At 50.8% G+C, this 71318-nt stretch overlaps 2 protein-coding genes across 2 annotated transcripts; both read right to left on the reverse strand.

Moving 5' to 3' along the window:
* Positions 1 to 27704: 27704 nt before the first annotated feature.
* Positions 27705 to 28643, reverse strand: LOC148218250 (olfactory receptor 14A16-like). Its single transcript, XM_088157855.1, has one exon. The coding sequence runs from the start codon at positions 28641 to 28643 to the stop codon at positions 27705 to 27707; it is 939 nt and encodes a 312-aa protein (XP_088013981.1).
* Positions 28644 to 45404: 16761 nt separating this feature from the next.
* On the reverse strand, positions 45405 to 46337 carry LOC148218251 (olfactory receptor 14A16-like). The gene has a single exon (XM_088157856.1). The coding sequence runs from the start codon at positions 46335 to 46337 to the stop codon at positions 45405 to 45407; it is 933 nt and encodes a 310-aa protein (XP_088013982.1).
* Positions 46338 to 71318: the final 24981 nt, after the last annotated feature.

Consider the following 71318-nt stretch of genomic DNA (forward strand, 5'->3'; position numbering starts at 1 on the left):
CCAACCCTGAACCCCCTCATCTACAGCCTGAGGAACCAGGAGCTCAAGGCTGCAGTGTGGACACTGATGACTGGAGGATTTAAGAAAATGTAAACTGTTGGTCACCTTCTGCAAATCATTTGTAATAAAAGCCACTTTGATAATTCTCGTTGGTTTCATTTTGGATGTTACTGTCTTTGTTTTACTTTTTTACTATAATCCATAAAGAAATTTCATTGTTCATGCTGTTTCTCATTTTCTTTCTCTCCACCTTCCCAGTGGCCACAGACTGTGTAAATAAGATGCTCTGTTTTTGGTGTTTTTAAACAAACTAAAGTATCTCTTTCCCAGCAAAGTTTTCTCCAGAGATGCCCCTTCTGTTCCCTTCTCTGGAGCTGCAGCAGCAATGTGTGTGTGCAGAGCTGGGGCAGATCAGTGCTGGCACAGCAGCTGTGCCCAGCAGCAGCAGCAGCACTTGGTGTTGCCAGTACTTCTCCCGTGCCACTGCCCCGCTGCCCTCCTGGCCCTCGTGTTGCTGCAGGGCCTGAGTGCTCTCGGGGCCGGGCACAGGCCTGGGGGTGGCAGTGCCAGGGCTGCAGCAGGGACAGGCAATGGGCACTGCTAGGGCAGCGCTGACGCCTCAGGGCAGGGCCTGGGGGCTCCAGGCTCCTTGGCCACGCTCTCTCCACAACACTTGGCCAGGACAATGCTGAGCAGAGAAAGCCCCGGGATCAGCCCCAGGCTGGCCGTGGGCAGGCTGGGGGCAAACAGCATGGCTGGTGCTCTGCAAGCTCCCTGCAAGGGGGACACCCTGTCAAGGAGCAGCAGAGCAGGGGCTGATCCATCCCCACTGCGCTGGACATGCCAGGGCAGCGTCCCAGAGCGTCCTCATGCACCTGCCAACAACATCCCCCCCTCTGCAGCCCTGGCCTCTCCCCCAGCTCACACAGGAGCCGCATCCTTGCAGGCACACACACGGCAGCACTGGCTCAGGAGCCCCTGTTTGCATTGCACACAGCAGGGTCAGCACCTCCATGGTGCTGCTGTGGGGACATGGAGCTGAGTGAGCACAAATGCCATCAGCCCCTGGGGCCAGCAAGGGCTGGGGGACGACTCAGTTTTGTTGTGACCTCTGAAGTCAGCCAGAAATTTTCTTCCCATGAGCTGTGAGTTTCCTGTCCCACTGCAGATGTTGTTGCTCACAGCCAGGGCTGCCTGGCAACCACTCCCAAACTGCCCTGAGAATTCCTTTTGCTTCACACTTGGTTTCCTTACCCTTTCTAGAAATCTTTCTAGATTTCTTCCTGTTACCCACCCTTGTCCCCTCTCCTGCCATCAGCCCATCCCTGTTTGCCCTTTCCTCTCTGGCCACACTCTCCATTTCTGTTCTTATGTTGGCACTATGGGAACGTCCCTTGTAGAGCAGGATCATCCTCCAAGTGCTTCAGGAATTTTCTGTAGGGTCCTGCAGTGCCTCGTGCTGCTCCCTTGCCAGAGGCACCACAGGCCAGGGGGCACATCTGGGTTGCTGTGTCTGGGTGTGGGGCTTCCTGTTGTGGGCAATGAGGAGGGGCTGGAGAAGCTCCGCAGGACTCACAGGATGGGCTTTGGGGCCTGTGTGGAGAAGCTGAGGGACCTGGGCTGCTCGACCTTGTGAAGAGGGGGCCCAGGGCTCATCCTGCAACTGGTCCAAGGGTGGTTTCAGAGAATCACAGAATTAGAAAAGCTGGAAAAGTCCTTGGAGATCATCAAGTCCACCCTGTGCCCTGACACTACCATGACTCCCTGAGCCTCCTCTACTCCAAGATCAACAACCTCAGCTCCCTCAGCCACTCCACCCAGGACTTTTTTCCAGACCTCTCACCAGCCTTCTTGTCCTTCTCTGGACATGCTCCAGACCCTCCGTGTCCTTCCTAAATTGGAGGGCCCAGAACTGGACACAGCACTCGAGGTGCTGCCCAACCAGTGCTGAGAACAGGGGAAGAATCACTGCCCTGCTCCTGAAGGCCACACCATTCCTGATCCAGGCCAGGAGCCATTGGCCTTCTTGGCGTCCTGGGCACACTGCTGGCTCATGTCCAGCCTGCTGTCCATCAGTGGCCCCAGGTCCCTTTCTGCCTGGCCACAGATCAGCCACTCTGTTCCCTGCCTGGAGCACTGCAGGGGCTGTTGTGGCCAAAGTGCAGGATCTGGCACTTGGTCTTTTAAACCTCACCTTGTTGGATTTGGGCCCTGGATCCAGCCTGTCCAGGTCCCTCTGCAGAACCCTCCTACCCTCCAGCACATCCACACTCACACCCAGCTTGGTGCCATCTGCACATTTGCTGATGCTGCACTCAATCCCCTCATCCAGATCATCAGTGCAGATATTGAAATCCACGCTGGCTGCCTCTGATCCCTCAGCCATCCTGTAGGTGCCCTGTGATGGCACTCAAGGTGATCTGTTCCATCACCTCACCAGGCACCCAGGTCAGGCTGACAGGCCTGCACTTCCCCACATCCTCCTTCCAGCCCTTCTTGGGCATGGGCTCACATTGGCACCTCCAGTCCTCTGGCACCTCCCTGCTGAGCCAGCACTGATGAGAAATGATGGAGAGCAGCTTGGGGAGCTCATCCAGCAGCTCCCTCATCCCCCTAGGATGGATCCCATCTGGTGCCAGAGACACCTGTGAGCATCTGAGTGGCTCAGCAGGTCCCCAGCTGCTTCCTCCTGGATTACAGGGGTCTGTTCTTCTCCCTGTCCCCATCTCCCAGCTCAGGAGAACACTTGTCCTCAGGACATCCTGGCTTATTGTTCGAAACTGAGGCAAAGAATGGGTTAAGTATCTCAGTCTTTTTCTCATCTTCAGTTTCTCTATTCCCCACAGCATCCAATAAAGAGCTGAGATTCTCCTTGTCCGGCGGTTTGCCAATAACTTCTTTATAGAAATATTTTCTATTATTTTTCACAGAAGTGGCCAGGCTAAGTCCTAATTGAGTTTTCACTTCTCTCATTTTCTTTCTGCATGACCTAACAACATCCTTAAACACTTCCTGAGTTGTCTGCACCTCTGTCCAAAGGTGATGCACCCTCTTTTCTCCCTGAGTGCCTCGAAAAATCTCCATATCCAGCCAGGCAAATCATTTTCCTCACTAGCTCACTTTTGGCACACTGGGACAGGCTCCTCCTGCTCATTCATGATTTTTTTCTTGAAGTTTCTCCATCCTTCTTGTAATGCTTTTATTTTTAAGTCGTTAAAAGTTTTCTTGTTTCCCTTAAAAAAGTCAGTTATCCCCAAATCCGTATCCTGAATAGGTGGAGTTCTGCTCTCTGTAAGGCCAGTGTAGAAATTTTGTTGATGCCCCTCCGTCTTTCACAGAATATTTAAAAACTCAATATTTTCATGGTCACTGTACCCCAAACAGCCTCTGAGCACCACATCTCCCACCAACCCTTCTCTGTTTGTGAACAGCAGGAGACAGAGCTTTCCTGGGCAGTGGGAGTGTTACCAAAAATACAGTTAATAAAAACTCCTTAACACCAACGCAGCATTAAAAAGCAGCATTCTTTATTTGGCTGGATACACAGGGGGACAGCTCCTCCCAAAGCCGTGCATGCTGAGTACAGGAAATTTCTGTTTATATTCTGTACTTTGCAAACTTATTCATTGACTGTCCTGGACTAAACACACATATGATAATCATTTCCCCAAAATCATTAACACATTTCCCCTCCTTTTTACCCATGGCTTCATCTGTCCTGAGGGTCTCTCTGGTGGTCCCTGGTGGTCATGGACCCCAATGTTCCAGTTGGCCTGGCTGAGCTGGCAGGACACTGAGGCTGGGGAACTTCCAGTTCTCCTTCTTACACAACGGGCATTGTGCAGGTTCCAGAGGCCAGTGGTTTTGGAGAACAAGAATTGTGTTAGCTCAGCTGGGGTAGGCAGTTTATCATCTGGTAACATGAGGTCACAGAGTGGGCTGTGACATCACAGAGTGGGTTATGTGAGGTCATTGAGCAGCTACGACATCATAGCTGGCTGTGTGACACCAGAGGGCAGAGATGGGACATCCCAGAGAAGATGATAACATCACAGAGCAGGCTGTGACATCACAGGACAGAGGTCTGACATCACAGGGCAAGCTGTGACATCACAGGAGGGGCTGTGTGACATCCCAGCAGGGCTGTGTGAGGTCACTGCGTTGGTCACTCTGCCCCAGCCCCTCCTCACAATTTCCCCAGACAAGTCCAATGCTGTTCATGCCCAGCAGGGTCCCCTGTCCCCCGGGATCCCCCTGCTCCACCTGGAGCCACAGCCTCCCCCAAGGATGTTCCACAAATCAACCCCAGAGCCTGACACAGGGACAAGGGGCCAGGGCTGTGTGACCAGGACATCAAGGACGTGGATTATCCAGGTCACTGGGGCCTGGTTTGGGGTGCCCAGGGCAGGAAAGATGTCTGTCAGCTGGAGCAGGGTGAGGGAAGGGCCTCCAAGGTGGGGCTGGAGCCCTTTGGCTGTGAGGAGAGGCTGAGGGAGCTGGGCTTGTCCAGCCTGGAGCAGGGAAGGCTGAGGGGCTCCTCATGCCAGCCTGGCAGTGCCTGTTACCTGTTCCCTTGGATCCATGTGGTCCTGCAGTGTCACCATGGTTGTGTCAAATTGGATCCTCGGTTCCATGAGGCCCAGCTGTGTCAAGTGGCCTCTTGTTTCAATGGGGTTATGCAATGTCACAATGGTCCCTCATTTCCATGATCCCTTGCAGAGTCACAGGGATCTCCTTGGTGCTGCAGTATTCCAAAGGTCCCCTGGTTCCATGGAGACTCACAATGGCAGAAGGGTCTCCTTGGTTCCACAAGGTCCTGCAGAGCCCCTTGATTCAACGAGGCCTCAAAGTGTCATCATGGCCTCCAGGATTCCATGAGGCCCCACAGAGTCACAATGGACCTTTGGTTCCATGGGGTCCAGCACTGTTCCATGAATCCTTAGCTCCATGGGGCCCTGTAGTGTCACAATGGACTCCTTGTTTCCATGGTGCCACACGGTGACACAATCACCCCTTGGCCCCACAAGACCCCACAGTGTCACAATGGACTCCTTGGTTCCATGGGGCTGCAAAGTGTCACTGTGGCCCCTTGGTTCAGTGAGGACTGTGATGCTTTAAGATTTTAGCCTTTATAGTTTTCAAATCCTGTACTGCATTAGTGCATAACTCTAAACTCCATATAAAATGTCTGTTCACCATCTTCACATATTGGTCAGACAAAACAATTCCCCTACGCCTGAAAATCAAGGACACCCTAAAGCCTCAGGCTCTGAAAATTATAAACAAAAGTGAATTGAAGGGCAGCCAAGTGGCAAATGGATTCTTGGATCCACAGTGTCCCAATGGCCCCTTGGTCACAATGGACTTCTGGTTCCATGAGCTTTCATACTCTCAGTAACATTTCCACAGTGTTACTATGGACCCTTTGTTCCACGAGGTTCTGTAGTATAACATGGTCACCTTGGTTCTATGAGGTTCTGCAGTGTCACAATGGACTCCTTGGTTGTGGGAGGCCCTGCAATGTTACAATGGACATTTGGTTCCAGGAGGTTTCTCAATGCCACAATGGTCTCCTTGGATCTGCAGTGTCACAAGGGACCATAGGTTCCATGTGGCCCCACTCTGTCAAAATGGATTTTGGTTCCATGAGCTCCCACAGTACCAAAAGTCCCCTTTGTACCTTCAGGTTCTAAAGTGCAACAGTTGACACTTTGGACTGTGAGGCCCTGCTGTCCCCAAATCTCCAAAATATCAGAATAAGACTCCTTAACACTAATTTGGTGCAGGGCATGGACACCGTAGGACAGCCTGGGCTGCAGAGGCCACAGGGATGGGCAGCAGCTGAAAGGCCCTGACACAGCCAACTCCTGCAGCACTTGGGCCATGCAGGCTGGCCCTGGGCCTGAGGCCAGCAGGGGACAAGTGAGCCTTGCTGTGCTGGGGCCTCATTGCCTCCTTGTCCCTGCTCAGCAGCCTGGCAGGGGCCGCCCCATGGTGCTGCCCTTGGCATTGCACATGGCCAGAGCCCAGTGGCCCGGGAAGAGCCCTGAGCAATGAGGGAAGGACAGGATCTGCCTTGCCAGGGGCTGGGGCTCAGCCCTTGGCCCTTTGCATTCCTGAAACACATCCAGGTGTGCTCAGCATCAGAGACACCTTTCCCTTGCTTGTCCCCACCTGTCATCAGTGCCTGCAGTGTTCTGCTCTAAATGGAACCTGGGGACACTTTCTCAGTCATATCCCTCAGTGGGAACCATTAAAACTTCAATAAATTTTGGAGTTTGAATCTGCCTCTGATTTTGTAAGAAGTTGTCCTTCAGCTCCCTCTCAGGGACTGATGTCCAGGGACTCAGCACTGTTGGAAAATCCCAGCTCTACAGAGATGGGGCAACTGAGAGCCTTTTTAATTATTTTCTTCCATTATCAGTCTCCTTGAAGGGTGAAACATCAGAGATTTAAAACTCAAAGCCATTCTACCAGAAGCCAACTTATTTCCTCGTTATAAAACCTTAGAAATGTTTTTCAGCCTATTAGTTTTTGTCACACAATGGTGCTAATAATTCTAACAACAATATCCTATTATTTTACAACACATGTTCTTGCCACAATGTATCTTTCACAGTTCTAGCTCTCCAAAATATCTGGTCTTTTTGCAAGGCCACTTGCAAAACTTGTTTCTCGTTCAATCTCTCTCAGCAATGTCTTCTCTATTCCAGGGCCTTTCTAAGTCAGCACACCTTATCTCAGAGTTTGCATCCAGATGTACAAGACTGTGTGAGCTTTCAGTCAGGCTTTGAGAGTCCTTTACAAATCCATTTCTCACAAATCTCAAACACAGAATGCTTCAATCACCTCTAAAGACAATAGTAATAAAATACCACCTTGAAAACTGGAATGGATATTTCTAAGAAGTCTTTGACATATTTCTCCATAACCGGAGTTGAAAATCTTCTGAATTATCTGGACCAGAGCAGAAGGAAATCAAGGCAGGATTACGGTTTGCTAAGAAACATCTCAAAAATTAAGTCATAATTAAAATCCAAAGTGTCTGATACTGCTCATGGGTCCCATTGAGGGCCACGACTGAGAAAGTGTCCCCAGGTTCCAGTGTGAGCAGGAAATTGGAGGCAGAGATGACAGGTGGTGTGGGAAATGCAGGCACGGAGAGCTCTCAGGGCCTTGTGCAAACAGGCTCAGAGATTGAGATGGATACAAGGCTTGACCTAAGACCTTGGAGAAGGCTTGGGGAATCAGAGCATGAAAAGTAAAATAGATATAAAACAGGAATATAAGGTTTTAGTTGAAGTAGAAATATGTTTTAAGCAAACAGAAATATGCATTCTGTAAGCAAACCAGTATGTTAAGTAAGATAGTAAAAGATTGTAAAGCTTAGCAATAGAACTTGTTATAAAGTTGATTAGAAGTTTAAGATTTATCAGTGTAGGTTTGTGAAGTGTTACAGGACTGGTTGAAAAATGATGCATTGCAGCAAAGCCATGAGAAGGAAAGCAATTAATGATTGGTGTAAAAGGATGCTGGCAAACTTCACAGAAGTATTTGATTGGATAAAAAACGAACTTAAGGCATTGTAACTAAGAATGAGGCAGCTTCTGATATTATGGTGTTGGATGTAACACCTTTAATGTCTCACCCTTCTATGAGACTGACACCATGAGGCCATAAACCATCTTTTACAACGTCTCTCAGTTGCCTCATCTCTTGAAATATCAATCTCCCAATACACATTTTCTTGACATCAGACATGACTAATGAAATCAATAGGGACTTAAGGACACCAGGTGTATCCCATTAAAGTCAATAGGGATTTAGGAACACCTGTTTTATCCATTAATGTCAGTGGGGATTTTTCTGAAATTTGGTCCTTAAATGGGGAAATTTGGGTCAATTTTGGGAAATTTTTAGGCTGAATTCTGGGAATTTCCACTCCAGGATTGCAGTGCCAATGCTCTGGATGTCCTGGATGATTTCCTGGAGGCCAATCCCAAATCCCTGATCCTTCACCTGCTGTCCATGCTGGAGCCGTGCCCCCATGTAAGCCGAAAACTTTCCATTTTCAGCTGAAATCTGGGAATTTTGAGCCCAAAATTGGTGGTTTTAGCACGAAAAATATTGGGACATCAGCTCTGCCCACTGTAGCCAACAGGAATTGAAGGACACTAGGTCTACCCTTGTGAAGTCAATAGGGATTTAGGGACACCAGATCTACCCATTGATAGGGCTTGATTGGGAAGAGTTACTGTTTAAACTGGGAGCACTGGGAAGGACTAAGGGGGGACGATGGGGTGACTGGGAGCAGTGAAGCAAAAGTGGGACCACTGGGAGGGATTTGTAGAGATAAATGGAGATAAACAGGACTCCAGAGCTAACCCATTGACATGAATAGGAATTTAGGGACAGCGGGTCTAGCCAGTAAAGCAATAACATTTTGGGCCACCAGGTCTACCTTGTCAAAGCAATGAGGATGTTTGAGACACTCGTTTTGAGGGTCCCTGGGGTTTTTGGTGATCCAGGTGTCCAGGGGATACCCAGGTATATCCAGGTGATTTCTGGGGGTACCCAGGTGATTTTTGGGGATAGCCAGGTGTACCCAGGTGATTGTTGAGGGGGACCCAGGTGATTTTGGGCAGTATCCAGATGTACCCAGATAGTTTTTGGGGATATCAGGGCTATTTCTGAGGCACCCAAGTGCCCTGACTCACCCTGACAGGCCAGGAGAAGATGATGGCCACCATCCTCCCAGTCGATGTGGACACAGGTGACCCTTGGCAGCTGTGGGGCTGTCGGGGAACACCCCAACATTCAGGGAGTGACCCAAAACTCCAGGTGAGGACATCAGGGGTGGGAGGGAGCCCTGAGTTACCTCGGGAGAGGGTGCAGTGCAGGTACAGCCAGGTGCTTTGGTGCATAGGGTTGGTGAAGATGGCATTCTGCAGCAGCTCCAGCTCTGGGAGGGGGCAAAGGAGGCACCCCAAAATCTCAGGGGAGCAGTGGGGAAAACCCCAATATCTCAGTGAGGACACCCAGGTATCCAGGAGTTCAGGTGTACCCATTAAAGTCAATGGGGATTTAGGCAAACCAGGTCTGCCCATTCAACCCAACAGAACCAACCAGCTCCCACTTTAGGTGAGGGAGGGGGTGGAAAATTTTGGGCATCTCACAAAATTGTGGGAGTTTTTTTGGGGAATCCCTCACCTTCTTTCAGCCTTCCAGGGGCAATGCCCTTGCCGTAGTTCCTGGTGGGCATCAGCAGCCACAGGCAGTGTTGCCAGGCTGAGAAGTTGGAGAAGCTGCAGCTCAGCAAGGCCCTGGTGAAGGCCAGCTTGGCCTTGAGGTCCTGCCCGGCCACAAATGCCTAGCAGTGTTCCCAGGTGTGGACTGGGAAGGCACCAGTATAAACCAGTTAGCACTTGGACCCACTCCCGAGCTCCTGAGGCCTGTGGCAGCAGCTCCCAGTATAAACCAGTAAAGCCTCATTTACCCAAATCCATTCCCAGTGTGGTCCTGGGGCTGCCGGGTTTATACTGGGAGGGCACCAGTATAAACCAGTAAGCACTGGCAGCCACGCCTGAGCCCCTGAGCCCATTGCAGCAGCTCCCAGTATAAACCAGTAAGGCCAGCACAACCTGAAGTCACTCCCAGTAGGTCCCAGGCCCCATCCCAGTATAAACCAGTAAGTCCAACATCCCCAGAAGTTGCTCCCAGTGGAGTGCCAAGCATCCCTAAGCCCCCTCCAAGTATAACCCACTACATCCCAGTTTAACCCAGGAAAATCCAGAATATTCCCGTATAACCCAATATAAACCACTACAATCGAGTCACTCCCAGGACCACATCCCAGTATAAACCAGTATAACCCAGTATAACTCGCAGTCGGCCACCAGGTCCTCCAAGCCAGCACGGGGCACTCACACACCCCGGCTCCCTTTCCCAGTATAACCCAGTACAAACCAGTAACACCCCAGCACCCCATCTGAGTATAACCCAGTATAACACAGTAACCCCCAGCACCCCATCCCAGCACAAACCAGTATAACCCAGTGACCCCAGCCCCATCCCAGCAACCCCTGGACCCCATCCCAGCACAAACCAGTACAAAGCAATACAAACCCATACAACTCACTCACAGTTGCAGGGGTCAGCCACCAGGAGGTGCTCGCACAGTGCTTGGTCCTCCCAGCCTGCAGGGGGCGCTGCAGAGCGGCCCAGCACCCAGCCCTGGTGGTGCCACACCCCGTAGGAGTTGGGGTTCACCCCCAGGATCTGCCCCACGAACGACAGCTCTGATGGCACCCTGAAACCTGTATAAGCCAGTCCGGACCAGTATGGACCAGTATATGTGGTAAAAAACAGTAAAAACCAGTAACCAGCTGTGCAATACAAAGCAGTAGTAACCAGTACAAACCAGTATAGACAAGAAACAACCAGTATGCACCTCTACAAACAAGGAAAATAGATAAAAACCAGTACAAACCAGTGAAAACCCTTGTCTGTTTCAGGAGCCAAGCTGGCTGGGCCCGCTAACAAACCTGCTGCCCAAAGTCAGTAGAAATGTTACAACCCATTTCAAACACCTGAACACCCATCCCTTCACCCACCAAATGATTTGTAAAGACATGAGCACACATCTTTTCTCTCACATTGATGGTTCCTGTGCTGGTGACAGTCTGTTAAACCCAGCCTTCAGCCTGAGCTCTCTGCTGTTGTAGTTCCATGCACAGAGGTTGTTGTCTCTCAGCCCTTCCATGGGCAGGCCGGTGTTCAGCCATCTCCAGGACAGCAGGGCCCCAGCCCACGTCACTGTGCCCTGGGAAGACAAAAACCATCACTCCAAATGTCCCCTTCTCCTTCTTCCCAGGCATTTGGCGTGGCAGTGGAATTTGCTGGAAAAAGGAGACCCCTGTGACACTGTGGGGCACATGGAACCAAACATCCATTGTGACACTACAGAATGTCACAGAACCAAGGAAACCCCTGTGACACTGCGAGGCCCCTGGGAACCAAGAGTCCATTGTGACACAGAAGGGCCACGGGAAGCCAAGGAACCATTGTGACACTGGGGAAACTCATGGGACCAAGGGGCCACAGTGACATTGGGGGGCCTCATGGAACCTGTGAGCCATTGTGACACTGCACGGCCTTGTGGAAGCAAGGAGACCACGGTGACACTGTGGGGCCTCGTGGAATCAAAGATTCTATTTTGAAATTGAGGAACCTCATGGAACCAAGGGTCTGTTGTGACACTTTGGAGCTCCAGAGGCCATTGTTGAGTACAGCACCTCATGGGACCAAATGTCCATCGTAACAGATCAAGGACTCATAGACCCAAAAAGAGCATTGTGACTCCATGGGACCCAATGGACCTCAATCTCCATTGTGATGGTGCAGAACCTGATGGAACCAAGGGGCCTTTGTGACACTGCAAGGCCTTGTGGAACCAAGGAGTCCAAAGGTCTGAAATAATCCTTGTAGGGATCTACCTTGGGGAATGGGAACCTCCTTGGTGGCACTTTGGGCTTGGCACACACCTGAGGAGTGTGTCTTTTTGCAGTGGGGAAACTCAGGATTTTTAGATTGCTTCCAAAAAAACATGAAAACACCTGTTTGCCAGAGGGCAGCCAGTTCTCCGAGCAAAGCAGGTCCCAGGTGAGTGAGGACAGACAGAATGGGGTTGGAGAATGTGGAGCAAGGTCCTCCACACTGGCTCAGACCTCAAGGCACAGCTTCTGTGAGCAGGCCAGACCTCATGAGGAGAGACCCTGGATCAATATCAGCCATAGAACGCTGCAATCACCTCTGCTCTAAAGGGAATGGTAATAAAATACACTCTTGAAAATAGGAATACATAATTCTTAGAAGCTCTTTGAATAACTTCTCCATAAATAGAGTTGAAAACCTTTTTAATGAGCTGCCCCAGACCAGAGGGAAATCAAGTGAGAGCCATGGTTTGTCAGGACTTGCTTGATCCCAGTGAGCCCCGTGGTGCATTTGGTGCTCAGCCCTTCAACCCCAGGGCCTGAGAGGAGATTGCACAAACTTTTCTAGGAGTCCAAGTCAGAAGAAAAGCCCAAAGTGTCTCAAAGCATTAATGGTTCCCACTAAAGTCCATCCCCAACACAGGCTCCTCATGGACTCCTTGAAGGAAAGAACTGGAGGCCAGGATTGCCCAAAAACCTCTCAGAGACTCAGAGAGGAAAGGAATAAGAAAACTGCCTTAAAAAACTGAAATACCTCGAAGCATTAATGAGCCTTACAGACTGTTGTTACTGACAGAGGCTCTCAAGAGATTAATTAAAGCAGATAATTGGAGGCCATGGTTGCACAAAGCTCTCACAAAATCCAAGGCAAGAGGAAAACCCAAAGTCCTCTGAAAAACCTGCAGTCCCTGGGAGCATGAAGGAGCCCCCCAGGGCCACTCCTGACCAAGGCTCCCCAGGGACTCGTCCCAGCACATCCCTGAGGCCACTGGGATGTGGGGGGATGCTGAGGGCAGGACAAGGGGTGACAGTGGCCAGCCTTGCTGGGGCTGTGCCAGGAGGCCCCAGTGGCTCAGGACAAGGTGTCTCCTCCCAGCCCTTGGTGGCACAGACCCTGCTGTGCCCCAGGGCACCACAACATGGCTTCTCTTTGTTCCCACCTGTCATCACTGCCTCCAATTTCCTGCTCTGACTGGAACCTGGGGACATTTTCTCAGTTGTATCCCTCAGAGGGAACCATTAAAACTTTAGGAAACTTTGGAGTTTGATTGTGACTTGGAGTTCGATTGTGACTTGGAGTTCTAAAGAGGTTTCTTCAGCTCCCTCTCCGGGACTGATGCTCAGAGACTCAGCCCCAAACCCCAAGAGGGTCATTAAAGCCCTTGTGCTGTGTCTGTGCTGATGAGCTGGGCTGGGCTCTTGGCTCAGAATGTGATCCTGGTAACCAAGAAGAGCTTCAAAAACACATTTCCCTTGATGAGCAGCACTTTTCCCAGCCCAGCAGGGCTGGGGCACTGCCTGCAGCCACCCCAGGCACAGCACAGAGGCACAGAGAGCTTCAATCAGTCAGGGCTGGGAAGATGCTGAGAAGTGCCTGGGGCAGAATCACTCCCAGCCCTTGACACAGGAAGCCTCTGGCTGCAGGACAATGCAGCTGCAGCTCCTGCAGTGATCTCCTCAAGCTGGAACATCCCAATGCCTGCAGACTGTGTGAGTACATTCTCTGATGATCTCTTGTGTAGAGCAGCCAGGGGTGCCCAGGGCTGTGTTGCAGAGCAGGGTCCTGCAGCCCAGGGCGCTGTGCTGGGGCAGGGACTCTGCTGCCTGCCAGGGACAGGTCTCAGCCAGCCCTGGGAGCTGCTCCCAGCACTGGGGGACAAGGTCTGGGTGGAAGGAGACAGCTGGTGAGGCTTGGAAGGGTTGTCCTTGCGTGGTGAGGATGCTGCATAGTTCAGGACTGCTGCTCCCAGCATAACATTTAACTCCAGAATGTTTCTAGGTAGATTACACAGGGAGCACAGTAAGGCAGGGCCTGCCTAAAAAAGAAAATCCTGATTTTATAATCTACTGCTCTGGGTTGCTTAGATGGGAAATTGCATATAGATATTAATCTTTAAGTTCAGTTTGGAAAAAAAAAATATTTTTTCTTGGATTTTAATAAAGCAGTCACTGACAGGAATTGGCCCAGGGTCCCTCACAGGCATCATCAGTGTCACTTTTCCAGCCTCCTCAGGATAGCTATGACATTGCCATCAGAGCCTGCAGAGGCAGAGCTGGTCCTGGGCAGTGCCCTGTGCTGGGAGGGGTGTGCAGGGCAGAGCTGAGCCCCCAGGGCTGGGCTGGGCTCTGGCAGCACTGGCAGGGCCCAGCCCTGGGCACAGGGAAGCAGCTGCTGGCAGGGACAGCTCCAGGCAGCAGAGCCCTGGGCACGCAGTGGGGGGAAAGTGACACCCATCTGGGCTGGGATATTTCAAGTCCTCTTCAAACTGAACTATTCCATGATTATTTTTTTGCAGATCCCCATGTCAAGACACAGGAAATGTCCAACAGCAGCTCTATCAGCCACTTCCTCCTGCTGCCATTGGCAGACACGCGGCAGCTGCAGCTCCTGCACTTCTGCCTCTTCCTGGCCATCTCCCTGGCTGCCCTCCTGGCCAACGGCCTCATCATCAGCGCCGTAGCCTGCGGCCACCACCTGCACACCCCCATGTTCTTCTTCCTGCTCAACCTGGCCCTCACTGACCTGGGCTCCATCTGCACCACTGTCCCCAAAGCCATGCACAATTCCCTCTGGGACACCAGGAACATCTCCTATGCAGGATGTGTGGCCCAGGTGTTTATGGTTGTCTTCTTCCTTGGATCAGAGCTTGCCCTCCTGACCATCATGTGCTATGACCGCTACATGTCCATCTGCAAACCCCTGCACTACGGGACCCTCCTGGGCAGCAGAGCTTGTGCCCACATGGCAGCAGCTGCCTGGGCCAGTGCCTTTCTCAATGCTCTGCTGCACACAGTCAATACATTTTCTCTGCCCCTGTGCCATGGAAATGCCCTAAGCCACTTCTTCTGTGAAATCCCACCCATCCTCAAGCTCTCCTGCTCCAAATCTTATCTCAGTGAAACTGGGCTCATTGCTGTTAGTGTCTGTTTGGTATTTGGCTGTTTTGTGTTCATTGTTTTCTCCTATGTGCAGATCTTCAGGGCTGTACTAAGGATCCCCTCTGAGCAGGGACGGCACAAAGCCTTTTCCACCTGCCTTCCTCACCTGGCTGTGGTCTCCCTGTTCCTAAGCACTGCAGTGTTTGCCTACCTGAAGCCCCCCTCCATCTCATCCCCATCTCTCGATCTGGCCCTGTCTGTTCTGTACTCAGTAGTGCCTCCAACCCTGAACCCTCTCATCTACAGCCTGAGGAATCAGGAGCTCAAGGCTGCAGTGTGGAGACTGAACACTAGATGGTTTCAGAAACAGTAAACTGCTGGCCAATTTCTGAAAATCACTTGTAATAAAAATCTCCTTTGATTCTTCTTCTGGTTTGCTTGTTGGTTTGTTCTTTACTTTCCTTTGCTTTAGCTTTTCAATATTGTACACAAAGAAATGTCATTATTTGTGCTGTATTTCCTTTTGATTTTCTCCATGTTTTCTGTGACCCAGAGACTGTGTCAATGAGGGGCTGCGCTCTTGGTAACTTTAAATAAAATAAAATAAAGATTCTCCCAGCAAAGATTTCTCCAGAGATGCCCCTTTTCTTCCCTTCTCTGAAACTGCAGCAGCAATCTCTGTGTGCAGAGCTGGGGCAGATCAGTGCTGGCACAGCAGCTGTGCCCAGCAGCAGCAGCAGCACTTGGTGTTGCCAGTACTTCTCCCGTGCCACTGCCCCGCTGCCCTCCTGGCCCTCGTGTTGCTGCAGGGCCTGAGTGCTCTCGGGGCCGGGCACAGGCCTGGGGGTGGCAGTGCCGGGGCTGCAGCAGGGACAGGCCATGGGCACTGCTGGGGCAGCGCTGATGCCTCAGGGCAGGGCCTGGGGGCTCCAGGCTCCTTGGCCACGCTCTCTCCACAACACTTGGCCAGCCCAATGCTGAGCACAGAAAAGCCCCGGGAGCAGCCCCAGGCTGGCCGTGGGCAGGCTGGGGGCAAACAGCATGGCTGGTGCTCTGCAAGCTCCCTGCAAGGGGGACACCCTGTCAAGGAGCAGCAGAGCAGGGGCTGATCCATCCCCACTGCGCTGGACACGCCAGGGCAGCGTCCCAGAGCGTCCTCATGCACCTGCCAACAACATCCCCCCTCTGCAGCCCTGGCCTCTCCCCCAGCTCACACAGGAGCCGCATCCTTGCATGCACACACACGGCAGCACTGGCTCAGGAGCCCCTGTTTGCATTGCACACAGCAGGCTCAGCACCCCCATGGTGCTGCTGTGGGGACATGGAGCTGAGTGAGCACAAATGCCATCAGCCCCTGGGGCCAGCAAGGGCTGGGGGACGGCAGGGAAACCACTCAGCTTTGTTGTGGCCTCTGAAGTCAGCCAGAAAGTTTGTACCCATGAGCTGTGAGTTTCCTGTCCCACTGCAGATGTTGTTGCTCATAGCCAGGGCTGCCTGGCAGCCATCCCCAGACTGCCCTGAGCATTTCCTTGGCTTCACCGTTGCTCTCTTTACTCTTTCCTCATCTAGACTTCTTCCTCTTGTCCATCCCCATCCCCTCCCCTACAAACAGCCCATCCCTGTTTGCCCTTTCCTCTCTGGCCCCACTCCCTATTTCTGTTCCCAAATTGCTACCATGGGAACATTGCATGGGGAGCAGGATCATCCTCCAAGTGCTTCAGGAATTGTCTGCAGGGTCCTGCAGTGCCTTGTGCTGCTCCCTTGCCTGAGGCACCACAGGCCAGGGGGGCACATCTGGGCTGCTGTGTCTGGGTGTGGGGCTCCCTGTTGTGGGCAATGAGGAGGGGCTGGAGAGGCTCTGCAGGACTGACAGGATGGGCTTTGGGCTGTGTGGAGAAGCTGAGGGACCTGGGCTGCTGGACCTTGTGAAGAGGAGGCTCAGGACTCATCCTGCAACTGCTCCAGGGTTGGTTTCAGAATCACAGAGTCAACAGGGCTGGAAAAGAACTTGGAGATGATCAAGTCCAACCTGTGCCCTGACACCACCTTGTCTCTCCTGAGCCTCCTCTTCTCTAGGATACACATTCCCAGCTCCCTCAGCCATTCCTCACAGGACTTGTGTTCCAGACCCCTCACCAGCTTTATTGCTCTTCTCTGAACACACTCCAGCCCCTCCATATCCTTCCTAAATTTGCTAGGCCAGGAATTAGACACAGCACTCGAGGTGCGGCCCCACCAGTACTGAGCACAGGGAAAGAATCACTGCCCGGCTCCTGAAGGCCACAACATTCCTGATCCAGGCCAGGTGCCATTGGCCTTCTTGGCCACCTGGGCACACTGCTGCCTCATGTCCAGCCTGCTGTCCATCAGTGCCCCCAGGTCCCTTTCTGCCTGGCTGCTGTCCAGCCACTCTGTCCGCAGCCTGTAGCACTGCAGAGGTTGTTGTGGCCAAAGTGCATATGTGACCCAGCACTTGGTCTTGTTAAACCTCACCTTGTTGGATTTATGCCCTGGATCCAGTCTATCCAGGTCCTTGAGCAGAGCCCTCCTACCATCCAACAGATCAAGACTCTCAGCTAACTTGGTACCACTACGGTTCCATGAGGTCCTGGAGTGTCACAGTGGTCTTCATGATTCCATGAGGCTTTCCAGTGTCACAATGTCCCTTTGGTTACATGGGACCCCTTGGTGTCACAAAGTCCCTTGTATCCTTGGGCCTCACAGTGTCACAATGACACCTTGGTCCCCCAGTGCCCTGCAGTGTCACAATGGATCCTTGGTTCCATGAGGTCTCGCAGTGCAGCAATGCTCTCCTTGGTTCCACAGTGTCACAATGGCCTCTTGGTCCCAAGGTGCATCACGGTTTCAAACATGTTTCCTTCATTCCATGAGTCCCTGAGGAGCAGCACTGGCAGCTTGGTTCTATGGGCCCTGCAGTGTCACAATGGTCCCAACGATTCCATGAGGTCCAGCAATGTCACAATGGTCTCTGTGGTTCCACAGGCCCCACAGTATCATGTAACTCCTCTGTTCCATAAGGCCCTCAAAGTCACAATGAACCTTTGGACCACGAGGCTTTGCTTTGTGGTGTCACAATGCAAATGCTCCCTTGGCTCCACAGTGTCCCAATGGACCTTTGATTACAGGAGGCCCCTCTGTGTCACCCTGGAGCTTTGGTTCCATCCAGCCCTGCAGTGTCACAATGGCCTCCTTTGGCTCCACAGTGTTACAATGGACCACTGATTACATGAGCTCCTCAGTGTCACAATGGACCTTTAGTTCTCTGCAGCCCTGCAGTGTCACAAAGGCTTCTTGGTTTCATGAGGCCCCACAGTACCACAATGGTCTTCCTGGTTCTGTGGGGACCATCAGGGTCACAATGTTCTCTCCATGGTTCCATGAGACCTCACTGTGTCACAGTGCTTTGATTATTCCACAGGGCCTCAGTGTCACAATGGTCTCCATGATTCCATGAGTCCCCTCAGTGTCACAATGGTCTCTTTGGTTCCATGACACCCAAAAACACTGTAATGGTCTCCACGGTTCCACGGTGTCACAATGGACCCTTGGTTTGATGAGGTCTCAGTGTCACAATGATCCCTACATTCCATGGAGCCACACAGTGTCAGAACAGTCCCCTTGGTTCCATCAGGCCCAGCAATGTCACAGTGGTGTCCATGATTCCATGGTGCCCCACAGTATCACAATGTCCCCTTTGTTCCATCAGGCCCCACAGGGTTACAGCATTCCCTGCACACCCTGAGGCCCCGCATCTCCCAGCCCAGGCCATTGCCATGGTTCCACTCACTCCCAGTATGATCCCAGTGCCTCCCAGTCTCTCTCAGTATGTCCCAGTTGACCCCAGCATGCTCCCTGTCACTCCCACTTCCTCCCAGTTGCATCCAGCACGATTCCAGTGTCCCACAGCCACTCCAAGTCACCCTCAGTGAAGTTCCAATTGCTCCCAGTAAATCCCAGTTGCCCCCATCATGGTCCAAACTGCCCTCAGCATGCTTCTGATCACTCCCAGTATGGTCCCAGTTCCCCTCAGTGTCACCCCAGTTGCACCCAGCTGCTCCTAGTTTAGTCCCAGTTATGGCCAGTATGATCTCAGTGGCCCCCAGTAGAGACACAGTCACTCCCAGTTGCTCCCAGTGGCCCCCAACATGACCCCAGTTGTACCCAGTGTTGTCCCCTCCAGTATTCTTCCAGACACTCCTAGTATATTCCAGTTGCCCACAGCATGCTCATTCCCACTCATCCCAGAGACCCCAGTATGGTTCCAGTTGCCTCCAGGATGATCTCACTCATTCCCAGTATATCCCAGCTACCTCCAGTACACACCCGTCATGCCCAGTTGTTCCCGCTAGCCCTCAGTGTGGACCCAGTGTAAGGGTCGGTCCAAAGTTCTCCTCGATTTTGCCTCCTGACAGTCGCAAGGAGACCTCGAGGACCCCCACCAAGGCTGACTCCTAACAATGGTTTCCTGGCCAGGCCAAGGTGGATGCTCGTGACTGTGTGCTGGTGTATTGTGTTCACTGGACTGTGCTGTCATGGCACCAACCAGAGGTTGTGTTGTACCAACTGAGGACTGCTTGACTGTACCTGTCTCCTGCAGCACCACACAATGGTCCATAAATCTTCCCACCTCTTGGCCAGAGGCCACTCATTTTGGAGAAGGACTATAAAAGAGTGACCCTCTGGAGAAGACCCCTGAGATCTCCCCATGGATGAAGACTCGTCTATCAGCTGACCCGTGAGGACGCCCATCTCGTCTGTTGGTAGCTATTTTCCCATCCCCTTCTTTTCTTTTTAAGTCTCTATACTTTGTTTCCTATATCTCTCCCCTCTATTGCAACTGAGTTGTTGACATTTAATGAAAATGCATTGCTGTTGTTGAATAAACTGATTTTCTGCTGTTGAATAAACTGATTTTGTCCTCTGCATTTTGCCTGTTTGCATCTTTGAGATGAAACGAACTATCACGAACCCCGCTCTGTATTAATAGAGGATTATGACACCAGCCAGACCTGTTCCATGCTCCCTTGGTTCCATGGTGGCCTCACAGTGTCATCATGATCTCCTTGATTCCATGAGTCCCTGTATTGTCACAATATTCTCCTTGTCACAATATTCTCCTTGCTTCTGTAGTGTCACAATGGCCCCTGGCTTCCATAAGTTCTTGCAGTGTCACCATGGCCCCTGGGCTCCATGTGGCCCCGCTGTGTCACAATGGCTCCTTGGTTCTCTGGGCCCCACAGCTTCATCACTGACCCTTGGTTCCACAGGGGTCCTGATTTTTGCACTGGTCAGCCTGATTCCATGAGGCACCAGAGTGTCACAATGGTCTCTTTGGTTCCATGAGGTTCCATGGTGTCTCCATGGTGTCCTTAGACCCACATTGTCACAACTGACCCATAGTTCCATGAGGTTCCGCAGTGTCACCATGGTCACTGTCAGAGGCTGGATGAGATCAATGTCCCAGACACCTGGGGATGAGCTGTCAATCAGTCACACAGTGGGGTGGTGCTGACCCAGGCTCTGATTGCCCCAGCAATCACAAGTCCCACCTGGGGGAGGCCCACGAAGGCCCAGGGGCTTAAAACACGGAGCAGGCGCTCAGCCCATGGTCCATACCCTGCCTTCTCCTGGGGTCTGTGTCTCACCCACACTGGAACCCCAGGGGTTGGGAGCCATGTGTGTGTCTATCTTCAGAGTTTCTGTCTTTCTGCCTCTCTCTCTTTCCTCTCCTTCTAATGCTCTTTATATGGAACAGTTTTGCGTACCTCAACAATTTAAGTGTTTAAAGGCTTCTTGGTTAAATAGGTTAAGTTAATCAAATTCTACCTATGATAAGTATTTTATGTTGACTAAGATGTATTAAATCTTTGTAAAAAGTTCCTTGATTTTCTGTACTTTGCCGGTAAAATTTTTGTGTCTTTTTGAATTCTTCAGAATATCTGGCTGGGGTTTCTCCTCTGCACCAAGCCCGAGGGAAGAAACCTTTGGTCACCCCCAGCATTTCAGTGTTCTGGGGTGTTCCAGCCCTGCAGGCTCACCATGGCCTCTTGTTTCCACAAGGCCCTGCTGTGTCACACTGGCCCTTGGTTCCATGAGCATCTGGAGTGTCACACAGCTTGATGACATTTGTCCTTGCTGCCCCTGCCATCCCACTGCCCCAGCAACAGCCCCGAGCCACCCGTGAGGGACAGGCCCTGCTGGGCCAGGCCTGGGCTCAGGCCTTGGCCTTTCTGCTTCCTCCAGCCAGCCCAGGCCTTGCTCAGCATTGCAGTTCCCTGCTCACAGCCTCGGGCTCCTGCAATCCTGCCCTCAAGGATCTGCTCTCACCAGTCCCTGGGGAGCCTTTGGCACTCCCTGCCCTCAGTGGGGCCAGTGATGCTCCAAGGGACTTGGAGTTTTGCTTCTGACTCCTTGAGCAGCTTCTTCAACCTTCTCTCAGTCCTTCAGGGTCCTGACTCAGCCCCAAATCCACTGCGGGGATCATAAAAATAGAGAAAGTCCTCAGGAGCACCTTGTCTTCTTCCAGTTGTCTTCAAGTTATGAGAGATTGTGCAGCTGCTTGGAGTCAATTTGGAGTTTTGTTAATGAGGAAGGATTTGATGTGCACCTCATGACTTTTGTGTTTTTAATCACATGAGTATTTTTTTATTTTTCATTTTAGAGGAGAGGTGATAGAACTATTCCCCAGGTGATCTTGATGCTGAATGTCTCCTTAGGAGGTCTGGGCACTCAGAAGTACGAGCCCCTTAAGGGATGACCCTGTTTGGACAACCTGCTCCTCACCCCCAACATCAGCACGTCTCAAATCACCCACCTCGGACTGACATGCCAAAAAAAAAGATTATTAATTTACAAAATTAAAATAACATATTTTTCATAATAATACTATTCCATACTTTTATTACCTTAATTTTCTATTTATGTTAAAAAATCCATACATTTTTGGCAACCAAAAATTTTTTGGTCATTGATTCTAAGTAACACAATTCCCTTCATTAATAAGTGACCACTATTGGCTATGGATTTCTCCAGCTTCATGATTATTAGTCCTATTTTTAGTACCATTGTTATCTTTTTAATAATTTTCTCAGACCGTATGAAAAGGGACCCATTTGGGGTTAATGGAGACATTTCTGGAGTATATTTGAGGCCGTTTGGGGTCTGGAGAGGGAATTTAGACAGAACTTCAGAGTCTGGAGGAAACTTGGGGGACATGACTGGGCACTAGGAGGGGCACTGAGAGATTGTGATGGACACTTCGGGGCCCGGGGGAGCTCTTGGAGGTCCAGGAGAGCATCTGGGGGTCAGGGAGGGGAATCTGGGGCCATTCGGGGTCCAGGGGGGCACTGGGGGGGCTCTAACGGGGCTCTCCGGGGCGCAGGGGGTGATGGGAGTTGTAGGCACAGGTGTAATACGGTTCAATAGGCCGCGGAGCATCATGGGAGTTCTGGGCACAGTTACAATGGCTCTCGGCAGGGTGCGGGGCATGATGGGAGATGAAGTCAAGGCTGGAATAGCACTCTATGGGAACTGCGAAGCATCATGGGAGCTGTAGTCCCGGAAGTGGCTCTGATGAAAAAAGAAAACTCCTCTTTGCCAGACCTCCTGAGGAGAGACCCTGGATCAACATCAATCACAGAATGCTGCAATCACCTCTGCTCTAAAGAGAGCAGTAATAAAATATACCCTTGAAAATAGTAATGGATATTTCTAAGAAGCTCTTTCAGATATTTCTCCATAACTGGATTTGAAAACCTTCCTAAAATGAACTGCACCAGAGCAGAGGGAAATCAAGGCAGAGCCATGGTTTGTCAGGACTTGTTTGATCCCAATGAGCCCCCTGGTGCATTTGGTGCTGCCAAGCAGCTCCAAATAATATTTTGGAAATACTGGCTCTCTCTCTGCAGTGCTGCCTTTGCCAGGAGCCCAGCCCAGCTCAGCAGCACAGACACAGCACAAGGACTTTAATGACCCTCTCGAGGTTGGGGCTGAGTCCTTGAACATCAGTCCCTGAGAGGGAGTTGAAGAAACCTCTCAAGAATTCAAAGTCAGACACAAACTCCAAAGTTTCTCTTACTTTTAGTGAGTCCCACTGATAAACATGAAGGAGAAGGTTTCCCAAGGGCTGAATTAGAGCAGAAAATTGATGACAATGATGTCAGGTTGGAAAAAATAGGGTAAAGGAGGAACAGAAACCTCTCAAGATTTCAAGTCAGATTCGAAGTCCAAAGTTTCCTGAAGTTCTAATGGGTCCCACTGAGGGACATGACAAAGAAAGTGTCCCCAGGTGCAGGTTTTATTGTTTTTATGTTACATTTTTAAAGTATCAATTTTTTCATTTTATGATATAATTCTTAAGTGGGCTTATTGTTTTCATATTACCTTTTTTGGTCTGGATTTTTTCTTTTTCTGAATGAAGCAGAGAGATGGGACTACTGAGTTGCTTTAGAAAGTTTGGTTTAATTTTTTTATTTTCTATCCAGTCAGAAAGGGTAAATTTGTCTTACAGTTTTTCACAGCATGGCGTAAAAGTCACAGGACTTATGGTTACAAGGTCTTTTAAGTATTTATTAAGCAATAAAACACTGTCAATAGAGATATTTAAATTTCTAATTCAATACTAAGTTATTTTGTCTTACTGACTCATGCTACAGTGTGAACTTTCTTAGCCAATTATATCACAACACACAAACTTTGATTGCTGCACTCTAAAACTTCTTGTTCCCTTTGTAACTACCTTTATTTTTTCTAGATCTTAAATTCTAAAGCTAAACCTATCCTTACTTAACTATGCATAGTTCTAAGCTTCAGCTTACAGACCCATTGTTCTGAGAATTCCTTGCATTTTGAATTTCAATACCCAGGTTCCAGTTTGAGCAGAACACTGGAGGCACTGATGACAGGTGGGGACAAGCAAGGGAAAGGTGTCTCTGATGCTGAGCACACCTGGATGTGTTTCAGGAATGCAAAGGGCCAAGGGCTGAGCCCCAGCCCCTGGCAAGGCAGATCCTGTCCCTCCCTCATTGCTCAGGGCTCTTCCCGGGCCACTGGGCTCTGGCCATGTGCAATGCCAAGGGCAGCACCATGGGGCGGCCCCTGCCAGGCTGCTGAGCAGGGACAAAGAGGCAATGAGGCCCCAGCACAGCAAGGCTCACTTGTCTCCTGCTGGCCTCAGGCCCAGGGCCAGCCTGCATGGCCCAAGTGCTGCAGGAGTTGGCTCTGTCAGGGCCTTTCAGCTGCTGCCCATCCCTGTGGCCTCTGCAGCCCAGGCTGTCCTACGGTGTCCATGCCCTGCGCCTCTGTCCCTGCAGGCTGTCATCATCCCCCGGCTGCCCCACCTCGCTGGCCCCTTCCTTTGCTGACAGCTCTGCCTCCTGCCTGCCTCTGCCTGCACACACAAAGCCTTGGGCTGCTCCAGACTCCTTCTGGGGGATGTGTTTCACCACAGCCCTGCCCTAGGAGAGAAATTCCTTTCTCCTCATGTCCAGTCCAGGCCTCCCCATCTGCACGTTGCATTAATTCTTTCTTTCTCCAGCTTTTCTTTACTATGTCTAAAGGATCCACCATCTCTGATGCTGCCCTTCAATCCCTCCCAAGGCTCTCCTCTGTTCTCCTCAGTCTCCAGTCCACTGAGCACAGAGGACCTGTGCTCCATATAGGTGTCTTTTGCTTGAGGCCTTAAAACCCCAACTTGAGAGATCTCTGGGCCCACTCCAAGGTGCTGGCAAATGAAAATATTCCGATCATAGTCTTAGAAAATCACCAGAGGACAAGGCAGATGGACCTGTGTGTCCTGGCTACTTATTTTTGGGTGCAATCCTTGAATAGAGCCAATCCTAGAGATAGAATCCTAATTTTGGCCATTGATACCTAGGTGAGAAGGGCAGTCCGTTTCCACTGGAGGGAAAGCACAGAGCCCCAGTGTTCAGTGGAAGATGAGAGACAGCCCTCAGGAGGCCAAGGCCAGCCAGAGCTGTCTGTCCTGGCAGATTTTGGCTGGGAGAACCCTTGTATATGGGGAAGTTTTTACAGAGAGTACCACTTTCAGCAATGGGCACCAGGAAATACAGAGAGTTTTTTTCCCTAGGAAGGAAAGCACAGAGCCCCTGTGCTCCAGGAGCTGATGAGAGGCAGCCCTTGACATGCCAGGATCAGCCAGACTTGCCAGGTGTCCCGCAGAAGGCCAATCCAGCCAGATCAGTTGCATCTCCCCTTTTTTCCATGGGTTCCTGTAGTGTCCCAATGCTCTCCTTGCTTCTTGAGTGTCACAATGGCCCCTTGTTTCCATGAGGCCCTGCAGGGTCACAATGGCACTTTGGTTCCCCACAGTGTCACAATGGTCTCCATGATTCCATGGGGCCTTGCAATGCCACAATGGTCTCCATGGATCCACTGAGCTACTTAACCCATTCTTTGCCTCAGTTTCGAACAATAAGCCAGGATGTCCTGAGGACAAGTGTTCTCCTGAGCTGGGAGATGGGGACAGGGAGCAGAACAGACCCCCTGTAATCCAGGAGGAAGCAGCTGGGGACCTGCTGAGCCACTCAGATGCTCACAGGTGTCTCTGGGACCAGATGGGATCCATCCTAGGGGGATGAGGGAGCTGCTGGATGAGCTCCCCAAGCTGCTCTCCATCATTTCTCATCAGTGCTGGCTCAGCAGGGAGGTGCCAGAGGACTGGAGGTGCCAATGTGAGCCCATCCCCAAGAAGGGCTGGAAGGAGGATGTGGGGAAGTGCAGGCCTGTCAGCCTGACCTGGGTGCCTGGTGAGGTGATGGAACAGATCACCTTGAGTGCCATCTCAGGGCACCTACAGGATGGCTGAGGGATCAGAGCCAGCCAGCGTGGATTTCAATATCTGCACTGATGATCTGGATGAGGGCATTGAGTGCAGCATCAGCAAATGTGCAGATGGCACCAAGCTGGGTGTGAGTGTGGATGTGCTGGAGGGTAGGAGGGCTCTGCAGAGGGACCTGGACAGGCTGGATCCAGGGCCCAAATCCAACAAGGTGAGGTTTAACAAGACCAAGTGCCAGGTCCTGCACTTTGACCACAACCACCCCTGCAGTGCTCCAGGCTGGGGACAGAGTGGCTGGTCTGTGGCCAGGCAGAAAGGGACCTGGGGGCACTGATGGACAGCAGGCTGGACATGAGCCAGCAGTGTGCCCAGGTGGCCAAGAAGGCCAATGGCTCCTGGCCTGGATCAGGAATGGTGTGGCCAGCAGGAGCAGGGCAGTGATTCTTCCCCTGTGCTCAGCACTGCTGGAGCAGCACCTCGAGTGCTGTGTCCAGTTCTGGGTCCCCCAATTTAGGAAGGACATGGAGGGGCTGGAGCGTGTCCAGAGAAGGGCAACAAGGGTGGTGAGGGGTCTGGAACACAAGTCCTGGGAGGAGTGGCTGAGGGAGCTGGGGATGTTTATCCTGGAGAAGAGGAGGCTCAGGGAGTGGTGTCAGGGCACAGGTTGGACTTGATCTCCAGGATCTTTTCCAACCTTGCTGATTCCATGATTCTCTGAAACCATCCCTGGAGCAGTTGCAGGATGAGCCCTGGGCCTCCTCTTCACAAGGTCCAGCAGCCCAGGTCCCTCAGCTTCTCCACACAGCCCCAAAGCCCATCGTGTCAGTCCTGCAGAGCCTCTCCAGCCCCTCCTCATTGCCCACAACAGGGAGCCCCACACCCAGACACAGCAGCCCAGATGTGCCCCCCTGGCCTGTGGTGCTTATGGCAAGGGAGCAGCGCAAGGCACTGCAGACCCTGCAGACATTCCCTGAAGCACTTGGAGGATGATCCTGCTCCCCAAGCAATGTTCCCATGGTAGCAATTTGGGAACAGAAATGGGGAGTGAGGCCAGAGAGGAAGGGGCAAATAGGGATGGGCTGTTTGCAGGAGAGGGGAGAGAGATGGGCAAGAGGAAGAAATCTGGATCAGGAAAGAGTAAAGAAAGGTGAAGCCAAGGAAATGCTCAGGGCAGTTTGGGGGTGGCTTCCATTCAGCCCTGGCTCAGGCCAGCAACGTCTGCAGTGGGACTGAAAACTCACAGCTGATGGGAACAAACTCTCTGGCTTATTTCAGGGGTTACAACAAAGCTGAGTGGTTTCCCTGCCATCCCCCAGCCCTTGCTGGCCCCAGGGGCTGATGGCATTTGTGCTCACTCAGCTCCATGTCCCCACAGCAGCACCATGGGGGTGCTGAGCCTGCTGTGTGCAATGCAAACAGGGGCTCCTGAGCCAGTGCTGCCGTGTGTGTGCCTGCAAGGATGCGGCTCCTGTGTGAGCTGGGGGAGAGGCCAGGGCTGCAGAGGGGGGATGTTGTTGGCAGGTGCATGAGGATGCTCTGGGACGCTGCCCTGGGGTGTCCAGTGCAGTGGGGATGGATCAGCCCCTGCTCTGCTGCTCCTTGCCAGGGTGTCCCCCTTGCAGGGACCTTGCAGAGCACCAGCAATGCTGTTTGCCCCCAGCTTGCCCAAGGCCAGCCTGGGGCTGCTCCCGGGGCTTTTCTGTGCTCAGCATTGAGCTGACCAAGTGTTGTGGAGAGAGCGTGGCCAAGGAGCCTGGAGCCCCCAGGCCCTGGCCTGAGGCGTCAGCGCTGCCCCAGCAGTGCCCATGGCCTGTCCCTGCTGCAGCCCCGGCACTGCCACCCCCAGGGCTGTGCCCGGCCCCGAGAGCACTCAGGCCCTGCAGCAACACGAGGGCCAGGAGGGCAGCGGGGCAGTGGCACGGGAGCAGCACTGGCAACACCAAGTGCTGCTGCTGCTGCTGGGCACAGCTGCTGTGCCAGCACTGATCTGCCCCCAGCTCTGCACAAAGCCATTGCTGCTGCAGCTCCAGAGAAGGGAACAAAAGGGGCATCTCTGCTGGGAGAGAGATCCTTTAGATCGTTTAAAGCCACCAAGAGCACAGCCCCTACAGACACAATCTGTGTGTCACAGGGAAGATGGAGAAAAACAAACTGAGAAATTGAACCAAAAATGGCTTTTTTTTGTGGACAATATTATAAAATTAAAATAAAGGAAAAATAGTGCCATCACCAAACCAACAAGTAGTATCAAAAATGACTTTTATTATAAGTGATTTGCAGAAATAGCCACCAGTTTAATGTACCTTAAAGCAAAACCATCCAGTCATCACTGTCCACAATGCAGCCTTGAGCTCCTGGTTCCTCAGGCTGTAGATCAGGGGGTTCAAAGCTGGTGGTATTACTGAGTACAGAACTGACAGGAACAGATCCATGGATGGGGAGGAGATGGAGGGTGGTTTAAAGTAGGCAAAAAAGCCACTACTGACAAACAGGGAGACTACAGCCAGGTGAGGGAGGCAGGTGGAAAAGGCTTTGTGCCGCCCCTGCTCAGAGGGGATCCTCAGCACAGCCCTGAAAATCTGCACATAAGACAAAACAATGAACAAAAAACAGCCAAATACCAAACATGCACCAACAGTAAGAAGCCCCAGTTCCCTGAGGTAGGATTTGGAGCAGGAGAGCTTGAGGATCTGGGGGATTTCACAGAAGAACTGGCCCAGGGCATTGCCATGGCACAGGGGCAGGGAAAATGTATTGGCCGTGAGCAGGAAAGCATAGAGAAAGCCACTGGCCCAGGCAGCTGCTGCCATGTGGGCACAAGCTCTGCTGCCCAGGAGGGTCCCGTAGTGCAGGGGTTTGCAGATGGACACGTAGCGGTCGTAGCACATGATGGTCAGGAGGGAAAACTCAGATGAAATGAAGAAGAGAAAAAAAAAGAGCTGAGCAGCACATCCTGAGTAGGAGATGTTCCTGGTGTCCCAGAGGGAATTGTGCATGGCTTTGGGGACAGTGGTGCAGATGCAGCCCAGGTCAGTGAGGGCCAGGTTGAGCAGGAAGAAGAACATGGGGGTGTGCAGGTGGTGGCTGCAGGCTACAGTGCTGATGATGAGGCCGTTGGCCAGGAGGGCAGCCAGGGAGATGGCCAGGAAGAGGCAGAAGTGCAGGAGCTGCAGCTGCCGCGTGTCTGCCAATGGCAGCAGGAGGAAGTGGCTGATGGAGCTGCTGTTGGACATTTCTTCACTCTGGGCATTGTGGATTGTTGAAAGAAGACATTGACAAAGTGGGATAGGTTCTCTGGAGTCAATCCTCTGCTATTTTATTTGGAATCCCCCCAAAATTACTTCTTTTCTTGTGAAGGAGCTTCGCTAAATATTTTTGAGTTACGGCTTTTGCTTCTGAGTTAATTCCTCATCTTCAGCATCCCTCTCAGCCTGAGCACTCGGGAGCCCAGAGGCAAAACAGTGCTGACTGTGCCCCAGTACTGTCAGACCTGCTGGCCCCATACAGGTGCACTGTCCTCATTATATATCCCTCTATTTCAGGGTGATGACAGTTAAAACGTGCTTGAAAATGAATTTTACTTTTTGAAAGTCCAATTTTAAAAATATTTTTCCCTAGCCCAGCCCTGGAGGCACAGCTCTGCCCTGCACACCCTTCCCAGCACAGGGCATTGCCCAGGGCCATCTCCCTGCCAGCAGGGCCTTAAGGGCAGCTCACACAAACTGAGATGCTGCAAGCCAAGGTGCTGCTGCTGCTGTCTGTAGGCAGAGGAGGGTGAGGAGGCACTTTGTGAGGGAGATGGGAGGCAGATCTGCTGATGCCCTGTGGGACAGTGCAGGAGTGTCAGTGACACAGACACACCTGACAGCCCCTTTGCCTTGCCTTGAGGAGAAAGCTGAGAGCAGCCCTGGCCATGCAGCACCATCTCCACAGCAGGAGTAATCTGCCCTGATGGGGGTGGCTCCTTCCACCTCCAACTTCTCCCCACAGTCCATGGGGAGCTGCCAGGCAGGCTGAGAGCTGTCCCTGGCAGGTGGCACATGGCCTGGGCTGGCCAGCAGGAGCCGTCCTGCCCTGTCCCTCTGACGGTGCCCAGGGCAGCCCTGCTCTGCAGCACATCCTCCCCAAACCAGAAATAGCAGCAGAACCATCCTTACATTCATGTCAGTGCTTTCATGGATCAGCTTTAGGAGATCCCTGCAGCCACAGACTTACTGTGTCAGAAGTGGTGAAGATTTCTCCATGAATAAACTCAGAATTGTCCTTGCAGTTGCTTTAAGCTTCTGTCTGGTTCACTCCTCTCAGGTACATGCAGGCAGTGCTCTCAGCCCCAATGGGCTGGGAGAGGAGCTGTTCCTCAGCAATGTCTTTTTGAGGCTCTCCTTGGTTGCCAGGAGCTGCCTCTGTGCCAGGAGCCCGGCCCAACTCAGCAGCACAGACACAGCACAAGGACTTTAATGACCCTCTCAGGGTTTTTGCTGTTTACATCATACTCCGTCCCTCAGAGTATGCTCAAAAATCTTCTCAAGAACTCAGTTAAATTGAAACTCCAAAGTTTGTTAAGTTTTAATGGATTCCACTGAGGGACATGACTCAGAAAATGTCCCAAGGTTCCAGTTAGAGTAGAACACTGGAGGCAGTGATGACAGGTGAGGACAAACAAGGGAAAGGTGTCTCTGATGCTGAGCACACCTGGATGTGTTTCAAGAATGCAAAGGGCCAAGGGCTGAGCCCCAGCCCCTGGCAAGGCAGATCCTGTCCCTCCCTCATTGCTCAGGGCTCTTCCCGGGCCACTGGGCTCTGGCCATGTGCAATGCCAAGGGCAGCACCATGGGGCGGCCCCTGCCAGGCTGCTGAGCAGGGACAAGGAGGCAATGAGGCCCCAGCACAGCAAGGCTCACTTGTCCCCTGCTGGCCTCAGGCCCAGGGCCAGCCTGCATGGCCCAAGTGCTGCAGGAGTTGGCTGTGTCAGGGCCTTTCAGCTGCTGCCCATCCCTGTGGCCTCTGCAGCCCAGGCTGTCCTACGGTGTCCATGCCCTGCGCCTCTGTCCCTGCAGGCTGTCGTCATCCCCCGGCTGCCCCACCTCGCTGGCCCCTTCCTTTGCTGACAGCTCTGCCTCCTGCCTGCCTCTGCCTGGACACACAAAGCCTTGGGCTGCTCCAGACTCCTTCTGAGGCATGTCTGGCCCCACACCTCTGCCCTAGGAAGGAAATTTCTTTCTCCTTTTTTCCAGTCTGGACCTCCCTGGCTTTCCAGCTGGCATTAATTCTTTCTTTCTCTGGCTGTTTTCCACTATTTCAAAAGGATCCACTGTCTCTGAAACCACTCTTTAAACACTGTCATGGCTCTCGTCTCCTGTTCTCTCCACCGCAATGAGCACAGAGCTTCTTTGTCCCTATATAGTGGTCAGGTGCTTGTAGCCTCCAAACCCCACCTCAGGAGATCTTTGTGTCTTCTCCGAGGTGTTTGCAATTGAAGATGTTCTGCTCATAGTCTAAGCAAATCACCAGAGGACAAGGCAAGCCACACCTCTATGTCTGGGCTACTTTTTGTTTTGGAGCAATCTTTGGATATATGGAATTTGGGAGGCAAAATCCCAAATTTGGTCCTGGTCCCTGCACAAGAAGGCCAATTCTTTTCCACAGGAAGGAAAGAACAGAGCCCCAGTGTTTCAGGGCCAGATGTGAGATGATCCCCAGAGGCCAAGGCCAGACAGACTTGACAGTAATGGCAAGTTTTGCCTGGGAGCAACCCTTGGGTATACAGAATTTTAGAGGTGGAATCCCAGTTTCAGACATGGACACTCGGAGGAGAAGGATGGTTCTTTTGCATAGGAAAGAAAGCACAGAACACTGGTGTTTGAGGGGAAGATGAAAGGCAGCCATCAGATGCCCAGGCCAGCCAGACCTCTCCATCCTTTTCTCTGAATACAACGCTTGGATATAGGGAGTTTTGGAGATGGAATACCAATTTTAGCCATTTCTGTGTAGATAAGGGTGGTTCTTTTCCATAGGAAGGAAAGCACAAAGCCCAAGTGTTTCAAAGGCAGAAGAGGAGAGAGGTGGCTCCTGGGAGGCCAAACCAGCCACACCTGTTTGCCCTGGAAGTTTTTGTCATGGAGGAATCCTTGGATATATGGGATTTGGGGGGAGGAATCTCAATTTTGACTGCAGATACCTTTAGAAAAAGGATGGTTCTTTCCCATTACAAGGAGAGCACCGAGGCCCAGTGTTTGGAAAGCAGCTGAGAGGCAGCCCCCAAGAGGCCAAGGGCAGCCAGACCTGTCTGTCCTGGCAGCTTTCACTTGGCAGGAATCCTTGGACGTGTGGAGTTTTGGAGGTGGAATTCCAATTTTGGCCATGGGCAGCTGGCTGAGATGGATGTATTTTTCCTACAGAAAAGAAAAGCGTGAAGTCCAAGTGTTTTGGAACAAGATGAGAAGTGGCCACCCATGGGCCAAGCCAGACCTGTCTCTCCTGGCACCTTTCATCTAGGGGCTATCCATGGACATAGGACACTTTGGAGGTGGAATCTCAATACTGGCCATGGGCATCTGGCCAGGAAGAAGGAAATTATTACTATTATTTTCTTTTAATTAGGAAAGCACAGAGCCTCAGTGTTTGAAAGGCAGATGAGAGCTGGCCCTGAGGAAGCCAAGGCCAGCCAGACTTGTCAGTCATGGCAGATTTTGTCTGGGAGCAGTCCTTGGATATCGGGAATTCTGGAGGGAGATTCCCAATTTTGGCCATGGGCACCTGGTCAAGATGGATGTTTTTTTCCCATAAGAAAGAGAAGCACACGGTCCCAGTGTTTCAAAAGCAGATGAGAGGTAGCCCTTGGGTGGCCAAGCCAGACAGATCAGTTAGTTAGTCCTGTTAGTCCTGGCAGATTTAATCTGGGAACAATCTTTGTATATTGGGAAATTTGGAGGAGGCATCCCAATTTTGGCCATGGACAGCTAGAGGAGAAGGACACTTCTCTCCCATAGGAAGGAAAGCCCAGAGCCCCAGTGCTTCAGGGGCAGGTGAGAGGCAGCCCTCGACATGCCAGGGTCAGCCAGACCTGCCAGAAATCACCAGGAGGCCCAGCCAGCCAGAACTCTTCTATGTTCCCTTTGTTTCATGGGACCCCACAGTGTCCCCATGTTCCCTTAGTTCCATGAGGCCTCACAGTGTCACAATGTTTTCATGGATCCACACAGCCCTGATGTGTCACAATGGCCCGTTGCCTCCATGCGCCCTCACTGTGTCACAATGGCTCCTCTGTGACACTACAGGCTCCACAAGATCACCATGGACCCTTGGTTCCTCAGGGCCCTCAAATTCCACAATGGTCTCCTTGATTCCATGAGGCACCAGAGTGTCACAATGGCCCCTTGGTTCCATCAAACACCATGGTGTCACCATGGTGTCCACATTGTCACAACTGACCCATGGTTCCATGAGGTTCCACAGTGTCACCATGGTCACAAGCTGGATGAGATCGATGTCCCAGGCACCTTGGGATGCTCGGAATGCCCGTGTGGGGCCAGGGCCGGGTCAGGCCTTGGTTGGTGGTGGGACAGAGCCCCGCCCCCAGCCATGGCCTGGCACAGCTGCCAATCACACAGCAGGGGCAATGCTAACCCAGCTCTGATTGGCCAAGCTGTCAATCAATCACACAATAGCAGCTGGTTCCTGCCCTGACTCTGATTGAGCAAACAACTGGAAGTCCCTCCCAAGGGGCGGGGCCCTTGAAGGCCCAGGGGGTTAAAAGCCGGAGCATGAGGTCAGCCCATGGTGTGGATCCTGCCTTCTGCTGGGGTTCTCCTGTGGGCCATGCTGGAACCTGAAACATTGGTAACTATATGTGTATCCCTTCATACATCTTCTGTTGTTCTCTATTCTTCTCCTAATCCTACTTAACTGAAATACTTTTGGGTAACTTAGTATCTTCATTGTTAAAGGTTTTTCAGTTGAATGGTCTAAGTTGAGGAAGTTAACGCTATGATATGAGACTTATGTTGAATTGGTTGTTGTATGAAATGTTTTGTCCATGTTCCTTGATTGTCTATATTTTGCCAGCAAAATTTGGTGTCATTTTGACCTCTTAACGCAATTGGTTAGAGCTGGCATCACTGAGGTTGTGGGTTCAATCCCTGTGTGGGCCATTCACTTAGGAGTTGGACTGGATGATCCTTGTGGGTCCCTTCCTATCAAGAATCTTCTTTGCACCTGGCCATGTTGAGAATATCTGTCTTTGGTTTCTCCTGTGCATGAAACTCGAGTAAAGGAACCTTTGGTCACCCCCAGCATTTCAGTGTTCTGGGGTGTTCCAGCCCTGCAGGCTCACCATGACCTCTTGTTTCCATCAGGCCCTGCTGTGTCACACTGGCCCTTGGTTCCATGAGCATCTGGAGTGTCACACAGCTTGATGACATTTGTCCTTGCTGCCCCTGCCATCCCACTGCCCCAGCAACAGCCCCAAGCCACCCGTGAGGGACAGGCCCTGCTGGGCCAGGCCTGGGCTCAGGCCTTGGCCTTTCTGCTTCCTCCAGCCAGCCCAGGCCTTGCTCAGCATTGCAGTTCCCTGCTCACAGCCTCGGGCTCCTGCAATCCTGCCCTCAAGGATCTGCTCTCACCAGTCCCTGGGGAGCCTTTGGCACTCCCTGCCCTCAGTGGGGCCACTGATGCTCCAAGGGACTTGGAGTTTTGCTTCTGACTCCTTGAGCAGCTTCTTCAACCTTCTCTCAGTGCCTGAGGGTCCTGGACTCAGCCTCAAATCCACCATGGGACTGATCAAAATGCAGAAAGCCCTCAGGAGCTCTTTGTTTTTCTTCAATTGTCTTTAAGTCTCCAGGGTTTGTGCAGCTGCTTGAAGTCAATATGGAGTTTTCTTGAGGAGGAAGATTTCAAAGTGCACCTCGTGACTTTTTCTTATTAATCATGTTTTTACTTTTCATTTCAGAGGAGAGGTGAGTGAAGCATTCCTTAAGTGATCTTGATGCTTAATGTTTCCTTAGGAGGTCTAAGCACAGAGAAGAATGAGCCCCTTGCAGGCTGACCCTGTTTGGACAACCTGCTCCTCACCCCCAGCCTCACCATGTCTGACATCGCCCACCTGGGACTGACATCCCTGTGCCCTGCAGCAGAACCTTGTCCCCTGAGCTCTGCAGCTGGCTGTCCCAGCCCATTGCACCATGTCCCACCTGCTCTCCTCAGGGTTCTGCCTGCACACAGGCCCAGGAGAAATTTTCCTGTTTGTGAGGAAAGAATGGAAAATCCTGAGCAGGTTTCCTAAACAACAAACCCCACTGAGGAACCACATGCTCAGTCCAGGCTGCCTGGAATGATGTCACCTTCCTACGAGGGACAGTGTGACAAGAAATGATCTCTGTAAACAGAATTCTCTGAATATTTCAGCTGAATTCTCTGTCCTTTCCCTGGATCTCTGTTGCAGATGGAAGCTTCTGGTGCCACCCTCACCTTTAACCCCTCTTTTGAATGCAGACAGATGTTCCCAGGTGTGTTAAGCAGATGTTGCTCAATGTTTATACAAAGCTTTTGTATCCTCATGGAACCAAGGGGACCCTTGTGACACAGCAGGGGTTCATGGAACCAAGGAGACAATTGTGACAGTTCAGAGCCTCACAGAAACAAGGCTCCATTGTGACACTGAGGGGAATTCTGGAACCCAGCAGACCATGATGACACATCAATATCACATGGAACCAATGGTACATTGTGACAATGTAGATCCAAGGAGACCATGGTGACACTATGGGACCTCATGGATCCAAGGGGCCATTGTGACACTGAAGAGCTCCGTGGAACCCAGGGTCCAGTGTGACATTGCAGCCCCTCATTGGAACAAAGGAGCCATTGTTGACAGCACAGAAACTCATGGAACCAAGGGGCCCTGGTGACACAGCAGGGCCACATGGAACCAAGGAGACTGTGGGAATCCTTAAAAATCGGAGGGTTTTGGGAAAGCTGGAAAAAGCAGGCCTCAGAGACAGCCAACTGCAATTAGAGCTAAGTGGAAAACATAAGGCATATCAGCAGAGGAATTATATGAAATATAGAAAGCAAGGACAAATAGAACAATGGTTTGTGCATTAACACGTGGCGAGAATAACTCCCTAAGCTGCAGAAAAGTATATCTAGCAAGATATTAGGAAGGTCTAAGTTTAATAATGGAGCCCTGTGCATTGTATTTTAAGGCTTACAAGTAGGTATTGTATTTGAAATAAGCAAGCATTTTTTTAACCAAAGGTATATGTGTACTTATAGTGGTTGGATAGAACTACTGTCAATATGTTTTTGCTTTTGTGATTGGTCAAAAAAACTTTCAAACTGCGTTGTAACATCACGTTCTCTGGCTGTTGCTGAGGACCTGAGCTGCTGGAATCTTCCTGCTGTCCCAACATTGTAATGAGACTGATGCTTGGGAGGAAAAAATAATAGTAAAGCAGATTGAGACACACTCCACAGCAGTCCCATCCCGTTTGTGATTCTATGTGTAAAACCCCTGGCCTGCATTAGAGACCAGTGACATTTAGGAACCTTCTGGAACCAAGGGTCCACTATGACACTGCAGAAACAAGGAGATCATTGTTGGTACTATGGAAGCTCATGGAACCAAGCGGCCATTGTGACACTCCAGGACCTCGTTGAAGCAGGGAGACCATTGTGACACTCCAGAACCTCATGGCACTGAGGGTTTATTGTGACACAGCAGGGTCCCATGGAATCAATTGTCCATTGTGACAATGCAGATGCCAGGAGACCATGGTGACACCATGGAAGCTCACGGAACCAAGGATCCAGTGTGACACAGCAAGGCCTTGTGGAATCATAGAGAGCACTGTGACAGTACAGAACCTCGTGGAACCAAGGGTCCATTGTTAGAGTCTAGAACCAAGGAGATCATTATGACAATACAGAACCTCATGGGACCAAGATTCCATTGTTATGCAGTGACACTTCATGGAACCAAGGAGCCACTGTGACACATCAGGGCCCCATGGGACCAATGGTCCATAGTGATACTGCAGATCCAGGGAGACCATGGTGATCCCACAGAACCTCATGGAACCAAGGGACCAGTGTGACACTATGGGGCCTCACTGGAACAAAGGACATGGTTGATGGGACAGAAGCTCATGGAAACTATGGGACACTGTGACACTGCAGAGCCTCATGGAACCAAGCAGCCATTTTCACACTGTGGAACCAAGGAGAGCACTGTTGACAGAACAAAACCTCATGGAATTGAGGGGCCATTGGTATAAAGTGAGGCCTCGTGGAACCAAGGGGCCATGGTGACACTGTGGGGCCTCATGGAACCAAATATTCATTGTGACACTGCAGGGCTGCTTTAACCAATTGTCCATTGTCATACTGCAGATCCAAGAGACCGTGGTGACGCTATGGCAGTTCATGGAACCAAGGGGCTGTTGTGACACACCAAGGCCTTGTGGAACCAAGGAGAGCATTGTGGCAGTGCAGAACCAAGGAGGCCATTTTGACAGCACAGACCCAAATGGAACCAAGGGTCCACTGTTATATAGCAGGGCCTCATGGAACCAAGGGGCAATTGTGAAACTGTGCAAGAGCCATAATGGAGTCAAGGACAGCACTGATGTTGAAATCCACAGGATAGAAACTTTTGAACACAATTTTGACTATTTGAAAACAGGTATTCTTTATTACAGCATAGTGGTCACTTGGGCAATCCTTGCTCCATCTTAGTGCCCAGAGCATCGAAAGAACATTGAATGAACAGAGTTTTTATCAGACACATTGATTATGTGATTTATTAGCTATCCCACTTCCTTGAACTTTATTTGACATAGTTCCACCCCTTATTGAAAATCTTTCTATGGTTCTTTGGGATCTGTCTTCAATATCCTTCAGTGTCCTTTTTAGGTGGCTCTTCCTCTATTCCCGCTTTTGAGTAAGGGCAATATTGTTGTTTTGTAGAACTTCTGTTTTGTCAGCCTTGCAGAGCTGAGCTGGCATCCTCCTTGCATTTTGTGTGACTTCTGTTTGCCTCAGCTATATCCTTTATCCATTTCTCCAAGGCTGTTCTGTTCTGTTGTACTGTCCTTGACAAGAGTAAATGTTGTTCTGTTCTCCTGTCCTTGTCACAGTGCTCGCCCCACATGCGGCAAGTCTGCAACCCCCTCCAACCCATGGACTTGGGGAGGTCAAGTGTTCCTGAGGGAACAGGGATGGGACAGCTGGGCTGGACTGACCCAAGGGATGTTTCATTCCAAGTCACACCATGATCAGCAATAAACTGAGAGAAGTGGGGGGCAAGAGGCGTAGGGAAGTGATGCATTTTTTAAGACTTTTATTCAAAAGAGCAGCTACACATACAGAATCCACTCCTGCCACAGCATGGTTAAATATTTTCTGCTGCTAGGAGATTTCCTGTGGATGTGCTTTGCTTCTGTGTATGGCCTTTGCTTTTTGTGGTTGCTTGGTTCATGGGATTTTTTGTTGTTGTGGCTTGGTCTTGCTTTGTTTCTTTTTTTTGGTTGGGTTTGATTTCTCAATATGGAACTACCTTTTAACTGAGACATAAGTTTTACCTTTTCTTGTTCCTTGATTGGTCCCTGATGGCAAGAGAAATTTACCCAACTCAGTCATTTTGCCCAATTACATTTTGCAGTCACCATTAACTAGATGAGTTTGGTCACAGACTCCCTGCAATTTGGCAGCATCCACAAAGGAATTGAAAGTGCATTTCATGCCCTTATAGCGATAATAGAAATGTTCCACACTGGTGGTCAAGGACTGGTCACGCAGGGTTGTCACCAGGGAGTGGCTGCCCAGAGGACTCTGTGCCATGGATGACATTTGACCCTGATTGTTCAGCCAAATTCCCACCCACGCCATGTTCCTCTCCTGCAGCACAGCTCTCTCCAATCTGGCTCTGAGGGGAGCACAGCAGACCATGTCCCAGGCCTGGCTAAAGTCTGGGCGCACAACATCCCCTTCTTTTCCTTCCCACGGGGGTTCTGCAATCCATGCCTCGTGCCGCCAGTGCCTGGAATGGCTGCAGGAGGATTTGCCACCTGCCCTTCCCTGCTGAGCCTGACCAGTCTGTGACTGTCCCAGTGCCCCTCCCTGCCCTGTTTGCAGACTGCTTCCATGTCTGCCCTTCTGAAGTGCCCAGGACCCTCTGGGATGGCTCCGCCCTTTCCAAGGGGTTTGAGAGAGGTCCCACAATGACACTGCCCAGCCTTGTCAACATCCCTGACTCCAAAGGCCTTTTCTACATCCCTCATTTCCAGGTCAGTGCCCAGAACATATCACAGCCCTGTCCAGGTCCTTGGGATGGTTCAGAAGGGAGACAGCTCTGATTTCTCCCCACAGACCAGGGAACTCCAATGGTCTCTCTGTGCAGTCCATGGCTGTCCTGAGCATTTTTTCCGGGAACCTCCCTGCCAGAATGTTTCTCTCTATGCGTTTCTAACCACAGCCCAGTAATGAATTCAGGTGTTTTCCCAGAATGTAGTGGCCTCAAGGCACTGTTTGTGCCACCAGAACTGTGCCACCTGCCAGTGCTGGTGATGGTGTTTGTGCTCACTCGGGTTCATCTCCCCACACACACATGATGTTCTGCTGAAATCTCCTCAGTACACACCAAACATGCCCTGCTGGCCTGGTGACTTGGTGTCCCTCCATTCAGGGTCAAACAACCTCCTGCAGCTGGGGGAGAGGCCAGTGCTGGGTGTGGTGTTTCCTGGGGCTGGTGTGGGACAATTGCCCTGGGGCACCTTCCCAGACTGTGCTCAGAACAAAGACACAGCCTAGGCCCTGCCCTGCTGCTCCTCAGGTCCATCCCAGGAGCTCTGGCTGTGCCAGGACACTGCTGCGTGCCCCCTGCACACTGCCCCTCTGCCCCAGGCTCCTCACTGTCTTTGCTGAACACAAGCACGGTGGATACTGATGGAGTAATACTGTGACTAATGGCAACCCTTGGTGGAAAATAACATCTGAAGTTAAAAGAAAAAAAGAAAAACAAATGGAAAAATAGAATACACCAAATAGAATAACAAAAAAGACACATGGTCCAAAGCACTCTGGGCAGTCTGTAATGAGTTCCATTCTGAATGCTATGCAGAACAATCAGGCACTTTATTGTTTCTGAAAAGCACAGAGTGGTCATATTCCTCAGGGCATCCTCAAGCTCCTGGTCTCTCAGGCTGCAGGGCTGGAGGCAGCACCGAGTACAGAACTGACAGTGCCAGAGGCAGGGATGGGCACCAGGGTGGCACAGGTGACCTTTGGGCTTTGCAGGGCCCAGGCCCAAGGGCTGTGCCAGAGCCAGGGCTGAGGTCACACTCTGTGGGCTGGGGCAGAGCCCAGCCAGAAATCCCCCCTGAGCCAGCAGCTCTGCAGTGGTGGCCACCAGGCTGGCTTGCCCAGGAGGCTTCTGGCCATGGCCTGCAGGGAGCTGCTGCTGCCAAGGTGCCTTTGGTGCCTCAGGCTCTGCCTGGCACAGGTCCCACCACGGCTCTCTGCTCTTGTGCCCGAGCCCTTCCCTGTGCTGGGGCTGGTCTGGGGCTTTTCCTGCAGCGGGACCTGGGCTGGCCATGGCACAGGAAAGGCAATTTTTGCTGGAGCAGGAGGCTGTGCCTGGAATGGGCTCAAACAACTCCAGCAAGGCCCTGTTTGCAAAGCTCCAGGGAGCAATGAAGAGGGAGAATCACACTGCTTTTGGGGTGAATAATGCTGAAACCAGCCTGACTCCTCCATCCCGAAGTTCAACATCCTGAGAGGGAGCTGGAGCTGTGGAAGAGCTGGTAAAATCCCCAGAGAAAGGAACAACCAAGTGACACCATTGAGAACTTGTGCAGAGCTGCTGAGCTGGCACAGCCTGGGCACATCTGACTGACAGGGCAGCACTTCAGACTGGAAAAGCCCCATCCCAAATTTTAGTGGCAGCATCTCCTGACATTTCCCTTCTTGGGTGGGTGCGCAGATTCCTCCCTGCAGTGGAGACACCCCTCAGGGTCACTGCTTGAGGCTGAGCTAAAGGACCCTGAGCCCAGGGTCGTTGGTCTGGGGGAGTGACACCCATCTCTACTTAGTTCTGCTTTGATACAATTGCTACAAGTGCTACAATTTCTAGAGCACTACATTAAAATAGATGTTACAGTTCCTGTACTGTGGAGTAAATAATTCTGATTAAGATCTTTATGTCTAATCATGATCATAATCAATCATATCTCTATGTATATAAATACTTCTGGTTTGCCATTCTTAATGTTGAGGGACAAAGTTGTACAAAGATTCAATTCCATCTGTTTAATCCTTTACACATAAATCCTTGACAAAGTCTGGGGCTGGGATTGGATCCAGGCACTCCCAGGTTCCTCTCACAGAAGGAGTTTAGAAAGCCTGGGGGTCCTGGATTGGGGGAGCTTGAGGGTGTAATTGGGGTGTTGGGGGTCCTTTCTGCAACTCGTGACCCAACAGGAGCTTCTCTAATGAACTTTGTGTGAAGCTCCCACTGTGCCCATGACAGGAGCCCCTGTGAGTGTCTGTGACATCCTGGCTCTTTGGCAGCCTGGGGACTCCTGGGGTGTCACCCTGAAATCCCTCTGAGTGTCTGTGACATCCTGGCTCTTTGGCAGCCTGGGGACTCCTGGGGTGTCACCCTGGAACCCCTGTGAGTGTCTGTGCCCTCACTGTTCTTTAGGAGCACAGGGATGTCCCCACTGCACTCCTGCCACTGCCTGTGACAAATTGTCCCCTTGGCAGGGCAGAGACACCTCTGTTGTCACTGTGGAGCCCTGTGACTGTCACCTCATGAGCCTTAGGAAGATTAAGGAGCCCTGGGATGTCCCCATGGAGCCCCTGTGACTGAGTGTGACCAAACAGATCTTCAGGAGCCCAGAGACCCCTCAGATGTCCCCATGGAGCCCCTGTGCCTGCACGTGAGCTCACAGCTCTTGAGCAGCCTGGAAACCCCTGGAATCTGTTCATTCCTGCTCTGCTGAGGATGGATCCTCAGCAACTTGGAGGTTCTCTAATGACTTTCAGTTCTCCAGAGACTTGTTCAGCTCTTCAGTTCAGGAATTCAGTGACAAAGGCTCCTTAATATTTCAAAACACCCTAACAAAGCAAGCCCCTGGGAATAATTTCATTTTAAGTCTTTAATTCTTCTGTGGTTAATAATACAGATTTCAGAAATGTATTCAAACAGAATATACCATGTTGTTTTTAATACAGGGACTTTTTCTGTCCCATTTAGTTTTGTTTTCCTTTTTATAGATTAATATCAGTAATCTCCAGTTGATAGTGATCCTGAGAACCTCCTAATGCAGACTGAATAGAGATGAAAATCAAGACCCTTTATGGCTGACAATCAATCAGACTCTGTCCCTACCCCCACCCCGACATTTCCCCCATCCAACCCCTGGCACTCAGAGCAGTCTTGTGCAAATCTGAGTTCCCTCCAATCCAGGCTGTGCCTGCAGCTTTCAGCTCCTTGGCTCCAACTCCCACCTGCTTTCCTTGGAGAAGGAGCTGCCCCAGACACAGAGGGATGTTCATTTATTGTCAGCAAACAAAACCAAAGGCAGGCACAGCTCCATAAAAAACAGAATTCCAGCACAAGGAGTGCTGGGCAATGGAGCCACATCCAGGGGTGTCCCCAGGGCTCAGGATTGGGGGCAGGGCAGTGAAATCTCTTTCTTGCTGATCTGGACGAGGGCATGGAGGGCACCCTGAGTCAGTGTCCAGGTGAGGCCAAGCTGGGTGGGAGTGTGGCTGTGCTGCAGGGCAGGAAGCTCTGCAGAGGGATCTGGACAGGTTGGAGCCATGGGCCCAGGACAATTGGATGAGGTTCACCAAGGCCAAGGGCTGGCTCCTGCCCTGGGCTCACAACCACCCCAAATCCCTGGCTGTGCCCTGCCCCTGATCCCCACAGCCTGTCCTGTTTCCTTCATCCCTGCATTGCCAGGGACTTTCTGGGACAAGGCAGCTCTGCTGTGGGGATGGAGGGAGGTGCAAGTGCCAGCACTGCAGTGAGAGCCACAACTCATCAGGTTTGTGTCCTTTGGGGGTCAGCAACTGGTGAGACTCAGAGGCACAGAAGGTTTCTCTTCGTGGCCAACATAAAAAAAGGTACCCATGATAAAAGTAAATAAACTTCCAAATTCTTTCCTCAGCTCTGTGCAATGTCAAAGCAGTATCTGATGTATCCACCATGAACAAGGTATTTCCGTACAGGAACAGTTTTAGACACAGACATTAGAAAGGGTGATTCTGTGATAGATGTAGACACAATTAAGATGTTGACTAATGTGGAATGACCAGAGAACAAGTGGAGGAGGAAATCTGGGAGCAGTGGCAAGGCCATAGGAGCTGGTCTAGGGAAGAAATGTCCTTAGACATGGCCATTTAAACAGGAGAGGTGGAAACACCCAAATGAAGAGGGACATGAAATAATAGACAGTGTAGTGGTAACACAGGTACAGGGGAAGATCAGGATTTCTTGTCCTGCCATCAGTACAGTTCCAGGAAATTTCTATTCTCTTCTGGTGGGAAATTTTTGGTATTTCGTAAAGTACTCAAATGCCCCAGCTAATGAGATGTGCTCGTCCACCTCACAAGCTGCAGGTCCCCTACAGCCCCAGAGGGCTCCTGTCCCATAAACATCTGCTCCAGCCCATTCCAAAATGGGGAACAGCATCATCCCAAGATCATCCAGGAGCTGAGGTTGGAAGGGACTTTAGAAAGTCTGCAGTTTGTGTTCTTTGGGGATCAGGAACTGGTGAGACTCAGAGGCACAGAAAGGCTTCTCTTCATGGCCAACATAAAGAATTGTAAACACCATAAAATTTTAAAAACATCGGAAGTCCTCCCTCAGAAATATGAGATGACTCAGCAACATCTGACATGCCCATAATCCACAAGGGATATCCATACATCAACATTTTTGGACAAAGACAAAGGTAATTGTAAAAGACATAAACACAAGATATTGACTATTGAGTTATTTAAAGTTATGAAAAACTGGGCAACTCCCTGAAGCTCAAAGTTTGAAGACACTCAATTGAGAGGCTTTGGAATGGCCAGAGCAAAGCTAGAGGATGAAATCTGGGAGCAATGGGGAGGACATAGGTCCAGCTGCTCTAGTTATGAGATGTCCTTAGACATGGCCATTTATACAGGAGAGGTGGAAACTCCTGAATGAAGAAGGCCATGAAATAATAGACAGAATATTGGTGACACAAATAGAGGGAAAGATCAATATTTCTTCTCCCACCATTGTACAGTTCCAGGAAATTCCTGCTCCCTCCTGGCGGGAAAAATTTTACATTTCTTAAAGTTCTCAAATGCCCCAGCTAATGAGATGTGCTCGTGCACCTTGCAAGCTGCAGGTCCCCTACAGCCCCAGAGGGCTCCTGTCCCATAAACATCTGCTCCAGCCCATTCCAAAATCGGGAGCAGCATCGTCCCAGGAGCATCAGAGAGCTGAGGTTGGAAGGGACTTTAGAAAGTCTGCAGCCCAGCCTGTCAGAAACTGGGTCAGACCAAGGGGTTCAAGGCTTGATTTGGTGTGGATTGGAAAATCCCAAAGGCCAGGGCTGGGGCAGCATCTCAGAACCTGTCTGAGCCCATGAGAACAAAGGTTTTCCCTGTGTCCTGTCTGACCTCCCCTCATTCCCCTTCCACCCATTGACTTTTGTCCCCCCCAGCCCCCCCAGTGCAGAGCCTGGCTCTGTGTTCTCCATCAGCTCCTGGCTGGCACTGCCAGGCTGGCATGAGGAGCCCCTCAGCCTTCCCTGCTCCAGAATGGACAAGCCCAGCTCCCTCAGCCTCTCCTCACAGCCAAAGGGCTCCAGCCCCACCTTGGAGGCCCTTCCCTCACCCTGCTTCAGCTGCCAGACATCTTTCCTGCCCTGGGCAACCCAAACCAGGCCCCAGTGACCTGGATAATCCACGGCCTTGATGTCCTGGTCACACAGCCCAGGGTGCTCCTGTCCTGCCTTGCTGCCAGGGCACTCGGCTGCCTCCTTCCCAGCTCCTGCCCACCAAGAGTTTTCTGCCAGGGCAGATGGATGCGGGGAGGGCTGTGGATGTTGTCTACCAGAATTTCAGCCTTTGACACCATGTCCCAGAGCATTTACTGGAAAAGCTGAAGCCTGTGGCTTGGACCAGTTCACCCTTCTGTGGGCTAAGAACTGGCTGGATATTCAGGCCCAGAGATTGGTGGGGAATGGTGCCACATCCAGCGTGTGTGCAGTGGTGTCCCATAGGGATCAGTGTGGGCCCAGTCCTGTTTAACATCTTGATTGGTGATCTGGATGAGGGAATTGAATAACCTGTCAGCAAATGTGCAGATGGCAGCAAGCTGGCTGTGAGTGTGGATGTGCTGGAGGGTAGGAGGGCTCTGCAGAGGGACCTGGACAGGATGGATCCAGGGCCGAAATCCAACAAGGAGAGATTTAAAAAGACCAAGTACCAGGTCCTGCATTTTGGCCACAACAACCCCTGCAGTGCTACAGGCTGGGACAGAGTGGCTGGACAGCAGCCAGGCAGAAAGGGACCTAGGGGCACTGATGGAAAACAGGCTGGACATGAGCCAGCAGTGTGCCCAGGTGGCCAAGAAGGCCAATGGCAGCTGGCCTGGATCAGGAATGGTGTGGCCAGCAGGAGCAGAGCTGCTGTACAACCCCTGACCTGCCCCCAACTCTGCACACAGACATTCCTGCTGCAGCTCCAGAGAAGGAGGATCTCCAGTGCAAACTTTGTTGGGATATCCTTTAGTTCGATTAAAGCCACAGAGAACACAACCCCTATTGGAAGAGTCTGGGGCCACAGACATGGTGGAAAGGCAAAAAAATGAGAAATGTCATAAATAATGCGCTTATTTTGTGGACAAGATTGTTAGACTAAAAGAGAGGTAAAAACTCCCTAAAATCAAAAATTAAGAGCTATCAAAAACGACTCATATTACAAGTGACTTGCAGAAATTGGCAACAGGTTTAATGTTTCTTAAACCATCCAGAGATCAGTGTCCACACTGCAGCCTTGAGGTCCTGGTTCCTCAGGCTATAGATGACAGGGTTCAGAGCTGGAGGCACCACTGAGTACAGAACTGACACCGCCAGATCCAGAGATGGGGATGAGATGGAGGGGGGCTTCATGTAGGCAAATGTTCCAGTGCTGATAAACAGGGAGACCACAGCCAGGTGAGGGAGGCAGGTGGAAAAGGCTTTGTGCCGTCCCTGCTCAGAGGGGATCCTCAGCACAGCCCTGAAGATCTGCACATAGGAGAAAACAATGAACACAAAACAGCCAAAACCTAAACAGGCACTAACAGCAATGATCCCAAGTTCCCTGAGATAGGATTTGGAGCAGGAGAGTTTGAGGATGTGTGGGATTTCACAGAAGAACTGGCCCAGGGCATTGCCCTGGCAAAGGGGCAGGGAAAATGTATTGGCTGTGTGCACCACTGAATAGAGAAAGGCACTGGCCCAGGCAGCTGCTGCCATGTGGGCACAAGCTCTGCTGCCCAGGAGGGTCCCGTAGTGCAGGGGTTTGCAGATGGACACGTAGCGGTCGTAGCACATGATGGTCAGGAGGAAATACTCTGCACCAATGAAGAACAGAAAGAAAAAGAGCTGAGCAGCACATCCTGCATAGGAGATTTTGTTGGTGTCCCAGAGGGAATTGTGCATGGCTTTGGGGACAGTGGTGCAGATGGAGCCCAGGTCGCTGAGGGCCAGGTTGAGCAGGAAGAAGAACATGGGGGTGTGCAGGTGGTGGCCGCAGGCTACGGCGCTGATGATGAGGCCGTTGGCCAGGAGGGCAGCCAGGGAGATGGCCAGGAAGAGGCAGAAGTGCAGGAGCTGCAGCTGCCGCGTGTCTGCCAATGGCAGCAGGAGGAAGTGGCTGATGGAGCTGCTGTTGGACATTTGCTGTGTCTTGGCGTGGGGATCTGTAAGAAAAGTAATCATGGAATAGTTCAGTTTGGAGAGGATTTTAAATATCCCAGCTCAGCTTGGTGGCACTTTCCCCCCACTGCCTGCCCAGGGCTCTGCTGCCTGGAGCTGTCCCTGCCAGCAGCTGCTTCCCTGTGCCCAGGGCTGGGCCCTGCCAGTGCTGCCAGAGCCCAGCCCAGCCCTGGGGGCTCAGCTCTGCCCTGCACACCCCTCCCAGCACAGGGCACTGCCCAGGACGAGCTCTGCCTCTGCAGGCTCTGATGGCAAAATCACAGTAACCCTGAGGAGGGTGGAAAAGTGACACTGATGCTGCCTGTGAGGGACCCTGTGCTGATTTCTGTCACTGACCACATTATTAAGGTCTGAGATATAAATTCCTTATTTCTCTCTACCTGAACTGAGAGATAAATATCTATGTACAATTTCCCATCTAGGAAACCCAGAGCAGTAAACTAAAAAAGCAGCATTTTCCTTTTTCTGTAGTCTTTGAGTTGCTGTGATCCCTGTACAATCTGCTTGGAAATGTTCGAGAGTTAAATGTCATGCTGAGAGCAGCAGTCCTGAACAATGCAGCGTCCTCACCCCACAAGGACAACCCTTCCAAGCCTCACCAGCTGTCTCCTTCCACCCAGACCTTGTCCCCCAGTGCTGCGAGCAGCTCCCAGGGCTGGCTGAGAGCTGTCCCTGGCAGGCAGCAGAGTCCCTGCCCCAGCACAGCGCCCTGGGCTGCAGGACCCTGCTCTGCACCACAGCCCTGGGCACCCCTGGCTGCTCTGCACAAGAGATCATCAGAGAATGTACTCACACAGTCTGCAGGCATTGGGATGTTCCAGCTTGAGGAGATCACTGCAGGAGCTGCAGCTGCATTGTCCTGCAGCCAGAGGCTTCCTGTGCCAAGGGCTGGGAGTGATTCTGCCCCAGTCACTTCTGAGCATCTTCCCAGCCCTGACTGATTGAAGCTCTCTGTGCCTCTGTGCTGTGCCCGGGGTGGCTGCAGGCAGTGCCCCAGCCCTGCTGAGCTGTGCACAGGAGCTGCTCATCAAGAGAAATGTGTTTTTGAAGCTCTTCTTGGTTTCCAGGATCTCCCTCTCTGTCAGGAGCCCAGCCCAGTTCATCAGCAGAGACACATCACAAGGTTTTTAATGACCCTCTTGGGGTTTGTGCTGAGGCCCTGAACATCTGTACTTGAGTGAGAGTTGAAGAAATCTCTTAAGAACTTCAAGTCAGAATCTAAAGTTTCCTAAATTTTTAATGGGTCCCTCTGAGGGACACAACTGAGAAAGTGTCCCCAGGTTCCAGTCAGAGCAGGAAATTGGAGGCAGTAATGACAAGTGAAGACAAAGTGAAGCCAAGTCCTGGTGCCCTGGGGCACAGCAGGGTCTGTGCCACCAAGGGCTGGGAGGAGACACCTTGTCCTGAGCCACTGGGGCCTCCTGGCACAGCCCCAGCAAGGCAGGCCACTGTCACCCCTTGTCCTGCCCTCAGCATCCCCCCACATCTCAGTGGCCTCAGGGATGGGCTGGGACGAGTCCCTGGGGAGCCTTGGTCAGGAATGGCCCTGGGGGCTCCTTCATGCTCCCAGGGACTGCAGGTTTTTCAGAGGACTTTGGGTTTTGCTTTTGCCTTGGAGTCTCTGAGAGCTTTGTGCAATCATGGCCTCCAATTATCTGCTTTAATTAGTCCCTTGAGAGGCTTTTTCAGTAACAACACTCATCGGGGCTGATTAATGCTTCAAGACACTTCAGTTTTTTTAAGGTACTTGGAAGTTCCCTTTTGACACCAACTCTTCTAGTAGTTTATGCAATCATGGCCCCAATTATCTACTTTAATTAGTCCCTTGAGAGCTTTACATTGACATTCAGTGGGGCTCATTAATACATTGAGATAGTCATGGTTTTAAAGGTATTGTGGATTTTCCTTTCCTCTCTGACTCTCTGAGAGGGTTTTGGGCGATCCTGGCATCCAGTTCTTTCCTCCAAGGAGTTCATGAGGGCCTGTGTTGGGGATGGACCTCAGTGAGACCCATTAATGCTTTGAGACACTTTGGGTTTTTCTTCTGCCTTGGACTCCCAGAAATGTTTGTGCAATCTCCTCTCAGGCCCTGAGGTTCAAGGCCCCAGCACCAAATGCACCACGGGGCTGATTGGTATCAAGCAAGTCCTGACAAACCATGGCTCTGCCTTGATTTCCTTCTGGTCTGTGCAGTTCATTAGGAAGATTTTCAAATCCAGTTATGGAGAAATATTTCCAAGAGATTCCAAGAAATACACATTCCTATTTTGAAGACTGTATTTCATTGCTGTTCTCTTTAGAGCAGAGGTGATTCCAGCATTCTGTAATTGATATTGATGCAGGGTCTCTCCTCAGCTCTGGCCTGCTCACAGAAGCTGTGCCTTGGGGTCTGACCCAGTGTGGACAACCTTGCTACACATTCCCCAACTCCACCCTGTCTGTCATCACTCCCTGGGACCTGTTTTGCTTGGAGAACTGGCTGCACACAGGCCAAAAGGAGTGTTCCCCCCCCTTTTTTTTTTTTTCCTGTTTTGAAGCAATCTACAACTCCTTAATGTCCCCATTGAAAACAGACACCTTCTATTAGTGTGTGCTAAAGCCAAGGTGCCACCAAGCAGCTTCCCCTTCCCCAAGGCAGAACCCTGCAAGAAATGTTTGAGATCTTTGGACTACTTGGTTCCCTGAGGCCTTGCAGTGTCACAAAGGCCCCTTGGTTCTGCACTGTCACAGTGGAGATTTGGGTCCATGGTGTCCCACAGTGTCACAATGCTCTTTTTGGTTCCATGAGGCCTTGATCTATCACAATGGACTTTTGGCTCCTCGAGGTTCCATACTCTCAACAATGGTCTCTGTAGTTCCAGAGTGCCACAATGGACTCTTGGTTCCAGGTGGCCCCACAGTGTCACCGTGGTCTCCTTGGTTCCACAAGGCCGTGCAGTGTCACAATGGCTCACAGGTTCCATGAGGCCCCACAATGTCACAGTGGCCCCTTGGTCCCATGAGTTTCCCCAGTGTCACAATGGTTCCTTGGCTCCACGTGGCCCAGGTGTCTCACAATGGACTCTTGGTTCCGTGGGGCCCCGCAGTGTCACAGGGGTTTCCTTGGTTCTGTAGGGTCACAATGGACACTGCAGCGCCCCCTGCTGGCCGGGAGGACCTGGCACTGTGCGAGCATCTCCTGGTGGCCGACCCCTGCAACTGTGAGTGGCTTGTACTGGTTTGTACTGGTTTGTGCTGGGATGGTGTCCAGGGGTTGCTGGGAGGAGGCTGGGGTCATTGGGTTGTACTGGGTTATACTGGCAGAGGTTTTGTGATTTTCCAGGACCTAGGGCTGTGTGTACTGGTTGTACTGGGTTATACTCGTTTGTACTGGGATGGGGTGCTGGGGTGTTACTGATTTGTACTGGGTTATACTGAGATGTGGTACTGGGGGTGACTGGTTTATGCTGGGTTATACTGGTTTATACTGGGATGTGGTCCTGGGGGTCACTGGGTTGCAGTGATTTGCACTGGGTTATACAGAGAGATTCTGGATTTTACTGGGTTAAACTGGGGTGTACTGGATTATACTGGGAGGGAGCTTGGGGATGCTTGGCACTCCACTGGGATCAACTTCTGGGGATGCTGGTCTTGCTGATTTATACTGGGATGGGGCTTGGGACCTACTCGGAGTGACTTCAGGTTGTGCTGGCCTTACTGGTTTCTAATGGGAGCTGTCACCAAGGGCTCAGGGCCTCAGGGGTGACTCCCAGTGCTTACTGGTTTGTACTGGTGCCATCCCAGTATAAACTTGAGAGCCCCAGGACCAAACTAGGAGCCCCTAGACTACACTGGGAATGGGTTTGGGTGCTTGAGGCCTTACTGGTTTCTACTGGGAGCTGCTGCCACAGGCCTCAGGAGCTCAGGAGTAGCTCACAGCGCTACTGGTTTATACTGGTGCATTCCCAGTCCACACCTGGGAACACTGGTAGGCACTTGCATTCAGGCAGGACCTCCAGGCCGAGCTGGTCTTCACCAGGGCCTTGCTGAGTTGCAGCTTCACCAACTTCTCAGCCTGGCAACACTGCCTGGGGCTGCTGATGCTCACCAAGAACTACGGCAAGGGCACTGGCCCCTGGAAGGCTGAAGGAAGGTGAAGGATTCCCCAAAAAATCCCACAATTTTGCGGGATCCCCCAAATTTTTCAGCTCCTCCCTTGCCTAAAGTGTGAGTTGGTGGGTTCTGTTGGGTTGAATGGGTATACCAGGTGTTCCTAAATCCCCTTTGACTTTAATGGGTACACCTGAACTCCTGTATACCTGGGTGTCCCCACTGATATATTGGGGTTTTCCCCAGTGTCTCCCTGAGATTTTGGGGTGCTTCCTGTGCCCACACAGAGCTTGAGCTGCTGCAGAATACCATCTTCACCAACCTCATGCATCAAAGCACCTGGCTGTACCTGCACTGCATCCTCTCCCGAGTTAACTCAGGGCTCCCTCCTACCCCTGATGTCCTCACCTGCAGTTTTGGGGTACCCCCTGAATGTTGGGGTGTCCCCTGACAGCCCCTCGGCTGCCAAGGGTCACCTGTGTCCATGTGGACTGGGAGGACAGTGGTCATTATCTTCTCTTGGCCTGTCAGGGTGAGTCAGGGCACTTAAGTGCCTCAAAAATAGCCCTGATATCCCCAAAAATTATCTGGGTACATCTGGATACTGCCCAAAATCACCTGGATCCCCCTCAACAATCACCTGGGTACACCTGGATATCCCCAACAATCACCTGGGTACCCCAGAAATCACCTGGATATTCCTGGGTACTCCTCGGATACCTGGTTCACCAAAAACACCTGGGACCTTCAAAACGAGTGTCCCAAACATCCTCACTGCTTTGACAGAGTAGACCTGGTGCCCCTAAACTCCATTGCTTTACTGGCTAGACCCGCTGTCCCTAAATTCTTATTCATGTCAATGGGTTAGATCTGGAGTTCTGTTTATCTCCATTTATCTCTGCAAATCCCTCCCAGTGGTCCCACTTTTGCTTCACTGCTCCCAGTCACCCCATCGTCCCCCTTTAGCCCTTCCCAGAGCTCCCAGTTTAAACAGTAACTCTTCCCAATCAAGCCCTCTCAATGGGTAGATCTGGTGTCCCTAAATCCCTATTGACTTCACAGGGGTAGACCTGGTGTCCTTCAATTCCTGTTGACTACAGTGGGTAGAGCTGATGTCCCAATATTTTTGGTGCTAAAAACACCAATTTTGGGCTTAAAATTCCCAGATTTCAGCTGAAAATGGAAAGTTTTCGGCTTACATGGGGGCACGGCTCCAGCATGGACAGCAGGTGAAGGATCAGGGATTTGGGATTGGCCTCCAGGAAATCATCCAGGACATCCAGAGCACTGGCACTGCAATCCTGGAGTGGAAATTCCCAGAATTCAGCCTAAGATTTTCCCAAAATTTACCCAAATTTCCCCATTTAAGGACCAAATTTCCTCAAAATCCCCACTGATATTAATGCATAAACCAGGTGTTCCTAAATCAATATTGACTTTAATGGGATACACCTGGTGTCCATAAGTCCCTATTGATTTCATTAGTCATGTCTGATGTAAAAAAAAGTGTATTGGGAGATTGATATTGCAAGAGATGAGGCAACTGAGAGACGTTGTAAAAGATGGTTTATGGCCTCATGGTGTCAGTCTCATAGAAGGGTGAGACATTAAAGGTGTTACATCCAACACCATAATATCAGAAGCTGCCTCATTCTTAGTTACAATGCCTTATATTAGTTTTTTAGCCAATCAAATACTTCTGTGAAGTTTGCCAGCATCCTTTTACACCAATCATTAATTGCTTTCCGTCTCATGGCTTTGCCGCAATGCTTCATTTTTCAACCAATCCTAGAACACTTCACCAACCTACACTGATATATCTTAAACTTCTAATTAATTTTATTACAGGTTCTATTGCTAAGCTTTACAATCTTTCACTATCTTACTTAACATATTGCTTTGCTTACATAATGCATATTTATATTTGCTTAAAACATATCTCTACTTGAACTACAAACTTCTATTCTTGTTTTAGATCTATTTTATTTTTAATGCTCGGATTGTCCAAGATTTCTCCAAGGTCTTAGGTCAAACCTTGGATCTATCTCAATCTCTGAGCCTGTTTGCACAAGGCCCTGAGAGCTCTCTGTGTCTGCATTTCCCACACCACCTGTCATCTCTGCCTCCAATTTCCTGCTCACACTGGAACCTGGGGACACTTTCTCAGTTGTGTCCCTCAGTGGGACCCATGAACGGCATCAGAAATGTTGGAGTTGGAATATTATCCTGGGGTACAACGCAAAAATGTGTATTCTATCACCATCTGTTAAAATGTGGGAGGGGTGATGATCCTTATCTCTGTGGGAGATATCCTCTGCTGATGTGCCATCTGATAAGATCGGGGGATGATCATCGTTATCTTTTCACAACCCATCCTTCCTCCAGAAGATATATTCCGTTAATGGGCCATTAAGTCCTATTGTGTGACTGATAAGATTACATCACCCCATTGGGAGATGCCCCAGTCAGGAGCAGGAGCCAAGCCTTTCCTACCTAGATAAAAAACTGGGGTTTGGGACGCGAAGGCAAACCTTTCTACTGGATCCCAGAGGGAAGTCGGACCTTTTCCACATCATCGCTGGATCTTCGGAGGAAAACTGCACCTTCTACAGGAGCACTGCTTCAACAGAACCACATCTGTCATCCAGGAGGATGCAGCCACCATTTATACGGACTGCTACCAACACCCTGACTGACAGGGTGTCAGGCTGTATTTCTGACTGTGTTGGTGGTTGTTTCTTTTATATTATTGCATGTATTTTATTTTTTCTCTTTTCTCCTATTAAATTGTATTACTGACTTGGAGTCTCGCACTGGTTTTACTTTCAAACCAGCACATTTATTGGCGCCCAACTTGGGGCATGAAGGGTACTGAGAAAAGTCAGTATTACAATTTTGTTTTCACCATGATTCTCAACATGCTTACATGGGTTTTATATCTTGCTCTCTATATTTTTCCACACATGGGGAACTATCTGCCAGCTGTAATGCTCCTGTGTAGACCAGGATATGGTATAAAAATTGCTTTATTGGCCTATTATGTCTACTGCATGATAACCTCTGAGGCAATGAACATTATCCGGAATATATACTCGACTTTGTTTGCTTGTCCTAGTCTAAGTTGCTACATCTGGGGTTTTAACAATCACACACAGCCCTTGGGGGGAGGGGTAAAGGATGATTTTTTCCAATCTTTCCGGCCTGATACAGTAGTTTTTGGAAATGTTGAGTTCCCGCTGGATGCTAAGGACAGCATAATATTGTTGTTAGTTCTGCTTTGTCTCCTCTGCACAGCCTTTACAGCCTACAACATGCTTAGAAACAAAACACTACATGGAGTATTGATGCGTATTCTTGAGGAAGAGGAAAAAAGAAACAAATCAACTTCGTCCACGTCTGCACAGAATGCCACAAAGAGGAGAAGAACCAAACAAAAAGCAACAGTGCCCGTGTCTACGCAGACTGCCACAGAGGAGGAAAAAGCCAAAAGCAAAGCAACAGTGTCTGTGTCTATGCAGACTGCCACAGAGGATAAAAAAGACAGAAGCACCATCAACATCTCCACACAAACCATCACTGAGCCAGAACAGCCTAGACCAGTAGCAGCTGCCCCCGTTCAGAAGAAGAAAACAAAGAGCAAATCAGTTCGCATAGTGACTGACGAGGACGTGGCAGGACCTTCACACCCAGCAGAAGTGACAGAGCCAGAAATCATCACTCGCTCTCTATCCCTGGGTGAGCTGCGTGACCTGCAGAGGGAATTCACCCGCCAGACAAATGAGTCCATCTTGACCTGGCTGCTCCGCATCTGGGACGCTGCAGCCAATGACACCATTCTGGATGGATGTGAGGCCAGGCAACTGGGATCTCTGTCCCGGGATGTGGTCATTGACCAGGGGATTGGGAGAACCCAAGAAACTCTCAGCCTCTGGCGGCGACTGCTGACAAGTGTGAAGGACAGATACCTTTGTAAAGAAGATCTTCAGGTGGACCAAGGAAAATGGAGCACAATAGAACAAGGTATTCGATGCCTGAGGGAATTGGCCGTGCTGGAGATCATTTTCTCAGAAGATGAGAGATTTCCTAAGAGCCCAGACTGTGTCCGGTGCACGTCACAGATGTGGTTGAGATTCGCACGGCTTGGACCAGAGATGTATTCCCGTTACCTGGCAACGCTGCAGTGGAGGGAAGGTGAGGACATGGTAGGAGTCTTGGCCAACAAACTAAGAATTTATGAGGACACTGTCACAGCCCCATTTCGTACCCATGTCTCATCCGTGGAAACAAGGCTGGTGGAGCAAGTCCGAAGCCTGATTGATGAGGGCCATCAGAAACTAAAAAAAGAACTTAAGGAAAACAACTATCAGATCTCTCCTGAACCAACAAGAGTTTCTGCCATTAGAAGCCGGCATTCCTCAGGCAGGGAGAGAGGACACACTCCACTAGGTAACCTCTGTTTTTTCCTTCAGGAGCATGGAGAAGACATGAGGAAGTGGGATGGAAAACCCACCTCCTCCTTAGCAGCCTGGGTACGTGAGCTGAAAAGAGGGACACCTACCCCAAGAAGCTCATCTAGAGTCAATGCTGCTCCAGTCTCTCGTGTACAGAACTCCAGACAGTATCAGAATGATGATATGACTGATCCTCTTGAAGGAACCTCAAGAACCTATTTACAGGGAGAGAGCAACGTGTACCAAGATCAGGAATAGAGGAGCCCTGCCTCTAGCCAGGTAGAGGAGAGGGATAATCGGATCTATTGGACTGGATCCGATGGCCTGGCACATCCCACCCACAAAAACATAAGGCTTTGGTTGACACCGGTGCCCAGTGTACTCTGATGCCATCAAAGTATGTAGGAGAAGAATCCATCTCTATTTCTGGGGTAACAGGAGGATCCCAGCAACTGACTGTAGTGGAGGCCGAAGTGAGTTTAACTGGGAACAGGTGGCAGAAACACCCCATGGTGACTGGCCCAGATGCCCCATGCATCCTTGGCATAGACTATCTGAGAAACGGATACTTCAAAGACCCAAAAGGATATCACTGGGCTTTAGGGATAGCTGCTGTAGAGACAGACGACATTAGAAAACTGAGCACCTTGCCTGGTCTTGCAGATGACCCCTCTGCTGTGGGACTACTGAGAGTTGAAGAGCAACAGGTACCAATTGCCAGAACAACAGTACACCGCCGGCAATACTGTACTGACAGAGACTCGGTGATTCCCATCCATGAAATGATCCATAAACTGGAGAGCCAAGGGGTGGTCAGCAAAACCCACTCACCCTTCAACAGCCCCATCTGGCCTGTGCGTAAATCTGAAGGAGAATGGAGATTGACTGTGGACTATCGTGCATTGAATGAGGTGACTCCACCACTGAGTGCTGCTGTGCCGGACATGCTGGAACTGCAGTACGAGCTGGAGTCCAAGGCAGCAAAGTGGTATGCCACCATTGACATCGCCAATGCATTTTTCTCCATTCCTCTGGCTGCAGAATGCAGGCCTCATTTTGCTTTCACCTGGAGGGGTGTGCAGTACACCTGGAATCGTCTGCCCCAGGGGTGGAAGCACAGTCCCACCATCTGTCATGGGCTGATCCAGGCTGCACTGGAGAAGGGTGAGGCCCCCGAACATCTACAGTATATCGATGACATCATTGTATGGGGCAGCACAGCAGGGGAAGTCTTCAAGAAAGGAGAGAAGATTATCCAGATTCTGCTGAAAGCTGGTTTTGCCATTAAGCGAAGTAAAGTTAAGGGACCAACTCAGGAAATTCAGTTTCTAGGAGTCAAGTGGCAAGATGGACGTCGTCAGATCCCAACAGAGATAATTAATAAGATCACCGCTATGTCTCCACCTACCAACAAGAAGGAAACACAAGCCTTCCTAGGTGCCATAGGCTTTTGGAGAATGCACATTCCTGAGTACAGTCAGATTGTGAGCCCTCTCTACCTGGTTACCCGCAAGAAGAACGATTTCCACTGGGGCCCTGAGCAGCAGCAAGCCTTCGCCCAGATCAAGCAAGAGATTGCTCGTGCAGTAGCCCTTGGCCCAGTCAGGACGGGACCAGATGTGAAGAACGTGCTCTACTCTGCAGCCGGGAACCATGGTTTGTCTTGGAGCCTGTGGCAGAAGGTGCCTGGGGAGACTCGGGGTCGACCACTGGGATTCTGGAGCAGAAGCTACAAAGGATCTGAAGCCAACTACACTCCCACAGAGGAGATCTTGGCCACCTATGAAGGAGTTCAAGCTGCCTCAGAAGTGATTGGCACAGAAACACAACTCCTCCTGGCACCCCGACTACCAGTGCTGGGCTGGATGTTCAAGGGAAAGGTGCCTTCCACACATCATGCCACTGACACCACATGGAGCAAGTGGATTGCTCTCATCACTCAGCGCGCCCGTATTGGGAATCCAAATCGCCCTGGGATTCTGGAAATAATTACAAACTGGCCTGAAGGTGAGACTTTTGGATTGTCTTCTGAAGAAGAAGAGGAGCAAGTGGCACGTGCTGAGGAAGCCCCACCATATAATGAGCTACCGGAGGCTGAAAAACGATATGTCCTCTTCACTGATGGTTCCTGCCGAATTGTAGGCACTAACCGGAAATGGAAAGCTGCAGTATGGAGCCCCACACGACAAGTTGCACAAGCTACCGAGGGACAAGGTGGATCGAGTCAGGTCGCAGAGCTAAAAGCCGTCCAGTTGGCTTTGGATATTGCTGAACGAGAGAAGTGGCCAAGGCTCTATCTCTACACTGACTCATGGATGGTGGCTAATGCTCTGTGGGGACGGCTGGATTGCTGGAAAAAGCCCTACTGGCAACGCAGAGGGAAACCCATATGGGCAGCTGAGATTTGGCAGGACATTGCTGCCCGAGTAGAGAAATTGACCATAAAGATTCGACACGTGGATGCACATGTACCCAAAAGCCGGGCTAATGAAGAACATCACAACAACGAGCAGGTGGACCGAGCTGCCAAAGTGAAAGTATCACAGGTGGATCTAGACTGGCAGCACAAGGGAGAATCATTCCTAGCTCGTTGGGCCCATGATGCCTCTGGTCATCAGGGGAGAGATGCAATGTACCGATGGGCCCATGACTGAGGGGTGGACCTTACCATGGACAGCATCTCACAGGTCATCCACAACTGCGAGACCTGTGCTGCAATCAAACAGGCCAAGCCGGTGAAGCCTCTGTGGTACGGTGGACGATGGTCGAAGTACAGGTATGGGGAAGCCTGGCAAATTGACTACATCACCCTTCCCCAAACCCGCCAGGGCAAACGCTACGTACTGACCATGGTGGAAGCAACTACAGGATGGTTAGAGACCTACCCTGTGCCTCATGCCACTGCCCGGAACACCATCTTGGGCCTAGAAAAACAAGTCCTTTGGAGGCATGGTACCCCTGAGAGAATTGAATCAGACAACGGAACCCATTTCAAGAACGGCCTTATCAACACGTGGGCCGAAGAACATGGCATTGAATGGATATATCATATCCCTTACCATGCGCCAGCTGCCAGGAAAGTTGAATGGTGTAATGGACTCCTTAAGACTACTTTGAAAGCACTTGGTGGTGGAACCTTCAGAAATTGGGAAATGAACTTGGCCAAAGCCACCTGGATGGTTAACACCCGCGGGTCCATCAATCAAGCCGGTCCTGCCCACTCTGAACCCCTGCACACAGTGGATGGGGACAAGGTCCCAGTGGTACACATGAAAGGTATTTTAGGAAAGACTGTTTGGATTAATCCCACCACAGGCGAAGGCAAACCAATCCGTGGGATTGTTTTTGCTCAAGGACCTGGTTGCACTTGGTGGGTAATGCAGAAAGATGGGGAAACCCGTTGTGTACCGCAAGGAGACCTAATTTTTAGTGAGAACTGTATGTAAGGTTTCATTTTGTATTATATATCTGTAAGACGGTATTGGTTTGGGTGTGATGTAGATGGTAATAGAATAAGGGGTGGATTATGTCCTGGGGTACAATGCAAAAATGTGTATTCTATCACTATCTGTTAAAATGTGGGAGGGGTGGTGATCCTTATCTCTGTGGGAGATATCCTCTGCTGATGTGCCATCTGATAAGATCGGGGGATGATCATCATTATCTATTCACAACCCATCCCTCCTCCAGAAGATATATTCTGTTAATGGGCCATTAAGTCCTATTGTGTGACTGGTAAGATTACATCATCCCATTGGGAGATGCCCCAACCAGGGGCAGGAGCCAAGCCTTTCCTACCTAGATAAAAAACTGGGGTTTGGGACCCGAGGGCAGACCTTTCTACTGGATCCCAGAGGAAAGTCGGACCTTTTCCACATCATCGCTGGATCTTCGGAAGAAAACTGCACCTTCTACAGGAGCACTGCTTCAACAGAACCACATCTGTCATCCAGGAGGACTGCAGCCACCATTTATACGGACTGCTACCAACACCCTGACTGACAGGGTGTCAGGCTGTATTTCTGACTGTGTTGGTGGTTGTTTCTTTTATATTATTGCATGTATTTTATTTTTTCTCTTTTCTCCTATTAAATTGTATTACTGACTTGGAGTCTCACACTGGTTTTACTTTCAAACCAACACACAAATTTTGGGACAGACTCTTGGACTGGGATATTCTGGGCGTGGACTGATGTGGGATGACCTATGAATTGGGGGGGATGGGTGCGGGGCTCCCAACTTTGGAAGGAAATTGGGGTCACCCCTGTATTCGGGGGAGATCATGTGATGGGTAACTCTAAATTTTAGTGGTTGTAGTTGAGAGAACCCCAGATTTGGGGGTGTAGACACCCTTGAATTGGGGGACTGTGGGAGAGAGGACCCCAATTTTTGGGGATCAATGTGGGGGGAGGGCAGTGGGGGAACCCAATTTTAAGTGAATTACTGGGGGGAGCCCCCATTTTACCCTGCCCCCTACTGGGGCGTCACTCTGGGGTTCTCCCTGATACCCCCCCTCTTCCCCAGATGATTTTGGGGCTGCGCCGGGCCAGGGGCTTCACCCGCTGGTTGGGGGTCGAGTGCTCGAGTGCGGATGAGGTGCCGGCGGCTGCTGGGGCTGGGGCTGACATCGTCCTGCTGGACAACCTGGCCCCTCAGGTGAGCCCCAAAATCGGAGGGGGGCCAATAGTAGTGGGACCCCAAGTGTGGGCTGGACCCCAAAAATGGGAGTTTGGATTCTAAAAATGGGGATAAACCCCAAAAATGGGGTACAGATCTCCCAAAAACGGTGGGTAATGCCAGAGGTTTGACCTCTGCCCCCACCAGGTGAGCTTCCAAAATCTGGCAGGAGCACCCAAGAAAGGGAGGACCCTTCAGGTGTGAGCCTGGACCCCAAAAATGGGGGTCAAGACCCTTTAAAAAGAGAGACAGACCAGTGAAATGGGTTGAACCCAAAAAAGTGGGGGTTAACCACATAGATCCTGGCTCTGTTATCCCCAGCTGAGTCCCCAAAATCGAGGAGAGTGGCAAAAATAGGGTAAGGCTACACCAGTAAAATGGGGATCTTCTATAAATGTGGGGCAGCCCTAATGATATGAGGGGGAATCCCAATTTCGGGGGAGTCAGAGGGTTGGGTAATCCCAATTTGGGAGGTTTAGGGTGAAGGGACCCTTGACTTGGGGAGTTTAGGTGGGGGGATTGTAATTTAGGGGTCAGTGGGTGGGCAAATGCCTGGATTGGAGGCGTTGAATAGGAGGCCACAATTTTGGGGGGTTCTGGGTGGGGGGACAGCCCAAATTTGGGGTTCTTCTGGAGGTCAGTGGTGGGTGGTGCCCCCAGTTGGGCAGATGTTGGGTGGGAATCTATTTTTAGTGAGTTTTTATTGGGTTTAATCAGGATAACACTTGATTTGGAGGGGTTGGGGGTGGACACCCCAGTTTTGGAGCTCAGTGGGTGGAGTGATCCCTGAATTGGTGGTTTCTTGTGGGGGAGCCCACATTGGGCAGATTTGGGGGGGGATTCTGCACTATGTAGCATCCAGTATACATCCATATGTCCAGTGTATCCCCAAATTTTGGGGAGGGGGTGCTCCCTGCTAACAGGGTGTCCCCCCCAGGAGCTGCACTCGGCTGCAGCGCAGGTCAAGGCTGCACATCCCGGAGTGACGGTGGAGGCCAGCGGGGGCATCGTTTTGGAGACCCTCCCCCAGGTTTTGAGGCCCCACATCGACGTGGTGTCCATGGGGTGTCTGACCCACGGTGCCCCCGCCCTGGACTTTGCGGGTGCTGGAACCCTAAAATCCATCCCCCTGACCCTGAAAACCCAGCCTAGGACCCCAAAAATCCATCCTAGGACCCTAAAAACCTACTCTGGAACCCCAAAATCCAACCTGAGATGCCCAAATCCATCCTAGGGAGGGTGAAACTCACTGTGAAACTCCAAAATCCACCCTGGGAATCCTCAAACCCCAATGGCCTTCCACTAAGGGGTCTGTGAAATCTGGTGCTCGGACCCACAAAATCCATCTTGCACCTAATCTATGCACAAAATCTATCTTGGAACTGCCTAAATCAACCCAAAATTCCACCCTGAGGCCCTCCAGAACCTACCCTGGGACCCCAAATCCCCCCTGAGACTCCACAAAGCCCACCCTGAGGATCCCAAATCTCCATCCTGGGCTACTCCCACTCACCTCCCCCCTCTAAGGTAGACCCAAAATTCCACCCTGAGGTCTCCCCATCCCCCTTTAATCTTTGTACCCCCAAATAAAGCCCTACCTCACCTCCCCCACTTGTCCCCCCCAGTTTTTTCAGGGGTCCAAACTCCAGGCGGGGGGAGGTCCCAGACCCAGTTTGAGGATTCCAGACCCCAGTTTGAGAGGCCCAGGTGCCAGGGTGGAGAGCTGAGACCTCAGTGTGAGGATCCCAGATCACGCTGGAGGGCTGCAGATTCCAGTTTGGGGGTACCAGATCTCAGTTTAAGAATCCCAGACGCAGTTTAAAGAACCCAGATTACAGTTTGAGGGTCCCTGACCCCAGTTTAGGAGTCCAGGACCTGAACCCCCAATCTGAGGGACCCAAACCCCAGTTTAGGTGTATCAGATCTCAGTGTGAGAGTCCCAGACCCACCAGCAGCACACCTGGCAGCACCGTAACACTGGGAATTAGGATCAGAGGAGAAGTCCTGCTGTAAATCACAAAATCAGGGTCTAATTCCTGGCCTGATCCCACCCACCCCATCACACCTGTGTGCCCACCTGCCCGCAGGTACCTTTGGGATGTCTTAAAAGAAATTTGAAAATTATTTAAAACTATAAAAAACTAACTTTATTTACAAAACTATAGTTGGTTTTCCAGCCATAATCCTTAGGACAAAGTGATATCCTGGCTCAACGACGCCTGTATGACCCTTCAGACTTAAAGTGCTGCCCCAGTCTGGGGCTGGGGTTGGATCCAGCCACACCCAGAGCCTTCTCTGAGAAGAACCCTAAGAAGTCAAGGAGTCCTTTCTGCACCTTGTGAATCAGTAGGAGGGTGTCCCTGATCAGTCGTGCCTGAATGTCCCACTCTGGGCACAACAGGCCCCCAGCTCAGCAGTGCCAGCACCACAGAGCTCGCAGGGACTGTCCCGGTGTCCGCTGCTCCTTCGGGCTCCTCAGGATCGAGCTGCTCTGAGCTGCCAGACAACGCATGAGTTCACACCCATCTTTCTGCAAGGCCTGAAGTTCTGTGACCAAAACAGAGCCGAGATGAGTTCCCGTGTTTGGAGAGACCCCCCACTCTCCCAGCCCTCACTCCCCACTCCCCACTGAAATCCAGAGCAGGCAGCTCCTCGCGATGGTCCCTGGGCACAGAGCTCTGTCAGCCCCTGCTGTTCCCCAGCACGATCCCAGACAACCAGGGACCACCAGTAGCCTGGATGTGGCACTGGGCAGGGGCTGGGGGGGACAGGGGCTGCCCAAAGAGGGACCCTGGGCTGGGGCTCATGAACCTGATGGTGCAGTCTTGCACAAATTCCTGAGGGTCCCTCAGCTACTGCAGGCTCTGATGAAGGTGCTGCTCAGCCCTCCTGCTGTCCTTTTCCATCTGGAGGGACCATAAAGATGTGGGCATTGTCACACATCTTCCAGGTGACTGGAGCAGCCCCTCCTGGCAGCAGCCCCATTACCAAGAGCCCTCCTCCCTCCCACTGGGTGCAGGAAGGGGAGATGGGACTGGAGGAGAGCCCCTGGGGCTCTGTTCTTGAGCCAGGAACAAGGATGCAGCTCCAGGCTGTGGGGTCTCTTCCCCAGGCCCAGCTGCAGAGCCCACGGCCCAGCACAGTCCCTGGGGCACATCCTCACCCAGCAGTCAGCCATCCTCCAGGTCTGCCCTGTCTTCACCACGTGCTTCAGCTCCTTCCACTTGAGGAGTTCTGTGATAGCAAGGACGGCATTCCTGGAGGCCTGTGGAACAGCAGAAACTGGGAGATGGCTCCAGAGCCTGGGAAAGTTGACCTGGGGTGACTCTGCCTTTAGGGAGCTGCCAAAACATCCGGGAATGGCCCCCAGCTACAGGGATTGAGGCCCAAATCCCTGCTCTCCAACACCTTTGGGGACACACCTCGTTGTCCTGGCCTGGTGCTGAGCCCTGCTGGAGTGGGCAGGGCAGGTGCTGGAAATGCCAACTTGGCTCTGCAGGGACCCTTCCCTGGGCTGTGCTTGGGGAATGCTCCCCAATGCTTGGAGCCCCAGGGGGGGTCAGCCACCCCTCTCCGTGTCAGTGCTCAGCCTTGGCAGCAGTGCCTGGCCCACCCTGGGGGTCTTGTCATTCACGGGGAGGATGAGCAGGGCCAGGACACTGCACGCAGTTCTTCATCCACTTCTTCTCCTTCCCCACCCCTGCCCTCAGCAGGCCTCGGAAGGAGCGCATGCAGCGCTCCCACACCCAGCTTTCCTCCTGGAAGGAACGAGGAAAGGGGAGCTTCAGGAGGCAGCAGCTCCCTGCCCATAGTGATGTGAAAAACGAGGTTCGCTTTCCTGGTAAATTTTACAAGGTTTAATAAAAAAGTAAACAAATAAGAGACTAAGACAATAAAGCAAAGGGTTAATGTGGCTGAGTGCTGGGCATTCAGCCAAGGGCACTAACTCAGAAAACACTTCCTTAAATGCATCAACGTGTTGCATATTCATAGACCTTCATTATTCAAATTCATCAACCCCAACCTGCAAATCAACTTTTTTTGTAGCCATCCTGTCCTACTCCCCATCAATAAATTCCTTCCCTGGAGTTCTGGTTATCTTCATCCAGATAGGATAATCTAATGTCTTGGTTTAATTTGAATTTTTGAATTTCCTGGCCAACGCACCAATTAATGTTATAGTTTTGACTTGCCAATTTAAATATACTCATTTTCTGCTGTGAGACAGAACCAGGAGCAAAAGAGCAAGTCAGGCCTAAAACGTAAAAGAGTATAAAAATCTTTATTAACTACACAAAGAAAGAGAAAAAAAAGCAAATTCAGAATAAGATCTTCAGACAATTCTTTCGCCCTGTTGGGGGTTGAATTGTTCCCTTTTCTTTCTGTGGAATTTTTCCCATTGTTATGCTAAGTACTTGTGGCTACACCTTAGGAGCAATAGTTTTCTCTTGCAGGGGGTGGGGGGACGCGGGGACACTGGAAAAGGAAAAGGTGGGAGAGGAGTCTGGGGGGGGGGACTCTTGCTCTCTCACTTCGCCCATGGAGAGAGAGGAGGACGACCCGTGCTCCAATCTGGCATCTCCCCTGCCATCCCAGCACTGAGATCCACGCTCCCTGCCTTTGAACATCTCTCTGCTGCTCTCCCACCTCACCCTGCTACCTCCGGACACTCTGCCAAGCACCACGACCAACACCGTGAGGGGGGAGTCACTTCCCCATCCCTCTCACCCCTGGGCCGCTGCCTCCATCACCCAGCTCTCTTCAACTCTGATTTGAAACTAAAATAATTAGAAGGGAGGTGGTTGCATTCTGCATCTCAGGAAAGGGGTTTTCACCTTTCCTTAGAAAAATACCTGTCTTTCAAACCAAGACAAGGTGACGCTGGCTCGATGCCATGCACCCACCAAAGCCACTCTGACCCTGCCCCTCCAGCTGCAAGGGAATAGAACGTTTAACCAGGAGCTCCAGGATCAGATTAAGACAGGACGAGCAAACACACCAAACAGAAAAACGGGCGTCACAGACACAGCCTGGGCACAGCGAGGGAATTTATTACCAACCAAATCATAGCAACAGAAGGAAAAGAGAGAGAAATCTCTCCAACCACTTCCCCCCACCCAACAGGGATCACCAGGAACACAGATCACCAGGGCTCTGCCCAACGGGGGTCACCGGGGATCATCCAACACCGATCCTCCCATGGGAGATGGAGCTGGAGCAGAGCTTGCAGCTCTTCCCACACTCGGGACACCCACAGGGCTTCCCTTAGTGGTGTCTCCATTGGTGTCGGGTTAAGTGAGTGAACTGTGAGAAGCTCTTCCCACACTCAGGACACTCGTAGGGCCTCTCCCCAGTGTGGATGCGCCGGTGGACAGTGAGGTTGCCATTTTGCTTGAAGCCCTTCCCGCAGTCGGGGCAGCGGAAGGGCCTCTCCTCTGTGTGAATTCGCTCATGTAGGAGGAGATTGGAGCTGGTCTGAAACCTCTTCCCACATTTGGGACACTCGTAGGGCCTCTCCGCAGTGTGGATGCGCTGGTGTTTTTTCAGGTCACAGCTCCATCCAAAGCTCTTCCCACATTCCAAGCAGGTGTAGGGCCATTCTCCAGTGTGGACCACCTGGTGCCGGAGCAGGTCAGAGATCTCACTGAAGCCCTTCCCGCATTCCCACAGTCGTAGGGCTTCTCCCCAGTGTGGATCCTCTGGTGTTGGATCAGCTTGGAGCTCCGGCTGAAACCCTTCCCACATTCCCCACATTTGTAGGGTCGTTCACCAGTGTGGATCCTCTGGTGTTCGATCAGCCTGCACCTGTAGCTGAAACCCTTCCCACATTCCAAGCACTTGTGGGGCTTCTCCCCTCCAGGAGGCTTCTCCACCAGCTCTGAGCTCTGCCTGGATCTCCGGCCTCCTTCCCGGCTCAGGGAGGGTCTTTCCTCCTCACAGCTCCCTGGGCTGGGTTTGCAGCCCCTCCTCCTGAGAGATCTCCGGGGCTTTTCTGCCTCCTCCATCCCTGCACACCTGAGGAATGAAAATTCCTGGTTTAGCGGGAAATAACAAGAAGAGAGCTCCATAAACTGGGTGTTCCTCCTTGCCCAAGTCCATCTCTGGAAGTCATTGAGCATCTTGTCTCTGTAATAACCTCCCAAACAACAAAATTCCCACCTAAAATCCTCCAAACTTTAAGACACGGATCAAAACCTCCCCAAATATCAAGATTCAGCCAAAACCCCCTCCAAAATTGTGCTGGTTTGAAAGCAAAACCAGTGAGAGACTCCAAGTCAGAAATAGAATTTCATAAGAAAAATATAAGAGAAAAAAAATCCATGCAATAGTACAAAAGAAAACAACTGACAGAATCAGAATACAACCTGACACCCTGCTAGTTAGGCCGGTGGTAGCAGCCCTGATGACGTGGTCTTGTTGTAGTAGTGATGCTGTAGAAAGGTCTGGTAGCTCTTGTCCTCGGGAAACCAGTGGGTAAGGGCTGCCTTGATGTTCCAAATCTGAGATTTTATCTAGGTAGGAAAGGCTTGGCTCCTCCCCCTGGCTGGAGCATCTCCCAATGGGATGATGGAATTTTATCAGTCATGCAGTGGGACTCAATGGCCCATTAACAGATGATATCTTCCTGGAGGAAGGATGGGTTGTGGAAAAGATAAAGAGCACTGCCCCACCTGGTTTTAACAGATGGCCCATTAGCAGAGGATATCTCCCACAGAGATAAGGATCACTGCTCCACCTGTTTTTTTCCACCATTCTTTGTTCTTTTGTTTCTTCCCTGGACCTCTGACTGGTTACTTCATGTTTGCTGCTGATATCTCTCCCTTTTGAAGATGAAAATGGTAAAAGTGTCTTTGACCTGCCTTGCTGGATATTGTGAAGAGGAACAGTCATCTACTGCAAGTGGAAGTGTCACAGGTGGAGCAGAGTTCTGTGAGTGCTGTATCAAACCAGATCTCGTCAGACCTGCCAGAACAACTGGTCCATGCTGCCCTTCACTGCTCTGCCTGTTCCACACAGCACCGGGCGCTGCCTGAGCCCAGCACCCCCCGGCAATTGCAGGCTCGGCAGTGGCCCCCTGCCCCCAGGAGGCTGCGGGACGCCCCGGCCGCTGCCCGGCCCCGTGGAGCTGCCGGCCCTGCCCGCTGGGGGGGCCGCGTTTGGACACTGTGGCAGGACAGGCACCGGCTCTGGGATACGGGCTGGGCACGGCAGCGACAGCACAAGGAGCAGCAGGAAGGAACAGCCTGGAAATGGGGATTGGACGTGCAAGGATCGAGATCAGCTTTTAAGCATTTTCCTTGGGTCACTGCAGAAAGGAATGATTTTGCAGAAAGCTCAGCAGCTGTCAGAGGATGAGCACCCCCAGGCACTGAGGGGGCTGCAGGAGGGGCAGAAGAAGCCCCTGGAGCACTTGGTCACAAAGGCACAGCAGGGGAATGCAAGTGCTGCCCGAAAAAACCCCAAGTAAAACACAAACTAACAGAGTGTCAGTTTATGCGGTGCTTTATTCAGGGCCCAGGGACCTGCGGACTCGTGTCCCAAGTCAGGATCCCACTGGTTCCCTTTTTAGAGGGTTTTTTATACCCTTTTTATAAATGGTTTATGTGCAGAAGTACACATTCTTCTATAGATACATTCACCTTGAAGATAGCATTTTGCGTCATAAATCTTACATGGTTGCTTATCTTAGGACTATAGTGTTCTCCCCCTCAATCTCTCTTACGCCACTGCCCACCACCAGTACTTTATTTATGTTTATACTTTAACCTTATCACTAACGGTTCTGCATGCTCTCAGCACAGCACATTCCTAAGTTAGTTTCCCAGGGCCTACTCTGGGAACTGCAGTCTTCAAGCCTTAGCATTACTACTACTATTATGGTTTATACACTTTATATTCTAATATTCAGGATTTCTAGTCCATACGGTAACAACTCCCCCCTTTTGAGCATTCTTCAGAGTCTTCTGCAAGGATGCTCAATTCTTCCAAGTGATAGTTTCTAGATATGATGGTGGAGGGTTGTTTCAGGAAGTTGGTTGAATCACTTCTTTTCGAGTCAGGGCCTTCATGATTTGCCGTGTGTGTGTTCCTTCTTTAGCAATTATTCCTAAAAGACATCTATACATAATCACGATTACTACAATGATTATTCTAGTTTCTCTCATCCTGCAAAGATTCCCTAATTTGAGAGTGCAATTGATTCTCAATGAAGGACCATCCCACATGTCAATTCTCATACTTGTGGGTGTTACTTGTATTGGATAAGAATACCCTTTTGTCTTAAAACCCTCCGCCAAAACTTTTACATCTAAGTTCCCATAATCGAAGCTTTCCCTGATCCATACCATGCATGAAAATTGACCAACCTGAGCTTTTTGCAAGTGTGAGATCATTAGGGTAGTATTACCTTTCTGTTGTTTCATATCCCAAATTGTCACAATCCCTTCTGAAAATACCTTATTTGTAGTGATCAATTTCCATTTTGTCTTTACTTCATCGAATCCAGCTCCCTGGTCATCAGAAAACAAACAGGTTAGATTTACATTTGCCCCTTGTGGTACAATCACTGTTGGTTTAGGAACAGTAACTTTAACAAAGGCATCTCCGATACGAGCAATGCTCAACATTAACATCGCAATCAAGGCCTTGCCCTGAACACCAGTTTTGTGTCGGTTAAAGGTTGGACTTCCCATCGTGACGGGACTTTCTTGATTCGGGTGTAGTGTATCCAATTGTCGATCCCTTGGACCTTTACGGCTGTGTATGTAGTCATAATCACTTGTCGGGGACCATCCCATATTTCTTTTAGTGGTTCCACATTCCAGTTTTTTATGTAGACTTGGTCTCCAGGCTGTATATCGTGGACGGGATTCTCCAGAGGCAAAGGTCGATTCCACTGCAACGCCCCCCGTAGTGCTGTAAGAGTCTTATTAAGAGACAAAATGTAATTTAACAGTACTTGATCTCCCACCACATTCGGGTCCCCTTTGTAAGTTGCAGCATGATAGGGTTTGCCGTATAAAATTTCATACGGACTTACTCCTACCTTGTCTCTAGGTTTGATCCTGACCCTTAACAGAGCTAAAGGTAATGCTTGAGGCCATTGTATCTTTGCTTCTTGGCAGATTTTCTTAATTTGGCCTTTTAGTGTCTGATTCATCTTTTCTACTTGTCCACTAGACTGAGGTCTCCAAGGTGTATGGAGATTCCATGTTATCCCAAGTACCTTAGCCACTTCTTGCACTATTCCTGCCACAAAATGAGGTCTCCTATCTGAGGACATCCCTAGTGGGATTCCAAACCTAGGGATGATCTCTCAAAGTAAAGTTTTAATCACTTCTTTTGCTTGGTTTGTTCTACATGGGAATGCCTCTGGCCAGCCTGAGAAGGTACATACATAGACTAAAACATACTTATACCCCTGTGCTTTTGGTAATTCTGAAAAATCTATCTGCCAATAATCTCCTGGCTGTGGGCCTATTTGCAATTTTCCCATTTGCACTTGCCTACGTGTCACTGGGTTGTTCTTAATACAAACTGGACACATTGCATTGATCCTTTTGGCCATTGTTAACATCTGATTGGAGATTATTTCTTGTTTTAGAAATTGCACTAAAGCTTCTGCTCCCCAATGGCATTTTTTATGTTCAATTTCTAATATCATTTTCATTATTTTTGTCGGCAATATCACTTGTCCTACGGCAGTGACATACCATCCGGCCGCATTCTTCTTAGCTTGTACTAGCCGTGCTAATTTTTCGTCTTCTGGTAGGTATACTGGTACTTCGTCCATGAAAGCTCCTGCAGGGTTGGTACGTGCTGGTAGCAACGCCATTTGGGTCCATACCTCGCGAGCAGCCTGTCTGGCTGCTCTGTCAGCCAGACGATTTCCCTGGAATGCTCTTTCTTCTCCCTGCTGGTGTCCTTTTACATGCATTACTGCCACCGCCTGGGGCTTATGTACTGCCTCCAGTAGTTGCACAATTTGTTCTCGGTGTTTGATTGACGAACCCTGTGAATTTAATAGTCCTCTCTCCTTCCATAATGCCCCATGTACATGTATTACCCCAAATGCATATTTAGAATCAGTCCAAATATTTACTCTTTTCCCTTGACTCAATTCCAAGGCTCGGATGAGGGCTTGGATTTCAGCTTGTTGTGCTGATGTTCCGGGAGCCAAGGCTCTGGCTTCTATAACCTGTCTTAGAGTTACCACTGCATACCCGGCGTACCTGGTTCCATTTTCCACGAAACTAGATCCATCGGTATACAGCTCCCATTCAGGTTCGTCTAAGGGCTCATCCTTTAGATCCTTGCGGGTAGCGTATACCTGTTCGATGGTCTCCACACAGTCGTGTACCAGGTTGCCTTCTTCTTGGGTGGCTCTAAGAAATTCGGCTGGATTGAGATGGTTAGTTACCTTCATTTCAACATCATCATGTTCCCTAAGGATTGCCTGGTATTGCAGCATACGGCTGGAGGAGAGCCAATGCCCCCCTTTTTGTTCCAAAACTGCTATTACCATATGTGGGACAAACACTTCCATTTTCTGCCCCATAGTTAGTTTTCTAGCCTCTTGTATCAGAAGCACTGTTGCAGCAACAGCTCTAAGGCAGCCAGGCCATCCAGCGCTTACTGAATCCAGTTGTTTTGAGAAGTACCCCACCGGGCGCTTCCATGTTCCCAATTTTTGTGTCAACACCCCAATCCCCAGTCTGTGCCTCTCATTTACATATAGTTGAAAGGGTTTTGTGAGATCTGGCAACCCTAATGCAGGTGCCTCTTTTAGAGCTTGCTTCAAGTTCTGAAATGCCTTTTCTTGTATTTTATTCCATTTAAATTCAGGATTTTTGACTGCCTCATACAGAGGTTTTGCTTTTAGTCCAAATTCTGGAATCCACAACCGGCACCACCGTGCCATTCCTAAAAAGGACCTTAACTCTTGTGGATTTCGAGGTGTCGGTATAGCACATATTGCCTGGATCCGGTTCACCCCTAATTTCCGAACTCCTTGTGATATCTCGCATCCCAAATAAATGACTTGTGTTCTTACCAGCTGGGCCTTTTCTTTTGACACTCGGTATCCAGCTTGTCCGAGCATGTTGAGGAGTTCAATGCTGAGTCTTCGACAGATGTCTTCCTCTGTTGAGGCTAGAAAAATATCATCTACGTACTGTAAAAGAATAAATGAGGAAGGTGACTCCTTTACCTGAGTTAGTCTCCATTCTTCTAGTTCCCGGGCTAGTTGGTTTCCAAAGATGGTTGGAGAATTCTTGAATCCTTGTGGTAAACGTGTCCAGGTGAGCTGTCTTTTTCGTCCTGTAGCAGGATTTTCCCATTCGAAAGCAAAAATTTTCCTACTTTCAAATGCCAAAGGGATACAGAAGAATGCATCTTTCAAGTCAATTACTGTGAACCATTTAAATTTCTCTGAGACAGCTGTTAGCAATGTATATGGATTTGCTACTACTGGATGAATATCCTTTATTATATTATTAATTGCCCTCAGATCTTGAACTAACCTGTACTTACCATTGGACTTCTTTACCGGAAATATGGGGGTATTGAATTCTGATTCACATTCCTGTAATATCCCTAAACTAACAAACTGATCTATTAAGGGTGCTACTCCTTTCCGAGCCTCCAGTTTCAGAGGGTACTGCCTTATCCGTACGGGTTGTGCTCCTTCCTTCAATTCCACAACTACCGGTTGTGCTGCTTTTGA

The sequence above is a fragment of the Sturnus vulgaris genome, unplaced genomic scaffold (genome assembly GCF_052056855.1).
Source record: "Sturnus vulgaris isolate bStuVul1 unplaced genomic scaffold, bStuVul1.hap1 Scaffold_192, whole genome shotgun sequence".
Taxonomy (NCBI): Eukaryota; Metazoa; Chordata; class Aves; order Passeriformes; family Sturnidae; genus Sturnus; species Sturnus vulgaris.

Excerpts from the sequence above, each read along its gene's own strand:
- LOC148218251 (XM_088157856.1), bottom strand. The coding sequence starts at position 46,337 with ATGTCCAACAGCAGCTCCATCAGCCACTTCCTCCTGCTGCCATTGGCA.
- LOC148218250 (XM_088157855.1), bottom strand. The coding sequence starts at position 28,643 with ATGTCCAACAGCAGCTCCATCAGCCACTTCCTCCTGCTGCCATTGGCA.